At 38.0% G+C, this 72089-nt stretch overlaps 1 protein-coding gene across 1 annotated transcript; it reads left to right on the top strand.

The window, feature by feature from the left end:
- Positions 1 to 21712: 21712 nt before the first annotated feature.
- On the top strand, positions 21713 to 56623 carry LOC123670069 (probable phospholipid-transporting ATPase IA). Its single transcript, XM_045603578.1, has 23 exons — positions 21713 to 21891; positions 27790 to 27973; positions 28405 to 28565; positions 29711 to 29908; positions 30726 to 30850; positions 31662 to 31811; positions 32182 to 32291; positions 32798 to 32971; positions 33558 to 33738; positions 34413 to 34586; positions 34835 to 35010; positions 38967 to 39098; positions 39209 to 39367; positions 40337 to 40534; positions 40997 to 41155; positions 41541 to 41677; positions 41830 to 41950; positions 46819 to 47010; positions 48013 to 48131; positions 48502 to 48636; positions 49969 to 50067; positions 55916 to 56007; positions 56526 to 56623. The coding sequence occupies exons 1-23, from the start codon at positions 21713 to 21715 to the stop codon at positions 56618 to 56620; spliced, it is 3450 nt and encodes a 1149-aa protein (XP_045459534.1). The 3' UTR covers positions 56621 to 56623.
- Positions 56624 to 72089: the final 15466 nt, after the last annotated feature.

Genomic DNA, 72089 nt, shown 5'->3' with positions numbered 1-72089 from the left:
ATTTTCATTACAAACAAAAATACTTCGAGGTGATAATGTGTGTCAAATTTAGTGTTTTTTTAGTGTATAAACGTTTTATAAAATCGTGACTGTAGTGTTTGAAGTGTAAAGTGAGCGTGATAACGAGGCAATTGGAATGGCTTTTCGGGAATACGTCGCTGGCTTTCTCCACAATCACAACGTTATGGCTCCGTTCTCTCGGTTCTACCGAGCCATGGTGCTCAAAATGAACCAACGTAAGCTATATTAAAACCTTCTTAAAATTAAATGTAGAAGAGTTAATCAACGGCACTTAACTAACACCCTTGGGTATTAGGTACGGATAAGTAATTAATTATTTAGCTAGGCAGGCAAAATTTCACAAAGTATATTTATGAATAAAATTTTCTATATAATATTTCAGCTAAAAATTACGTTACTGTTATCATTTAATTTTATTGATGAACGTCAAATAGATTATTTTTTGGCTTCATAATTTGTGGTAAATTAATGGTAGTTAGACTGGGAAAGTTACAGAAGATCACAACTAAATAATACTGCTCCCAAGCAGTGTTGTGTTCCTGTGGTGAAGGTTGGGGGTACGGTCGGAAACACGCTTGCAATGCTTCTGGTTTTTCAGGTGTCTATAAGCTACGGTAATCGCTTATCATCAGGGGAGCTTTTCACTTGTTTGCTGACCAAGTTGTGTAAAAAAGATTTGAATCTAGTGCCTGGTAGTTATTATTGCCGCAATATACTTACTCTAATACTTGCTTAAAGAGATGTAACAATAAAACACTTTTATTGTATACCCAAATAGAAATGAAAAGCAATCTCATCTATGCACAAATCTTGTGGTCTCGTGTGTATGTACCAAGATTAATATAAATAATATAATATACGTTAAGGATATTCGGACACTAGCGTGGCTCCAGCAGTAATTTAGCGTGACTGGCACTAAGTACAGTTTCAAATTAATTGTGGTTCTGTTTCCGTAATTTAATCACACTGAATACCCCTAGTGTTCTTTAGAAGCCGAAAACGTCACGGAACAAAATTATTACAATGAACGGTCTTTTTTTCAAAAAGTACCAGTCACTAGATTACCGCTGTAGTCATGCTATTGTCCGAATATCCTAAGTCTATAATATAACCATCAGTCATCATCAACATCATCATCAGTTCAGCCAAATACAGTCCACAGCTGGACATAGGCCTCCACAAGTTCGCACAAAAATGTAGTGAACTCATGTGTTTTGCATATAGTCACCATGCTGGGCAGGCGGGTTGGTGACTGCAGGACTAGCTTTGTCACACCAAAGACGCTGCTGCCTGTCTTCGGCCTGTGTATTTCAAAGTCAGCAGTTGGATGGTTATCCCACCATCAGTCGGTCTTTTTAGTTACAAGGTGGTAGTGGAATTGTGTTATCCCTTAGTCGCCTCAATAACCATACAATATTTAATTTAAAGCCTTATAAATATTTTCTTCTGATAAATATTTTAATAGAAATGGAACAGCTGTCGCATTACCTTTCATAAGGATATTACACTCATATCATTATTACAACAAGAACATTTAATATCTAATCTAATCAGTGGTACCCTTTGTGTACATTATAATGTGTAAGTGGTGTGGTCTCACTTGTATTAATAATACACTATTTTATTTTTCATATTTTGCTGTCTTTTCCGAACTCAAGCATGCTTTTTGAATATGTTACCCTGTTTTAATTTGTACTTTCGTGATCCCTGTGATCCGAGACTAAAACTTAACAATAATCTATGTCAATTTAAAATAATAATCAGTTGGAATTATGTATTAGGTGCTATAGTGTATATGCAAATGATCTGTACTAAAATATTATAAGGCTAAAAAGTTTGTTTGTTTGCTTAAAAAATGCTAATTTTGGAAAGTAGTGGTTTGAATTGAAGTTTTTTTTTTTTGTGTTGAATAGCTATAAATTTTTTTTTGTTTATATTTACCGCGGAAGGATATAGGCTTGTCCTTAATTTAACAGGTGTGAAACTGCAGTTCACATCTGGTATCTTTATATATTTACAAATAATTATCTTTACCTATGGCACAATACATTGAGACTTGAAAGACACAACCTACAATTTTCAAAATAATGCATTGTTACAGTTTTTTTGAGCAGTGTAAATGATATGAATACAGATAAACAGTAATTTTCACTGTAATGCTACAACTAAATGACGCAAATTTTCAGGAGCTGCTGAATTTTTCAAAATACTAGACATAGCCAATATCGTGTCAGATATGAAATAATAATTACCGGACTGGCTGACTGATCGAACAAAAAACTATTAGGATCAAATGCAGTAATTGGGAATAAAGAGTTATTTTAGTGTTACGTAGTGTAGGATATAGTTACTACTTGTGCTCTATGGTTTCACACGTGTTAATTTAAAGGAAAAAATAGGCCGTAGCCTATAGCCTTCCTTGGGTAAATGGTGTATCTAACACAAAAAGACTATCAATTTGAATCAGTAGTTCCTGTAATTAGCGCGTTTAAACGAACAAACAAACTTTTTAGCTTTATAACGTTGTTGTTAATTGAAGATGCATTAGCGCAACGGTCACAGCGCTGGATTGCGGCTGGTGCTCTGGTGGTTGTAGGTTCGATCCCACATGACATACATTTGTATTGGTCATACAGATGTTTGCCGTATGCTGTGTGGTTACGGCATCAAAGAATATAGCCCCCTCTCTTCCCATGGGTGTCGTAAGAGGCGACTAAGTGATAACACAGTTCCACTACTACCTTGGAACTTAAAAGCCGATCGGTGGCGGGATAACCATCCAACTGCTGGCTTTGAAATACACAGGCCGAAGACGGGCAACAGCATCTTCGATGCAACAAAGCCAGCCCTGCGGTCACTAACCCGCCTGCCCAGCGTGGTGTTTATGGGCAAAACACATGAGTTCTTGTCTTGTAAAAATGTGGAGGCCTATGTCCAGGAGTGGACTGCAAAAGGCTGCTGTGATGCTGTGATGGTGATGTTTGCCGTGTTATGGGCGTTTGTGCTTGAGTTTGTGTTTCCAGATCCCGACACGAGAGCGAATCCTAGTGTAGGCCATTGGGTGATGCGCTTAGTATTATATTTATAATATTAGTATAAATATAACAAAGCTTAGTCTCGGGCCACATAAATTTTTTTTTAAATGCTTTCATATCTTTCAATACAATCAAAGTAATACTGAACCTAACATTGCTTTTAGTAAAATCAAGCTTATAAAGTGAAACTTTCATGCTAGCCTTAACGTCTATCCGCTGCCGCTGACCTTGACACAGCGGGCCCAACTGATTAGAATCGAGCAGCGTTTATTTATTCAAGGTCCCTTTATTATGAAAATTGTATTTATTATTCAACAAGTGAGTGTTTGTAACATTTTCACTCAGTAATGAGTTATATTTTTGTTAGACTTTTATAATTTGATGATTCTTATTATTAATAATAATATTTGTTTATTTATATCTTTAACAAAAGCACACGGTCCTCTGTTTCTAAGGGAAGTTAATGCATGTATTTTTTTGGTAACAGTTGACTGATATTCATATTTAAGTTTTTTTTAAATAAATACTAATTAATAATGAAGTTAATAATTATATAATAAACTGCATGTTAATCTCTCATTTTTAAACTAGTCTTTCTTAGTAAAAGTTAACTCGACAAATAGATAAACCTGGTTTTAAGATAATGGAAAAAAAAATTGAATTTGAATGCTATATTTTTGTCTTACATTTTGTTTTCAAAATGTGCATTATTTTTGGGGCTGAAAGATAAGGCGAAGACGATCACAAATAAAAACCAAATCCGATCAACTTTGATAGTCCTTAGTTTTCATTTAAATGACTTTTGCAATCACCCGCTCGCCAATTGCAATTCTGACTCCCTACGTGACATTGGCTGAATAATTTACTCATTTAGCGCAATTAGTATAATAACATTTTTTTATACGACTCGGCGAGCATAGGGCCTAGTTGATGGTAAGCAGTTACCTATAGACGCCTGTAACATGAAAAGCATTGCAAGCGCCTTGCCGACTCTACACAGGAGCTCTGGCTAACTTAGTCACTGTAGGAACTTGGCACTACTTGAGGACAATATTATTTAGTTGTGATCTTATCATCGAGGTCTGCTTCAGACCTTTTGCTCTAAAATTTTAAGCAGTATACCGATATCCTTCTGAAATGAAATGAAATGAAATGAAAACATTTATTTCGTCATAAGGTCATATACACACTTAACGAAAGTCAAAATAATGTCATTTACAGAAATAATAATACAAATAAATTAGTTCTGTAGTTCTGTGGCCTACTTCATTAACGCCGAGTTGCACGAAACAAAATTAAAATTTAAGTAGTGATTAAACTAATTTAATCACTAAAATAGTTTAATCACTACTTAAATTTTAATTTCTTTTCATGCAACTCGGCGTTAGTCTATTATAATCAAAGTACATATATGTGACCAATGTATGTAAAAATGTAAACGTAAACTAAGTAGGATTTCCGTAAACTAGAATCTCTCTGTACCAACTATTACTCATAGAAAGTTTCCAAAATTACAACTGTTAATAAACAAAACGCGGTTGTTGTACTACGTACTAGGTACGTACTATAAATAGTTTTAAAAGTTTTGTTGTAGTTTAAAAAGTTAGTTTCAAACGTAGTTACGGTGTCTGCACGTTCATGAACGATAACTTTGAAAGATAGTTGGTTATTTTAAATAGTAACTGAAGTAGAATATAATGAACTGTTAGCGCAATGGTCATAATAACTGAACGTTGCGCTGCGTCACTGGTTCGATACCCGTTAATGTTAAACGTTTGTTATGATCTGGGCGTTTTTTTACATTACATTACATACTTATTCATGATCTGGGCGTTTACATTATAAATTTTTCCAGATCCCTGATTCAGACCCTACCCTATTTTAGAGTAGTTGAATGTCGGGCTATTTTATTTACGCTTCAGCCTGTGATATCCCACTTCTGGGCATAGGCCTCTTTCCTCATGTAGGAGAAGGATCAGAGCTTAATCCACCACGCTGCTCTAATGCGGGTTGGCGGATATATTCCCTACTACGAGTAACGATCGCTATCAGGTGTACATGATAACAACCGGGACCGACAGCTTAACGTGCTCTCCGAGGCACGGTGGGGAAACTCACAAGGACTGCACAAACACCCAGACCACGGCAAACACCTGTATGGCCAATACAAATGTTTGTCATGAGCGGGGATCGAACCCGCAACCGCCAATGCAACAGGTACAATCCATGGCTAACCGTTGCGCCAACGCGGCGTCGTATTTTATTTATTTATTTGTTATATTTACTCAGGATACTGAGTCATGTTCCTTCGATCGTTTACACTATTGTTTGTTATAAGTCCTACAATGTTAAGGAAAATAACATCACTTTCCATTATCGCCCGTAACATATTAACAGCGAGTTATATTTTATGAAATGAGTTGCTACATTAATATTAAATACACACTACAATCTCAAGAACCAGCGAATTTAAACATTATAATATTAACTTGCAATATTTAAATTTAGTGAGGCTTGCAAATTTCGTAACACAAAATGTATTTCCATAAAAAAATTTAAACCGCTCTCTAAGATTTGTGGTACATTTTTCTTTAATTTTTTTTAAATGTGTAATTTTTTTTACATTTATTGCTTCCTAAAATTATGTATTTATTGTAGCAGAAATAGTATCTAGTTTGAAAGAAAAAAAAAACCTATTTTTTATTACATTATTTTGATAACATCGATTATATTTTCATTTCTATCAAACCATGATAATTGTAACTATTTGTGAATATAATTAACCCAATGTATATTATATTATTCGCTCTGTGGCTACGATAGTAAAGAATATAGCCACCCCCTCTCTTCCCGTTGGTGTCGTAAGAGGCGACTAAGGGATAACACAGTTCCACTACCACCTTGGAACTTAAAAAGCCTACGGATGGCGGGATAATCATCTAACTGCTAGCTTTGAAATACACAGACCTATGACGGGCGATAGGCTGAAGTGATGATGAGTGATGAAGACGTATATAGGTAAAATGATGATAAGCGATTACCGTAGCTTATAGACGTCTGCAACATCAGAAGCATCGCAATCGCGTTGCCAACCCTATCCTCAATTCGCCCCAGGAGCTCTGGTCACCTTAATCACCAACAGGAACACAACAGTGGTTAAAAACAGTATTATTTAGCCGTGATCTTCTGTAAGATCGAGGCACTAGCCCAGTCGGGCTGCTCCATATTTTGAGCAGGAAATTTCCTGCTGTGCTCTACCGAAGTTAAGTGAAGTTTATTATTCTTTAAACAATTGTAGTGAAATTGTAATTTCAAATTTTAATTGAAATCGGTTGAAAGCTAGTTTAAAAAATGATAAACAAAAGTACATGTATTAACAGTACGTTGTAAGCCGCTTGTCGCATCGATCGCGGATAACGCGGTAATATAATTTACCGTAGTACGTTATTACCGTATCTTGGTTATAATTTCTTTCCTTGAATTATTCTCGAATACTTATCGCGACACTGCGAACGCAGGAAAATATATAAACATAAAATATAAACAAGTTATTAAATTGTATCAAGGTTGCTTTTACATTAAATGATGATTAAGCTTTCCTCGCGCTTTACTAGCTTTAAATTTCTATATTTGTCAACTTGACGTTTGTAACTTTTAGGCGTTGTGTGAGTAGTAGTATGCTTTCATATGGATATAATAGATCTTCAATCCTACCTTATATAAAAAAAAAACATAATATATTACCTGACGGATTTTTCAATCCCGTTGATAGTCCACGTAAACATGCAGATATCGATATAGTCACTATATTGTCAACCTATATCACATTTTTTATTTTGGACGACCGGCATTTACTCACGTCTCATCTAAATATTATATACTAGTTCCGGTTGTGCTGCCTTTACATGATTGGCAGATGATTTGTCTGAGCCTGATCAGGATGAGGTGAAATTTCCTGATCGGGTCCAGATCAGGAAATCTCATCTCATTCTGATCAGCCGGTTCGGACCGGTTCTTTTAAAAAACACGAATGTATATTCTTGAAAAATTTGTTTTAATAAAAAAAAACGAATTGATATTATACATAATATGTTACTTAACATAATTATTATGACATTTATTTCCGTTTATTTTTTCCAATGTATTATTTATTTATGTTTTTACTTTAAATATCAATTATTTTAATTTATTTTTGTATTATTATTTGACTATTGTTATTAATTTAATTTTATTTATTAACTTCTAATAATTAACCACTAATTAACTACGTCCTACTACTTACGACTGCTCCACTGTGTAGTAATGGACTCCCTGCTAGACTGTCCTGATAACTGTATACATACTAAGTGCACTTAAAAACGTTAATGGCGCGATTCAGGCTCAGTTTGCGCAATTTCCTTCAGGCTATCCTGATCTGGACCGGACCGAGTCCTGATCCAGTATGCCTTACCATACTTGATTATATTTTACATTAGGCTGTCCTTATCTGGACCAAACCGGGTCCTGATCCAATATGCCTTACCATACTTGATTATATTTTACATCAGACTGTCCTTATCTGGACCGAACCGGGTCCTAATCCAGTATGCCTTACCGTACTTGATTATATTATACATCAGGCTATCCTTGTCTGGACCAGACCTGGTCTGATAGAGCTTGCCGGATCTGGCATGCCTCATTCTATCCAGATCCGGTCCAGATAAATGATCTGGTTGAGCCTGACCTTTTGTCTAGTCGAGCAATTCGTCTAAACATTTTCGTCGCCATAAAACTATATCCGGCCTTTCCTCTAAAATACTATTTCTACCTCTAATCTACTTCCGTTTTATATTACACCAAAAACCCAAATTTTTAATGCCTTGTAAAATGTCGATCTTGACATAAACAGGATATCAGAATCCTTTATGATGTTCAGGTATTTTATCTTAAGTAAGCATTTCATTTTTAGAATAAAGTTAGTGGATCACATTCCGAAAGAGCGCGTTCAATAAGATAGAATTCATTAAACAGTATATTATATTCTCGGAGCAACATATCTCTCTGCCGTGTGTGACTTCCACACACAGTTTTTAACCGACTTCCAAAAAAGGAGGAGGTTCTCAATTCGACTGTATTTTTTTTTTTTTTTTTTTTTTTATGTATGTTACATCAGACCTTTTGACCAGGTAGACCGATTTCGACAAATTTTGTTTTAATCGAAAGGTGGTGTGTGCCGATTGGTCCCTTTAAATTTATTTGAGATCTAACAACTACTTTTCGAATTATATCTAATAATGCGTTTTTACTTGACGCTTTTTTCGTCGACCTACGTTGTATTATACCACATAACTTTCTACTGGGTGTACCGATTTTGATAATTTTTACTTTAATCGAAAGCTGATGTTTATCATGTGGTCACATATAAATTTTATCGAGATCTGATAACTACTTTTTGATTAATCTTTGATAACGCGTATTTACTTGACATTATTTTCGTCACCCTACGTTGTATTATACGTTATATCTTTTTACTGGGTGCACTGATTTTGATCTTTTTTGTATAAATCAAAAGCTAATACTTGTCATGTCGTCCGTTTTAAATATGATTGAGATATAATGAGCAATTTTTGAGTAATCTTTGATGACACGTATTTACATGACGATGTTAAGACGACTGTGGTCATGTTCAATACTTTGCCACAACGCCATCTATCAAAATGTAATGAAATTACTTCGTTCACTATCGATCAAATTACAATATTCCACTAGAGTAGAAAGTAGCAGTTTATTCGTTATAAATATATTTGAGCTTTTAATTTTTGAGTTATCGCTAATACTGGGTATTTACTTGGCTATTTTACGTCGATCAACGTTATATTAACCTCATTACTATTTTACTGGGTGGACCGATATCGATGATTCTTTTTTTAATCGATAGGTGGTGCTTGTCATGTGGTACCATTTAAATATAATTGAGATTTGACTCGAACTTTTTGAGCTATATCTGATATGGCGTATTTACTTGACTGTTTTTGGAGTTTTCTCCTTAAGAATCGATTTTCATTTAAGGCCCCGGAATGAAAAAATTGAACAGTAAAATCTACTGAACGAATGACCTTGTTAGAGATGGCGTTCAGACGTTTTCTAATAACGCAATTAGGTTCCGATAGATGGCGTTATTGCATTCATTTATTTACAATTTGATATAGTAATAATATATTTCTTAGACTAGTAAGCCTTTTTGTGCCTATTTAGACAGTTGATCTGAAGGGGTAAACTCCAGTTGTGCATCGGAGCTGTGTGAAAACATGAACATTATATATTTTTAATAAAAAAGACATAAACCGTAATTCAATATAAATCCGCTTCAACTAAAAACCCGCTGTAATAAGCGATGTCAGCGCTTCGCGCGAATCGACGACGGGCCTTTTATGAAATTTCTGCCTACAATCGCTAACAAAATGTTAGAAATAACAGTAGAACATTATATAATTCTACAATTTTATAATGTCGCGTTATATGGAATACGAACAAAGTATTACTATTTTTTCGTCGATCTACGTTGTATTACTCTTCGATGTAATTGAAGTCGGTTTTTTTTTCGTTTGCGAGCAAACACAATTATTTTAGTGCCTTTTAGGTCAACCTGTAACCTAATACGAGTTTTTCGACTAACTGAAACGTACATACCATCTTCATATCTGGTTATATCCATACGTACCAGGCTCACCCTGAAACCGGATTAGCGCGAGGTCGTCTCGCATCGGTGCAGTTCGAACGCATTGACTTCCAAAGCGGACTGCCAAGGGCAAGGTAAAGGAAGATTAAACGTAAATTGATGTGCACGTTATAATAGTGTTAGAGATTACAAATGGAATCTTAACTATGTTATTTTAGCTGAGGTAGGGCACAGCAAGAAAAATCCTCCATAAAATCTGGAACAGCCCGACTGGGGATGTACCTGGACCTTACAGAGCTCCCGAGGGTGGATTGGGGGTAGGGTTGGCAACGCTCTTGCGATGCTTCTGCTGTAGTAGTGTAAGTTAAGATGTACTAGATCGTTCAATAAGTCCCGAGACTAACCTGGAAATGGCGCACATATTAAAAACTCTTTTGATTTTTAAAAAGTACTGGCTATCAATACAAGAATATGTGTCAAATTTTTAAAAATGGAACAATAAAATTATTGATTTTGAAACATTTAAGTGACGCTACGGTTGTAATTTCGATACAATGGAAAAAAACGAGTTTCACGTGTTGATAAAACATTGTTTTTTAATGGGAAAAAATACCGTTGAAGCACAGCAATGGCTTATAAAATGTTATGCAGGATCAACTCCCTCTAAAGCAACCATTTGTCGGTGGTATGCCGACTTCAAACGCGGTCGCATGGACACCAATGATGGGGAACGCTCAGGTCGTCCAAATGAAGCAGTGACTCAACAAAATATTAACCAAGTCCTCAAAATCGTATTGGAAGATCGGAAGGTAAAAGTGCGAGAGATAGCCGAGATAGTGAAGATTTCAGCTGGTAGTGTTTTCACTATTTTACATAAAAATTTGGCCATGAAAAAGCTTTTTTCTAAGTGAGTTAAGATTGATGCAGTCACGGCATCTATTCCTGCTCATGAGAAATATAAGGCAGGTTTTATTGTGTGATATGGGTCTTCGTCTTTTGTGTTGTGTGATACGCATATCCCAATAAAATTATTGATCGTAGGGCCATCAAGTTCGATTCGTTTTATTGTTAATTTTTTAAACTGGAGCCGTTTAAACATTGCGTACGTAGAACAGAACTATTCGGTATTTTACTGACAAAGCACAAGGAAATATCTTACTCTAAGCTCTACTAACCATTAAACAAATAATTGTATGGTATCTGTGTGTCTATAGTTTCATTGATGCCCATACAAAGTTACGAGCGTCAATGTATTTATGCGTTACTTGTTAATCTGATATGTCCAATGAAATCAATAGATTTGTTCTATTTTTGTTTACTGTGCCTTTGAAAAGTAGTTTTATAATTTGATATTGATATAATAAGTACCTTCTACCGTTCTTGTTTTACCTTTAATTTCGTTATTAAAAATATTTCAGTAAGTATATATTCTATTATTATTTTTTTATTGTACGGTTTTTTTGTTCTAGATATTTCTAGCAACGTAATATATTTAATTTTGGCATCGTGATTAAAATGTCCAGACAGATAATAAAGTTGCTAAGTGTTTGTTAGATTTGGGACTGGCGCGCTCAACGAAAAATGAATATGTATCTATGTGATATCTCATTCCACCCCCCCGCTCCCGCTCATACTCCCAGCGATTATTATCTGGATACTTGATATCTAAGCGACGCGAAATGTATTTTAAATAAGGTATAACTGTTTATGTCGTATTTAGTCGTACTGGCGATATTAAATCGCGAAATTATTGTTCCGTTCCTCATAATCCACTGAATTCTTTGAAAAAGATTGGGTGCCATTGTGGTATTACACGTAATACCTTTATTTGTTTTATGTGACAGCCGTAAAAACTATAACAGACTTTCCCTTAGAGTTTATGATATTATGTTAGTATCTAATTATGCTTATGACGCGACCCAATATAATGACCACCATAAAAGATTGTATGTTTGCATCATCTCTTATTTTAATATTAGCTTTGACAAAACATCTTGTAAGTATTTACTACTTGTATGATTCCTTCGATAAAATGTTAGTGACTACTTATTATGTTAGTTTATTATATTCAAGTGTAAAAAACGTAAGTAAATTAATAAATATGTATTAACGCTTGTTTGTCTCTAAGAAAGACAACTTGTTGGCCTTAATTTTTTTAAGTAATAACCGGCTGGTATATCCAAATACATTTTATTTTGTAGTCAATGTACATATATGAATAAATATATTGCATCCAGTATAAGGACGAGAATCAAGCCCTCAATGTGTGTGCAAAAAGCAGACACTGCAAATTCCGCCAACGGGCTAGTCAAAACTTGTATTGCTTAGAATTTAAATATATAATAAAAAATCCTATTATGATATACAAGCCACATATAAAAAAAATTGGAGTCAGAAATCAGAATTAAGTAGATGTGGCGAATTTCGTTAAAAAGTCATATATGTACTTAAAGATTCTACTACTATTCTGGTACTAGAAGTAAAGTTCTGAGGTAACATACATTTAAAAAAATACAATAAAATCAAATCAAAAATGAGAACCTCCTCCTTTTTGGAAGTCGGTTAAAACTGGCTAAATGCAAGTCTGACTCGAACAAGATCATGCGTATGGAGATTCCACCATACAATGTTTGACTCTTAAATGATTATAAGATCGACTTTTTGAAGTGAAACTTCTTAAGAATCGTTGTGATTTGAAACTCGATGAAACGAAAATGCGTCACGATAAAAAAGAGACACATACATTTATAGAAGAGAAATGACATAGAATACATTACTGCTCAAACCTTTGTCACGAGACCGTGATTACTAAAACTACCGTACTTAATTAAAAGCCAATCAACAAAATTAAAAAAAAAAAATCAAGAACTAGAAAATATATATAAAATTAAACAATTTTTTTTCAAATTGTGTTGCTTCTATACTATCTGAAAGAACTTCGTTCCTACCTGGTGTCCCTTGACACCACATATTTATTTATTTATTTTTTGTATTGCAAAAGTGCTCATAATTTCGTGACTACATTTTTAAACCAGTTTTTAAACGCATCACACTTAAACTAAAGGACTACCCTTATAATGAATTTTCTGAACCGGGGATTAGAGACACACACTATACATACCCAAATAATTTATCGCCTGTATAAAAATTTGTCGTGATTCATGAGTGAAGATCAAAACCGTTAGCGACCCTCATCACTTTTTTTGTGACACAAGCCAATGCATCATCGCTTCAATATATATATATATATATATATGTAAAGAAAAAATATTATTTTCTTTACTTTAAATATTCCCTATATTTATAATTTATATAGACAACATAGGAAACCTTTTTTATTCGGTTTGTTATATCTGGTTGATAGATAAGATTGTCTAGCTGTCACGACGAAACAATTATTGATTAATATTTAAAAGATAGTTATTTAAGAAATTATTTGTGATTTAGACGACACAATCAATTAAAACACAATTGAGTTTCTCTGTAATAAAAGATTTATTTTGTTGACTTTACTTAGGTACATGAAATTCACATAAATTAAAACATAATAACATAACTTTACCTGTAATAAAAGAAACGACATTTAATGTTATTAATTCCAGTGTCGAATCCAAAATCACAAATAATTTCTTAAATAACTATCTTTTAAATATTAATCAATAATTGTTTCGTCGTGACAGCTAGACAATCTTATCTATCAATCAGATATAACAAACCGAATAAAAAAGGTTTCCTATGTTGTCTATATAAATTATAAATATAGGGAATATTTAAAGTAAAGAAAATAATATTTTTTCTTTACATCTCCCCCTCCAAGAGAAGAAAAGCCTTAAGACTATGTCAGGGCAGGAGCTGGCGTCAGTTTTGAGATGTGGAAGAAATTGGACTCTGATTTTTTTTGATCAGTGCTTATTTTGTAAATTGTGTTCGATATTTTTTCCAAGATTTTGTAGGGTCCAATTCTCAATTCGTCGAGCTTTTTCCTGTTCAATTTGTTTCCATTTTCGACAAAAACTGCGTCACCCACTTTCAAGTCTACATTTCTTCGATTTTTATCGTAAATCGTCTTATTGTAATTATGTGATTTGATCGTGTTTTCCAGAGCTCTTTTCCTATCTTCGATTAAAGCATGATTGGCCTTCTTGAGTCTTAACTCATTTGGCAAAATTGTAACGTCCGTACCGTTCAATAGATATTCTGGTGCATATCCAGTGACAGAATGCTCTGTTTCATTATATGTTTTTACACAATTTTTTGCTATAGTTGTCCATGCTCTTTTTGTGTCCTTTTCGTTTATCTTGCACCTGATTTTGTTGACTAATGTTTGATTGAGTCTTTCATTTAAGCCATTTGAGAAGGGCGAGTTCGCAGCAGTAAATATTATTGGTATGTTATTTTCGTCTAAGAAACGTTTAAACTCTCTGGAGTTGATACCTGGGTATTGATCTGAGAGAATCAAGCCAATTTCGTGGGTTTCCGCACAATTTTTCACTAGTTTGATGAAATCATTTGCATTTTGCGTACTTGACGTCAAAATATATGCGTACCTAGTGAAATGATCTGATAGTAGGTGCAAGTATCTCTTGGTTGACCTCGAACCCCCAAAGCCTCCAATGGTATCGATGGAACATATCTCAAAAGGTTTTGTGGCGGGACCTAAGTGTGACATCAATCCATATTTGTTTTGTCCTCTTGATTTGTTTTTTATACATACTATACAACTTTCACATACCCTTTTTATGTTTTTCGACATATTTTCTGCTGTGTATAATGAACTGATCATTCTTTGCATTTGTTTAATTCCTATGTGTCCTAAGTCTTTATGTACCTTTTCGATAAGTTCTAAACTGAACTTCTCTGTTAGAATTATCTTATTTTTTTTCTGTACTGTCTTGTAATAAACGTTGTTTTTCTTTATTAACTTGTCTTTTCTGTTTTGTATCTTTTCATTTTTTTCTTGATTTTCTAAAATATCTTCTAGTTTTATTATGTTAACGATTTTAAGCTGTTCTTCCTGGTTTTCATTTGGCTCTAAAACTGGATTTCTGCTTAGGCAATCAGCTTCGATGTTGTATTTACCTGGGGAGTATTTAATTTGGAACTCATATTGTGATAGGTAGTATGTCAGATCTCCTAATTCTTCGTCAGTTCTTGATTTTATATTCATATTCTCCAATGGCTTGTGATCTGAGAATACCGTAAATTTTTTACCTATTAGCATGTGCTGCCAATACTTTACACATTCTTTGATTGCCAGGCACTCTAGGTATATAGCTTTCTTCCTCTTCTGTACTTCATTCAATTTTTTTGAGAAGTATGCTACCGGTTTTTCTTCATTATTCTCTTGTGGCTGTTTTAGAACTGCTCCTACTCCTAATATACTGGCATCTGTGTAAATGTGAATGGGCAAGTTTGGATCAAAAATGGTTAATATTGGTTGAGAACATAATATTTGTTTCATCTCTTCAAATGACTCCTGGCATGCCTTTGTCCAGTTAAAAGTTTGTCCTTTTCTCAACAGGTTATGTAATGGTTCTAATTTTATGGCTATGTTTGGTACATATTTGTGATAGAAATTTATTTTTCCCAAAAATTGTCTCACATTTTTTTGTGTTCTTGGGGTGGGGAAATTTTTTATTGATATTAAGTTGTCCTTCAGAGGTGTAACTGTATTATTCTGGATTATATGTCCCAGATATTTAACTGAGTCAGCTGCAAACTTGCATTTTAAAAATTTCAGTCGTAAACCCTCTTTTTTAATTGCTTGAAATATCTGTTTTAAGTGTTCGACATGGTCCGAGAACGTCTTTGAAAATATTAGGATGTCATCAATGTAACTTACTGTGAACTTTCCGAGTTTATGTTTCCTTATTATATTACACATTATTCTCTGGAATATGGCTGGTGAAGTCTTCAAGCCGAATGGTAAGCAAGTCCACTGATAATGACCTTCGTGCGTGACGAATGCAGTTTTGTGTCTGTCTGTGACTCGCAGAGGTATTGACCAAAACGCTGAATTCAGATCCAATGTTGAAAAAAACTTACAGTCCCTTGTTTTAACTACTAGGTCTTCAATAAGCGGGAATGGTTGTGATTGAGGAACCACTATCTTATTTAGGTCTCGAAAATCTATGCACAATCTTGATTTTTTATTTTCATCTCTTTTGTAGGCTAATGTAACTGGGGCTGCAAACGGGCTGTATGATTCTTCTATTATATTTTTTTCCAATAAGTGTGCTATCTGGTTTTCAATCTCTTTTTTATCTTCAATTGTGCAACGATATGGCCTTTTGCTGCAGTATTTTTCTACTATCAGGTCAATGTGTGCTTCATAATCTGTTACCGTCCCGATGTCATACTTGTCCTTTGCAAATACAGATCTATTTGTTTCTATTAAGTCATCAATCACTTTTTGTTGTTGATAGTTCAGGTGATTTATGCTAATTTTGAAATTTTCTTCAATGATGTTTTCGTTGAAGTTTACTAAATTATCAAATTTCTTTTCCTTTGGAATATCAATGTTTGATTCTATTTCTTCGTTAGAAATTATTTCCCTTTCTTGTATAGGTATTTTTTGATTGATTTCCAAGTTTTCATCTTGAATTAAGTAAAACTCCTTTATACAATCTAGTCCAATTAGGAAGTCATGATCGAAATTTTCTTCGTCTATTACAAACACATTCATTGTTTTATCAACATTGAAAATTCTTATATTAAGTGCTATTAAGCCTTTTGCCTTTTTTACGCCATTAATCGTTTTTAAATTAGTATTATTTAAATAACTCGATTCCTTATTGTTTATTTTCAGCAATCTTGAATTTATCAATGACACATTAGAACCAGAGTCATAGATTCCAAATACTTCAACGTTTTTATTCAATACTAATTTCACTTTAATTAATGGCGGCACTATTAGTTTTTTGGGTCTTGATATTGTAGTTCACATTCTAATTCTGCATTGTTGATGAGCTTTATTTGTTTCTTTTCTTTTTCTTTTTCATTATTAATTCTTGTTTTGAACCAACATGAATCTTCCGAATGATAGCGCACTCCTTTCTTTAACTTCTCGCAGATGCTACAATTTTCTTTCACCGGCTTAGTATCTTCTTTTTTTTTAATAAATTTCTTCTTTGTAACCAAATGTTCTAACTTTCCAAGTTCATTAAATAAGTCGCTTGTGTGTTCAACTTCCTCTTTATTAATCCTTTCCGTTATAAAATCTGGTAAGCCGGCCGCAATTATGTCAATTAGGGTCCCGTGGTCAATTGTTTTTCTAATTTCAAGCATAAGCCTCTCTTTTTTTATTGCATATTCTAGTAAAGACCCTGACTGATATCTGAATGATAAGGCATATTTGCTAGTACTCCAACCTTTATTAGCATAGGTTTGCAAAAAATTTGATTTCCATTCTGACCACTTTGATTGAAAACCATGCTTGATCATCATGGAAGAGTACCAGTCAGTGCACGTTCTTTCTAGGAATAATCTGAAAATTTCAATTTTCTCTTCACATTTCACTAATTCAAACCTTGCACATTCTTTTTCAAATACTTCCATCCAGTGTGAGGCACTTATATTTCTTCCATCAAATTTCTCTATTACAAATTTGTCGGCTAGTTTTTTAATACTTTGTTTTTCTTTATTTTGTTGATCATCAACCAATTGTTCCAAAATTTTCACCATAGGATCTTCTGAGTTATTTTTATTGATAGCAGCCAACTGTCCTTGTGTAATTTCCTCTAAAAATTGGTCTTGAAAAATCATGTTCTCAGCTTCATCAAAGTATGTTTCTAAGATATCTTTTGTTGTTTTTATCCACACACTTCTAGTCTGATGTCTTTTTTTTAATGAATTTCTCACTGTAGCGTAAGCTTTAGAGGTTAGGATATGTTTGTGAAGTGATGCTGCTTGATATTCTTCAGGCACCAGGAAAACTTTTTCATCTTGTGTGAAAATTGAAGTTATGGCAATATAGTTTGACTTTCCGTCTGGCGTTGGTTTTACTTGAAATGAAAATTTCAGCTTTTCCATTTTTTTATTTTTTTTTTTTTTTTGACAAGAAATGTCGTTTTGTAAGATAAAATTTTCTTGTGATTTAGACGACACAATCAATTAAAACACAATTGAGTTTCTCTGTAATAAAAGATTTATTTTGTTGACTTTACTTAGGTACATGAAATTCACATAAATTAAAACATAATAACATAACTTTACCTGTAATAAAAGAAACGACATTTAATGTTATTAATTCCAGTGTCGAATCCAAAATCACAAATAATTTCTTAAATAACTATCTTTTAAATATTAATCAATAATTGTTTCGTCGTGACAGCTAGACAATCTTATCTATCAACCAGATATAACAAACCGAATAAAAAAGGTTTCCTATGTTGTCTATATAAATTATAAATATAGGGAATATTTAAAGTAAAGAAAATAATATTTTTTCTTTACATATATATAACTATACTACTATATATATATATATTTTTTTTTTTTTTTTTTTTTTTATTTACACAATACACACACGGTCGTCTGTTCCTAAAGTAAGCAACTTAATGCTTGTGTTATAGGTTACAGCCGTCTGGTATATAGCTACATATTTTTTTTTCGATAGACATACTTATAAATAATACATATATAAATATATAAATAAATATTTATATTACACCCAGACTCGGGGTGGGAATCGAACCCACAACCTGCGGAGCAGAAAGCAGGGTCACTACAAACTGCGCCAACGGGCTAGTCATTATATAATATATAATCATATATATAATATATATATATATATATATATATATATATATATAACTATATCACTATACTACTATATTTATTTATTGTTTTTTGATTTGATTAAAAAAACTTGTGATTTCAATGCTTCTTTTAGCCCGTATTAGGAATCTGAAACGTATTGTTGCGTTTTAATAATATTGTCATGATTTTTGCAATTGTATTGCTTTTGTTGTTCCTAGTACGACCGAGCCCAGTGGACGACATCATTGTTGACTGTTTTCGAATCAACATTCTATTCAATAATGATTTGAATTTACATTTATTTATAAAGTATATTAAGTAAAGTAATGAAACGAAAAAAAAAAGAATTAAAGGTATCCCCTAAAAATACCCGTGGGTCTTATTGTTGTTCTGCATCTGTAATAACTAGCGCCGAACATCCTTATAAGTGTTGCTTTAAATTTATATGTAACATGTAAAAGTGAAAATAAAAAATAACAATTATTTTAGGATTTGAATCTTCCTAGCTAAATTATTGCATTAGTATTTTTTATTAGCATCGAAAGTTAAACTGAACTGAATGCTGTATCGATTGTCTTATTTTGTCTGTTATTTGTAAAGTTGCCAAGAGTTTATTTTTTGTCTAAATTTGGCAGGTAAACGTTAATTTAATTACGATGTAGCTATTTTGATTCTATTACGTGCAACACTAGAAGCATCGCAAGCGCGTTGTCGATCCTACCCCCAATTCCCCCCAGAATTTCTGATCACCTTACTCACCACAGGGACAGAACATTGCTTGAAAACAGTATTATTTATCTCTGATCTTCTGTAAGGTCGAGGTACTACCCCAGTCGGGCTGCTCCATATTTTGAGCAGGAAATTACCTGTTGTGCCTTCCCTCAGTTACCCCAGTTTGTATCAATAATAGCAGAAGTTACGTTGTTTGAACAAACAGTCTGATTGCATTTGGAAGAAACTTCGATCGTCGTTTAAGTTGCGAAAGTACCTTAGTTTAGAAAGTCGAGTCAGAAACCTTTTAACAACTATTTGAGAATTTCTCTCCATTGTACATGAAAATAATTCGTCTATATTTTGACGTTTTTTGTATGTTATAGTTTACATTTCTTATTAATTTTACGATTATATTTTTGTGTTACCCAACATTAGGAAATTTTAACATTTTTTAATATCATATCAAAAATCGACCGTTCCAGCGGGAATCGAACCTGCATCTCCGACTGACCGTGTCGGTGCTCTAGCCAATTAAGCTATGGAACGATGTACCGCGTATCCTACGCGACAACTTTTCGAATTCGGTACAAAAATATGTTAACAGAAGTCTACTAAGAATCTTCCGTCCGCTAGTATTGTCACAGGATTATCAAATTAATGAAAGGGATAATATACTCATATAACATTTAAGTTTTAAATATTTTACGGTTTGACGGAATCCTTTACCGAGAGTTTAATTATTATTTTGACATTTATTTAAATTATCGATTAATAATGATCTCTTTGTACATTATTTTTAGAGATCTTTAATACGTCTGTGAAGGAAGGAACAAACAGAGCGTGTTAACGCCGGCTCGCCTGTTGCTATTGTTACAAATACATTTTTAATTTTGTAAGAATTCTTTAAAATGTAAACTGTTTCCTTTCGAAATATTTTATATATCTGAGATTTTAAAGTACTTTGAAATTAATGTTAAGTAATGTTTTATTTTCAGTTACAAATGACTAAATGAGTATATGTACATTAGTTATCGATCGATTCTGTAATATCCCACTGCTGGGCATAGGACTCATTCCATGTAGGAAAAGAATTGGAGCTTAATCCACTGATCGCTATCAGGTCTCTATGAGGGACCGATAGTTTAACGTGCTATTCGAGGCACGATGGGAAGACCTACAATGACAGACGTCCAAACCGAAAATTAATATTTGTAAATACAAATATCAATTCTGCACTGGAATCAAACCCGCAAACCGCCGGTATGTAGGCGGCGATATGGCACACGAACCATTACACCCAAAGCGGTTGTTGATAGTCGATAACTAGATATATTTATTAGTTTGAAAGGTATGAAGACCATTGTAGGATGAAGATGATGATGAGATGGTGCTGATTTTTATAATTTTACCGATTCGATTAGGCTTTGAAACTATTTTTTACTACGTAATGCTGAGTAATTATGCTTATATCGTGTCTCGTGCCCAAGAATGCCAAAAAAAAGAACAAACGAAATATCAATATCGTATTCTAAGGTGACGTACCGTACCTGACACATTTTTAATCCAATTGATGACATCATTGGTCATCGTAAAGCTTCAACTTCAAGCTAATGAATCGTAACGAATAAATGCCAAAATATAACTACTATAAATCTTAAAAACCGTTCTGGTGCGGTGGTGCTATACCCTAAACATTGATGGATTGCGGGTTCGATTCCCGCTCGGGTTTGTATTTGTACAAATATTTCTTTCCGATTTCGATGTCTATCCTTGTGCACGTTAAGATGTCGATCCCGATTGTTATCATAAGCACCTGATACTCATTAATGGTTGTGGATCTAGCTCCTATCCTTCTCTTAAATAGAAAACCAGCCCTATGCCCAGCAGTGGGTTGTTACAGGCTGAAACGTGATGGTGAAGAATCTCAGCTCAAATTCCTTTCAAATTGAAACATTGCGAAACCCTACAAATTGATATTACAAGATTAAATCTGTTCAGCAAAAAATTAGACCCATAAAAACTAAATCAAGTTTAATATCTCTGTCATTCGATATATCTTGTTGTTCTTGGCTTTAAACTGGACATTTTACATCTATATTAACGATTATTTATATAATTTTTATAAATACACTAATAACTGGGGTAGAACACAGCAGGAAATTTTCTGCTCAAAATATGGGACAGCCTGACTGGGGTAGTACCTCGACCTTACAGAAAATCACAGCTAAATAATACTGTTTTGAAGCAGTGTTGTGTTCCTGTCGGTGAGTAAGGTGACCAGAGCTCGTGGAGAGAATTGAGGCTATCCTCAATTCCTCCCACGAAGCAACGCTGATCATCTTCTAGATATTGCAAACGTATCTATAAGCTACGGTAATCGCTTACCATCAGGTGAGCTGTACGTTTGTTTGCCGACCTAGTTTAAAAAAAAATATATATTAAATATCATTAAAAAAAAAAACTGTCTAGCATAGCCGACCTACAATGAAGCATTTATTATTTTAATAGCAATTATCAAACACAAATGCAACCCACGCATCTTTGTCACCCGAACCTTTGTTTTTGTCCATCAGATGAGGATGAGGCCACGACGTCAGGCATCACCGATGGCGCGGCCGATGAGCAACAGAACCGCGTCATATTCGTCAACCGCCCACAGCCGCAGAAGTTCGTCAACAACAGGATATCCACAGCTAAATACAGGTTAATAATGATATTGCGTCATCGTATGAAACTATAAACGTATATTTAGAGGTTGCATTCCGATTCGATCTATATTATTTTTGGATTCAGTACAGGATGTAAGCGGACCGTCTTGCAACATTGTAAAAATATGCATTCGTGGAATTTTTTGTACGGAATTGATTACTTTAAAAATTGGTCAAAAGTTATGATGATTTGATATTTGCAAATCGAGAAATCTAGAAAGATGTTCGAAATTTCTAGATATGACAATGTCGGTTTAACATTTTAGAAGTCTTTGTTAATTATTAAACCTAATACAAATAATTGCAAGAAACTTATTCTCGTGCATTTATGTTAAATGGGAATATCCACAAAACCAGAAGCAAATAAAATCTGTGACAAACATCCGACTGGAAGGACCATTCATGTCTCTAAAAATATTAAAATCATACCATCAAACCTATTTCAATCATACGTGTTTAAATATTTGTAATTACTAAATAAATTGTAAACGACCTTGTCGTTGTCAAGATAAGGACAAAGTAACCTCGTACAGACGGCAGCGGTTAGCTTTTCTCGACAAATTAAATGAATTTTCCCACCCATTTCAACGCCTTTGATCACTGCCCTACATTTCTCGTACCTTCGAGTTAACTTGACAGTGTTATCGTGAAAGAGTTGTTTATATAGAATAAGAGGTTCATGAGGTTAACTGTGTTTAGTTAAATACGTTATATATTGTATTAAATATGATTATTATCGGAAACAGTAGTTAGTCTATGACCTAATTGAAGGTAAATTGAAATAATGGTATTTCGAAGGCTTAAATCGCTTTCCTGTTATCACTTTACACATACTAGTGGTCGCCAAGTCGTCGAAATTCGATCATAATTAATTTATTTTTAACTTTGAACTTGTGTTACAAATACATGCTAGTAAATTTAATGTATTTTTTTTTTGCATAATTTAAAGAAAAATATTATTGCACTCCTTCTTTATATAAACTATGAGTGTGCGAAATTTCATACTCCGCCGTCCGCGCAATTTTCGTAAAAAGGGGAACAAAGTTTTTGCTTCACGTCTTAATATACACATATTACATATAATAAATATGTTTCAATATAAAGCGCGTAAAGCAATTCTGGCATTGTTATATTACTTGATATGACGGCATTTTATAGGTAATAATTAACTATTTGAACTATACAGAATTGCGTGGAACGATTAGCTTTATGACTTTACAAGCTATTTTAGGGGCACAGTGTTTTCATTTATTTATTTAAGAAAATGTAACATTTCTAAGTTGATTACTCGTGTGTAGAACAAAAATATTATACTTTAAAATATAATAAAAATAACGAATTTAATATACATCTTAAAATAGAAACGGCACCGTGACGTTGAGATTCGCCTTAGACAGCTTTCTGATCACTCAACTAAAATGTTTATACCCCTGACTCAGGAATAACTTTCACGACTTGGTATATATGTTAACACTTCGATCACTTTCAGATTTGTCACGACGTACGAGAATTATTTGCGCGTAACTCATGGTTTGGTCAGCTTACTTCAATTTCTCTATGTCAAATCATTTTCAACGGTTCAATACGTTCTTTCGTTCACAGTATAGTTACTTATAAACATTACTAGCCGACCCCGCAAACGTTGTTTTGCCATATATTTTACTAACCTTCTCAATGACCCCCCCCCTATAACTTGGGGAATGAAAAATAGATGTTGGCCGATTCTCAGACCTACCCGATATGCACACAAAATTTCATAATATTTTATTAACCCCTTTAACCCCCCCCCCTCTATAATTATAACTTAGGGGTATGAAAAATAGATGTTCAATTCTTAGACCTACCCGATATGCACACAAAATTTCATGAGAACGGTCAAGCCATTTCAGAGAAGTTTAACCACAAACACCGCGACACGAGAATTTTATATATTAGATTATAATATAATATTTACTACATAAATGTTTAATAAACACATCAAACCACTAATACTCTATTTGATCGAACATAACCAACCCACTTCCTATCCGGCTCGCCCCTCGTGACGTCATTCGCTCCGGCCCTGACATACACATCAGAATATTCGCTCCACTTGCTCGGAATACATATTTATCCGGACCCATCTATGTCAAATGTCATTAAGACTTCTCATTTTCATGTTTAATATGGAGTGTTATTTGAAGAGTAAGTATGTGGAACCTTACGTCGACGATGAACCAGTAATTGTAGATCAGAAATGAGACCCGTTCTCATTGTAATTCAAAATGTATTTTTGTCAAAGAGGGTTATGTTTTTTTCAATTGTCATTTAATTGTCACTTAACAAGTCTGCTATGTGAGTTGTACGTGAAGCTGCCACTGGGTCACAAGGCAGATTTTGCTGAAAAGAACTAGGCTGAAATTCAACATTTTCCCTATGAAAGCCTTTCCGTATAAACTGCTACACATCGAAATATTTTCGCTCTTGAATGGTGAAAGAATTATTAAAAATTGCTAAGTATTCAATGATATGCAAAAACATTTATATCTATACAAATAAATAAAATTGGAGTGTCTGTTTGTAATATTAAAATAACCGCTTTTTACTAAATGCATATGGATGTATACACGATACATATACCAAAACAACATTTACAATTTTCGTCTGTCGGTCCGTCCGTCCGTCCGTCCGTCCGTCCGTCCGTCCGTCCGTCCGTCCGTCCGTCCGTCCGACCGTCCGTCTGTCCGTCTGTCTGTTCTTCTGGCTAATCTCTGTAACGGCTGGACCGATTTTCACAAGACTTTGACTTGACACTGGTAGATAGCTGATAAAATAAGGATTAACTTAGGCTACTTTTATTTTAGAAATTTATTTATATAACTGAACAATAACTTTTTGTTAAATTCCACGCGGACGAAGTCGCGGGTACAACTAATAAAGTACTGATAGTTTTTAAATAACGTGCTGATTTTTAAGAGTGTCTGTTGAGCTTTTTGTCGGTTTTTTTCAACAAAATCTACATTTTCGATGATAACTTTACCATTAGATAACTATAATATATATAAATAAGTTAAATTAATCCATGCCTGCCTGGCTGTCATTAAAGTTTAAATTAAAAGAGACAAAACGAAGTCAGATGGAATGTTGTAAAATTTACGTTGTTATTTTTAATTATTATAAGAATTTGTGAAGAATAGTAAACTTTTAACGTCGTTTCTTTAATTTCTGAGCATCACAAATTTATTTATATGTACTCTCACAATAATAAAAAAAATAATCTTATACTATCTTATATTTGTGTAAAATGAATTCGAATTTGTTAAAACCCACTTGATTAAAGTCAATTTTTTATTTTAATTTGATTACATACAAATTCTCTTATTTATATTTTACTAGCTGACCCCGCAAACCTTGTTTTTCCATATATGTTATTAATCCCCATAATCCCCCCCTTATAACTTAGGGGTATGAAAAATAGATGTTGGCTGATTCTAGACCTACCCGATATGCATACAAAATTTCATAAAAATTAATCCAGCCGTTTCGGAGGAGTATGGTAACTGACATTGTGTCACGAGAATTTTATATACAAGATTTAGATAGCTAAAGCTTACAGTAAGAGCTCCTCTCATATCGCACAATCACAAACAACAAATTGAATTTAATTTATCAACGAGTGTCAATTGTATGCAATTCTACTTCAAATGATAATGACACAATGGAAGTGTTTACAATTTGTCATACTAAGGCCCGATTCACGTCTCAGTTCGTTCTCAGTTCGATATCTATCCGGTAAAATATTGTTATACGAGAAACAATGAGTGTATTCACACCACCCCTAACAGTCACGTTATCAAATCACACCCTAGCCAGATCCGTATTGTTTCTTGTTTATCGGATCGCGCTTATTTTAAGCGCTGTTGTCATGAGTGCAAGATCTAACATGATGAATTTCACGTGTTATATAGAAATCGTAGTGTAAGCGTCCATGAATGATTGTTAAAAAACTTACGTTCTCAACTTTTTGCGCAAAAAAAAAATAAGGGTATTCCACTTGTTGTAGTTGAGCATGACTTAAATAGTTACAAAGTCCTTAAATTCATCTGACACCGTTTCATTAATCACCAAAGAATAATCCTCGAAAGAGGAAAGAAAATTGAGAATAAAGCTACAGGTGTCACCATCCCATACTTATAGTCGTTCATATAAGGTTGCGGAAATCGTGCCAAAAAATATATCAACGTATTTTAACCTTGCGCCTTAAGCTCCTTAATATGAACGTGGTTGGAACTTTATCGCATTGTATACGCACGACAGATATGTGCCGGTTGGCACTCTGCCCGCGATCTGATGTCACACCCCGAATATACGGCAAGCGCCCGAGGGAGCGCGGCCTATATGCGTTTGTTTACATAGTCCATGTGTTTCTCAAGTGTGGGACGAACATTACCGTGTCGCTATGCCTATTGCACCTAAATGTGGATTAGGTCAATGACATGGAATATCTTCAGTGATCTGACCAAATATATGCATCCAGCTGATTATAGTCTACTGCTTCAGCCTGTGATATCCCACTGCTAAGGCCTCTTTCCTCATGTAGTAGAAAGATCAATACTTAATCCACCACGCTGCTCCAATGCTGGTTGACGGATATATTATCTACTGTAAGTAACTATCGCTATCAGGTGCACATGATAGCAACCGGGACCGACGGCTTAACGTGCTCTCCGAGGCACGGTAGGTAGACCCACAAGGACTGCACAAAAACCCAGACCACGGCAAACATCTGTACGGCCAATACAAATGTTTGTCACGTGCGGGGATCGAACCCGCAACCGTTAGCACAACAGCCACAAACCAGTGCTGTGACTGTTGCAACAACGCGTCGTTATGTCCTCACAATAACGAATATTAAAAAAAAGAATTATTCAGTTTGGTGCAGTCACTCGGAAGTTATGAGCGATGGGATTTGATTTTTATTTATATAGATTGGGGAATTTTATTATATAATAAATTTGTATAGGGTATGTCTATCATTTGTAATTTTCGTTGACGATAATTCAATTATGACTGTTTTAACATTTTACTAAAAATAAATATTAATAAAAATATTTCTGATACACACAATGGCAAAGTCATATCTTCAATGACAGTTATTATTAAAAGGAAGCGCTACTGCGCTTGCGAATTTCCACGATGAACGAATAAAATATTTAAAGCTGCTGTAAAAATCGGCCTTCGCTATTTTTACCAACAATGAGTACAAATTATTAATAGCGTTTAACTTAAAAAATGAAAGTAATATGAAATATTACTTACACTTAATACATTTTAGAAGAAAAAAATCTTAATACTATTTTAGGAACTGCAGATACGAATATGTCGTTTAATATAGTAAATAGTTTTTGTGCCGGTGAAAAACCAGGAACAAGTATTATAGAAACTTACATTTACAAGTAGTAGAAACTAAGTAAGTTTAATATTTAAAAAAAAATACTTTTCATGCTCGGTGATAAAAGAAAACATCGCTTACAAAACTTCTTCGGATTGGCTACCCGTCGTGGTACTTTTCAATGAGACATTCACTAGCTGCTGCAATATAGAATTGGAGAGGAGGTTAAAGAATGTTGGAGAGAATCTTAGATTCATAAAATAGTTAACATTTTTGAATATCATATCAAAAATTGACCGCTCCAGCGGAGATCGAACCCGCGTCTCCGATTGGCCGTGTCGGCGCTCTAGCCAATTAAGCTATGACGTCGTTCGATCATCCCCGCTGGAGCGGTCAATTTTTGATATGATATTCAAAAATGTTTAGAATTCCTAATGTGTGGCTAACACAAAAATAAAATCGTACAATAGTCAACTAATTGTACTTTACCATCTTGTCTCATTTTATAAAATTTGTCATCAGTGTGCCGTCGTTCGTCCCACTATTCCTGTTCGAGCAGTTCCGGCGCTACTCCAACTGCTTCTTCCTGCTGATCGCGCTTCTACAGCAGATCCCGGACGTGTCGCCCACCGGCCGCTGGACCACGCTCACGCCTCTCATCCTCATACTCAGTGTTAGCGCCATTAAGGAGGTCGTCGAAGATTTCGTGAGTTGCATTTTTTATACAACTAGCTCGGCAAACAAGAGTACGGCTCATCGGATGGTAAGCGAGTACCGTAGCTTATAGACGCCTGCAACAAAAGAAACATCTCAAATGCCTACCCTAATCTCAATCGCCTAGGAGCTCGGGTTAGGACCCAATATTGTAAACAGTTCATGATACGTGAGTTATGTCATTCTTCTCATTCACTTTCCAAAAGGAAGTTTTGTCAGTATTCATTGCTCTTAAATTTTATTTCAAAGAAAACACAGCAAATATGGTTATGAAATTTCAATAAAAGTATCGTTGTTTGCAATTTATATCAAAGCAGTAAAGGTGGAAAACCGTATTTTAATCTTGCGACCAGAAACTTTTCACGCAGATTCCTGATTGCAAATCATGATTGACACTTGTTTGACAAATTCACAAATTCCTAGAAACGGCATCGTGCAGACGATGAGACGAACAGAAGGAAAGTGGAGGTCCTGAGGGAAGGGAGGTGGCAGAGCATCAGGTGGGAAAAGCTGCAAGTCGGCGACATATGCAAGGTTGTCAACAATCAGTTTTTTCCCGCCGATCTCGTGCTGCTAGCTTCCAGGTGAGTTCTAACCGTGATTATTTGAATATTAAGCAATCAATAAGTTCTGAAAACTAAAATGCTGTAACATAATTATTGTTTTAAATATTACGTTTAATAGGTCTTTACAATACTCGCTCATACTATTTATTCCCAACTTGGTTTGTTAGAAATGCCTGTAGACACTATTATATTTAATTCCTATGCCAACGTCGTAAGCAGTATGACATCGTATGAGTGATGACATCACAATTCGCAAAATAGATTGCAGCGCACTTTTATCCCGGATTGAATTTAGAATTCCATCAAGGCACTTTAGACATAACAGACAATTGTCTAGATAAACAAGTAAATTAAATAACTTGATGTGATTGATTTTAACTATTAAAATTTTCAATCTAAGTAAATACAAGTACTCAAATCTCGCGACAAGTTATTCTATCATATAATCTTTATAAGTAGACAATAAAAATTTTAAAGTAAAAATTTTATTTTTTTCGTTTTAGCGCATTCAAATAAAAGCTTGTTTTTTTAAAAAGGTCTTAATTATTTGACCATATTTATACTTAAATTTTGTATGGTACTATTGTATCATAACGTTGTTGGTTTGCCTACTAAAAAAGAGTGTTTTAGACCACACGACTAAAGTAAAACTTCTGATGCCCCATCTATATGAATGTATATGTAAACCTTATTGAGACACGATGACTTAAACACATCTTGTCAAAATTAGATTTATTTATGATTGAACTGAGCCTAGCATATAAACACTCAAAAATCGTATACAATGTAGGTATATAAAAATAACGAGTGCGCTTTAGATCACACGACTGATACGAAACATAACTCTCTCTCTTTCAATATTCACTGACATATCTCCCTCTCAACTCCCGTTTGCTTCGTACGATCACACTTTTCGTAACGCTCTCGTCACACATTCACCAGCTTACTCCCCAATTTAAGCATGCGTAATAAAGTTGTACTTCAATAAATTAAAATAAAGATATCAGGGTATCGTAATAAAACCCAACATTACCAAACTTTTGAAACTCAAACCAAAACAAGTAATTGGGTTAAAAAAAATTGTCGACTACTGATTTTCCATTGTGAATTAAAGGTAACAGCAGACACAGATCGGCTATATCTTCACATATATATTTCTCCAGCGAACCCCAAGGGATATCCTTCATCGAAACATCGAATTTGGACGGTGAAACGAACCTCAAGATACGCCAAGCCAGTCCTGAGACCGCTCGACTAGATTCAGTGTCCTCTCTGGCCGACTTCAAAGCGACGGTGCAGTGTGAGCCGCCCAACAGACATCTTTACGACTTTAATGGAATGCTGAAGGAAACTAATGCTAAGTGAGTCTGAAATATGTTGTATTTGGGAAATATTACTTATTATTAAATTGGTGGCGGGATAACCATCCAACTGCTGGCTTTGAAATACACAGGCCGAAGACGGGCAGCAGCGTCTTCGGTGCGAAAAAGCCAGCCCTGCGGTCACCAACCCGCCTGCCCAGCGTGGTGACTATGGGCAAACACATGAGTTCACGTTATTTTTGGCGTAAACTTATGGAGGCCTATGTCCAGCAGTGGACTGTATAGGCTGTAATGATGATGACTTATTATTATTATTATACATATGTTAATAGAATTGTTTATACTAAGGATTTGCTTATTTAACTGAGGTCGAGCACAGTAGGAAATATCCTGCTCAGATACCTGATATATAAGCTACGGTAATCGCTTGCCATCAGGTTAGCCTTGCGCTTGTTTGCCGACCTAGTTGTATATAAAAAAAAATAAGAAAATGTAGTATTCAATATAATTAATTTGCAATATATTCAATATAAAGTTTAAATGCTACAATTCATTTATAGAAATCCTCCATTCTTCTAATTCTTCTTACTTTTTTACTATAATTGATATTTTGCATAAAAGTGTTGATAAAAATATTTTTTACCAATTATGCAAAATGCATAATGCTGCTGTGTGGCTACGGCAATAAAGAATATATCCACCCTCACTTTTTCTGTGACTGTCGTAAGAGACGACTAAGGGATAACACAGTTCCACTACCACCTCGGAACTTAAAAAGCCGACCGGTGGCGGGATAACATTCCAACTGCTGGCCTTTGATATCGATATCATATCCTCATATTTACTGATCTTCCAGGACTGTCCCCCTAAACCTGGAGCAGATGATGCTCCGTGGAGCCATGTTGCGGAACACGGCGTGGGTTCACGCAGTCGTCGTCTACACCGGACACGAGACCAAGCTCATGAAGAACTCAACCAAAGGTATCGAACGGTACTAATAATAAGTTGGAAATTTTAGAGATTATGCTTTGAAAGTCTTCTTAAGTGTGTTTTTTAAAATTTCTTTTCCAAAAGGAGGATCTTTTCGTTGGTTCATCGTAGAGCTATAATTCTGACACTTAAGGGATAGCACTTGTACAAAAACTAATGCAGGCGTACGTGAAGTCCGGTAAAAAAGAATTTCAACAAATATTTTCCCAAACATTTTTGAATATCATATCAAAAATTGGCCGCTCCAGCGCGGATCGAACCCGCGTCTCCGACTGACCGTGTCGGCGCTCTAGCCAATTAAGCTATGGAACGATGTACCCGCTAGAGCGAAATTTTTGATATGATGATTTTTATATTCGGTTTAAGCGAACCGTGGCGCCGTCTATAGTGAGTTCTTTACAGAAACCCGTAACTATTCAAAGTTTCATATTACAATGAAAATCTTTAACAGGAGACGATACCATGCTATTTTTAATATGTACGATTTTATTTTTGTGTTTCACACACACACTCACATTAGGAATTTTAAACATTTTTGAATATCGTATTAAAAATCGTACATATTAAATATTTTCTCATATTTTTCAATTTATGAATTTTAAGTTGCAAATTTGCGTAAGAAAAACTGCAATTTATCTTTCCCAATTTGTACATAACCAGTTTATGATAAATTACCTAGTGATTCTTCAAGTTGGTCATCTCTAGTTCGGTTTTTCCAACTGTATTGCAAAGTACCTATTTACCCTTAAGTTGGAAATCTCTTATTTCTCAAATAACAATGGTTTTTTTGGGGTATCCTCAGCGCCCCTGAAGCGGTCGTCCATCGACCGCCAGACCAACACTCACATCCTGATGCTGTTCCTCATACTGCTGGTGCTGTCGCTGCTGAGCGCCGCCTGCAACGAGCTCTGGACTCGGGCAAGAGCAAGCGATTGGTACGTCGGCATCGATGGTATGTACCTCCTTCCTTTATCGCTACTGCTTAAAAACAAAAATTATAAAAGTTTTTTTTAAACTGTTTTGTGAGTTACTGTGCCGATTGCATCATCACTACTTCAAGGCAACTTTAAATTGTGAAAATTATGTATCAAAGACATTGTTTTGCTTGTTGACGTGTTTAAAATTTCTTGATTTTCCGTAATTTCTAAGGTTGAGCTTTCGTATGATAGGTTGTAACCATAGATATACTGTTTTCCACCCGTTTCAAAATTCATCTTTATCTCAAAGATGGGAAAAACAATGAAGGAAGCAGCATATGCCAGGGAAAGTTCTGAGACAAAAAATAATGGATTAAGCTCTAATCTTCTTGTTATTTGTTACAGAGGCACAGAATGCACATTTCGGATTCAACTTTTTAACGTTTTTGATATTATACAACAATCTTATACCTATATCCTTACAAGTTACTGCTGAAATAGTGAGATTTTTTCAAGTAAGTGCCGATCTTTAATTCTTTAATAACAATATAAACTTTTTTGTATTAGTCTCGATAACAAATTAAATTCCTTTAAGATTTTTAAATATCATACATAATATGTATAATAACTTATACATTATATTGACGCTTGCTATTCGTATCGGAACAGCAAATGCTGGTAAAATATACCTATGTCTTGCAAAAAGAGCTAAAAGTGCTCGTAAAGATTCTCTCCCAGCGTAACTCTCTGCGTTTTTTAACACGATTTCCCTCTTAATATCTTTTCAAAGAAGAAGACGGGCAGCAGCGTTTTCGGTGCGACAAAGCCAGTACTGCGGTCACCAACCCGCCTGCCCAGCGTGGTGACTATGGGCAAAACACATGAGTTCACGTTATTTTTGGCGTAAACTTGTGGAGGCCTATGTCCAGCAGTGGACTGTATAGGCTGTAATGATGATCTTTTCAAACCGCGTCTTACATCGTTAGTCAAGGAGTAAATTCCAATGAAACGCGGTGCGCAGGCGAAGTTCATCGCGATGGACAGCGAGATGTACCACGAGCAGACCGACACGCCGGCGCTGGCGCGCACGTCCAACCTCAACGAGGAGCTGGGCATGGTGCGCTACGTGTTCAGCGACAAGACCGGCACGCTCACCTGCAACGTCATGGAGTTCCGCAAGTGCTCCATCGCCGAGGTACGCCCGGCCCACTGCCGGCCATAGGTTCTCTTTCCCCGTGTAGGGATCAGAGCTTAATCCACCACGCTGCTCTATTGCGGATTGGGGGATATGTGATATGTAACTACTGTGAGTAACTATCGCTATCAGGTGTACATGAGAACAACCGGGACTGACAGCTTATAGTTCCGAGTCACGGTATGAACACAATTATCCACTCCGAACGAGAATCGAACCCGCGACCGTCGGTGTTTAGGCGCCGCCGATACGGCATACGCACCATTACACCGGAGCCGTTGTCAGATATACCTGTTGCTTTTGTAACATTTACACATGTACACACAGCTAAATACCAATGAGTGCACTCATACTACAAGTGACAATAAAAGCGTACGGGCGTTCCGATGGTAAGCCGATTCTGTAGCCTATAGATTTCTGAAACACCAGAAGCATCAAAAGCGAGTTGCCGATTTTTCCCAACCCTCTTCAGGAGGTTAAAAGATTTTTGTCACTTCCAAATATCCATTATACTGGATTATATTTCTGATAAGCTTGGTTAGAGGAATGTTACTTACAGTAAAATGAATTTTTCACTTCTTAACAGGTAATCTACACCCGACCGGGTCCAAACGAGCGTCTCGAGGACACGTTATTATATCAGAATTTAGACAGTGGTCACCCTAGCGCGCCCATCATCACGGAGTTCCTGACCATGCTGGCCGTCTGTCACACCGTTATACCTGAGATGGTGGACGGCAAGATCAATTATCACGCGGCATCTCCTGGTGAGTATCCGGAATTAGTTGAATGGAAAAAAAATGGACAATTGTCATGTCGGATAAACGTTGAGTATAAGAATAATATCTATTGACATAAATAAAAATGGATTGTTAAATGTGTTGCTAACTGCAAAACTCAAAAACGGCAAAATTTTTCTACTTTGTAGGAGGTTCTTATGGACTTATAAACGATTTCATTAATTGATTAATAGGTTTAATGGCTAACAGTTGTGCTAGTGAAGCACGGTTGATTCCGTTAATGTCACGTAGAATGGAGCGGACACAAGAGATTGATTGTAAACTAATATTATACAAGAATTATTGTTTATTTAGACTATGTTCGAATAACAATATGAAACCGTTGTTGGGCCATCCTTTTAAGTGAGTGTTTTACCTGTGTCAGGATGTCCTGCTCTTCCATATTCATACTTATAAAATTAAAAAAATAAGCTTATACATACATGTTTCTGCGTGTGTGTGTGCGCGCGTGTGTGTGCGCGCGTGTGTGAGCGCGCGTGTGTGTTGCGCGTGTGCGTGTGTACGTCTGTGTGTGTGTTTGTGTGTGCGTGTGTGTATGCGCGTGTGCGTGTGCGTATCCATGAGCGTGTGCGTGTATGTGCGTGTGTGTTCGGTAATGCGTCGAAGTAAAGCGCAATATAGAGTACGGCGCCGGCCCGCAGACGAGCGCGCGCTGGTGGAGGGCGCGGCGGCGTGGGGCTGGACCTTCGAGACGCGCACGCCGGCCGCCGTCACGGTGCGCGCGCGCGGCCGCCGCCTCACCTTCGCCGTGCTGCACGTGCTGGCCTTCAGCTCGGCGCGCAAGCGCATGTCCGTCGTCGTGCGCACGCCCGAAGGTACCGCCGCACGCCGGTCGCTCAAACTTTAAGCTAAATATTTCCTCGACTGCCCTACCTCAATGATGATACTACAATCTTATTACGTGTGCTCATACTGACCCATAAATCGTATCCTCTGTAAATATTCTTCGCATTATTAAAATATGATTGTGAACTACCAGGAACTTAAGACACGAATAACACACTTTTTCAATCTAAAAACATTGAAATAGTTAAAAACATAACCTTACAAGTGATGCCCGCAGGCGAGATCAAGCTGTACTGCAAGGGCGCGGACTCGGTGATCTACCCGCGCCTGGCGGGCGGGCCGCGCGGGGCGGCGCACGCGGCCGGCACGCTGGCGCACCTGGAGCACTTCGCGACCGAGGGGCTGCGCACGCTCGTGTACGCCGTGGCCGACGTGCCGCCGCAGGTCTACGAGGTGAGCGCACTTCTGTCCACCGACGTGACACAAACACAACGCACCCGGAGCACTTCGCGACCGAGGGGCTGCGCACGCTCGTGTACGCCGTGGCCGACGTGCCGCCGCAGGTCTACGAGGTGAGCGCACTTCTGTCCACCGACGTGATACAAACACAACGCACCCGGAGCACTTCGCGACCGAGGGGCTGCGCACGCTCGTGTACGCCGTGGCCGACGTGCCGCCGCAGGTCTACGAGGTGAGCGCACTTCTGTCCACCGACGTGACACAAACACTTAACGCACCCGGAGCACTTCGCGACCGAGGGGCTGCGCACGCTCGTGTACGCCGTGGCCGACGTGCCGCCGCAGGTCTACGAGGTGAGCGCACTTCTGTCCACCGACGTGACACAAACACTTAACGCACCCGGAGCACTTCGCGACCGAGGGGCTGCGCACGCTCGTGTACGCCGTGGCCGACGTGCCGCCGCAGGTCTACGAGGTGAGCGCACTTCTGTCCACCGACGTGACACAAACACAACGCACCCGGAGCACTTCGCGACCGAGGGGCTGCGCACGCTCGTGTACGCCGTGGCCGACGTGCCGCCGCAGGTCTACGAGGTGAGCGCACTTCTGTCCACCGACGTGACACAAACACTTAACGCACCCGGAGCACTTCGCGACCGAGGGGCTGCGCACGCTCGTGTACGCCGTGGCCGACGTGCCGCCGCAGGTCTACGAGGTGAGCGCACTTCTGTCCACCGACGTGACACAAACACAACGCACCCGGAGCACTTCGCGACCGAGGGGCTGCGCACGCTCGTGTACGCCGTGGCCGACGTGCCGCCGCAGGTCTACGAGGTGAGCGCACTTCTGTCCACCGACGTGACACAAACACAACGCACCCGGAGCACTTCGCGACCGAGGGGCTGCGCACGCTCGTGTACGCCGTGGCCGACGTGCCGCCGCAGGTCTACGAGGTGAGCGCACTTCTGTCCACCGACGTGACACAAACACAACGCACCCGGAGCACTTCGCGACCGAGGGGCTGCGCACGCTCGTGTACGCCGTGGCCGACGTGCCGCCGCAGGTCTACGAGGTGAGCGCACTTCTGTCCACCGACGTGACACAAACACAACGCACCCGGAGCACTTCGCGACCGAGGGGCTGCGCACGCTCGTGTACGCCGTGGCCGACGTGCCGCCGCAGGTCTACGAGGTGAGCGCACTTCTGTCCACCGACGTGACACAAACACTTAACGCACCCGGAGCACTTCGCGACCGAGGGGCTGCGCACGCTCGTGTACGCCGTGGCCGACGTGCCGCCGCAGGTCTACGAGGTGAGCGCACTTCTGTCCACCGACGTGACACAAACACTTAACGCACCCGGAGCACTTCGCGACCGAGGGGCTGCGCACGCTCGTGTACGCCGTGGCCGACGTGCCGCCGCAGGTCTACGAGGTGAGCGCACTTCTGTCCACCGACGTGACACAAACACAACGCACCCGGAGCACTTCGCGACCGAGGGGCTGCGCACGCTCGTGTACGCCGTGGCCGACGTGCCGCCGCAGGTCTACGAGGTGAGCGCACTTCTGTCCACCGACGTGACACAAACACTTAACGCACCCGGAGCACTTCGCGACCGAGGGGCTGCGCACGCTCGTGTACGCCGTGGCCGACGTGCCGCCGCAGGTCTACGAGGTGAGCGCACTTCTGTCCACCGACGTGACACAAACACAACGCACCCGGAGCACTTCGCGACCGAGGGGCTGCGCACGCTCGTGTACGCCGTGGCCGACGTGCCGCCGCAGGTCTACGAGGTGAGCGCACTTCTGTCCACCGACGTGACACAAACACAACGCACCCGGAGCACTTCGCGACCGAGGGGCTGCGCACGCTCGTGTACGCCGTGGCCGACGTGCCGCCGCAGGTCTACGAGGTGAGCGCACTTCTGTCCACCGACGTGACACAAACACAACGCACCCGGAGCACTTCGCGACCGAGGGGCTGCGCACGCTCGTGTACGCCGTGGCCGACGTGCCGCCGCAGGTCTACGAGGTGAGCGCACTTCTGTCCACCGACGTGACACAAACACAACGCACCCGGAGCACTTCGCGACCGAGGGGCTGCGCACGCTCGTGTACGCCGTGGCCGACGTGCCGCCGCAGGTCTACGAGGTGAGCGCACTTCTGTCCACCGACGTGACACAAACACTTAACGCACCCGGAGCACTTCGCGACCGAGGGGCTGCGCACGCTCGTGTACGCCGTGGCCGACGTGCCGCCGCAGGTCTACGAGGTGAGCGCACTTCTGTCCACCGACGTGACACAAACACTTAACGCACCCGGAGCACTTCGCGACCGAGGGGCTGCGCACGCTCGTGTACGCCGTGGCCGACGTGCCGCCGCAGGTCTACGAGGTGAGCGCACTTCTGTCCACCGACGTGACACAAACACAACGCACCCGGAGCACTTCGCGACCGAGGGGCTGCGCACGCTCGTGTACGCCGTGGCCGACGTGCCGCCGCAGGTCTACGAGGTGAGCGCACTTCTGTCCACCGACGTGACACAAACACAACGCACCCGGAGCACTTCGCGACCGAGGGGCTGCGCACGCTCGTGTACGCCGTGGCCGACGTGCCGCCGCAGGTCTACGAGGTGAGCGCACTTCTGTCCACCGACGTGACACAAACACAACGCACCCGGAGCACTTCGCGACCGAGGGGCTGCGCACGCTCGTGTACGCCGTGGCCGACGTGCCGCCGCAGGTCTACGAGGTGAGCGCACTTCTGTCCACCGACGTGACACAAACACTCAACGCACCCGGAGCACTTCGCGACCGAGGGGCTGCGCACGCTCGTGTACGCCGTGGCCGACGTGCCGCCGCAGGTCTACGAGGTGAGCGCACTTCTGTCCACCGACGTGACACAAACACTTAACGCACCCGGAGCACTTCGCGACCGAGGGGCTGCGCACGCTCGTGTACGCCGTGGCCGACGTGCCGCCGCAGGTCTACGAGGTGAGCGCACTTCTGTCCACCGACGTGACACAAACACTTAACGCACCCGGAGCACTTCGCGACCGAGGGGCTGCGCACGCTCGTGTACGCCGTGGCCGACGTGCCGCCGCAGGTCTACGAGGTGAGCGCACTTCTGTCCACCGACGTGACACAAACACTTAACGCACCCGGAGCACTTCGCGACCGAGGGGCTGCGCACGCTCGTGTACGCCGTGGCCGACGTGCCGCCGCAGGTCTACGAGGTGAGCGCACTTCTGTCCACCGACGTGACACAAACACTTAACGCACCCGGAGCACTTCGCGACCGAGGGGCTGCGCACGCTCGTGTACGCCGTGGCCGACGTGCCGCCGCAGGTCTACGAGGTGAGCGCACTTCTGTCCACCGACGTGACACAAACACAACGCACCCGGAGCACTTCGCGACCGAGGGGCTGCGCACGCTCGTGTACGCCGTGGCCGACGTGCCGCCGCAGGTCTACGAGGTGAGCGCACTTCTGTCCACCGACGTGACACAAACACAACGCACCCGGAGCACTTCGCGACCGAGGGGCTGCGCACGCTCGTGTACGCCGTGGCCGACGTGCCGCCGCAGGTCTACGAGGTGAGCGCACTTCTGTCCACCGACGTGACACAAACACTTAACGCACCCGGAGCACTTCGCGACCGAGGGGCTGCGCACGCTCGTGTACGCCGTGGCCGACGTGCCGCCGCAGGTCTACGAGGTGAGCGCACTTCTGTCCACCGACGTGACACAAACACAACGCACCCAGAGCACTTCGCGACCGAGGGGCTAACAAAAACACGAGTACTTTCTTTTTTATCTTTTTCTTTATTCAAGAAGGTCAATATATTCTTGTGTATAGTTATACAAAACGAACGTATACATTACAGTGCAGTGTAATAAATTAGCCGCTTTTAATACTCTGTGTAGCAATTATTTCTAATTTTTATATTTTTTCAGGATTGGTCGAACACATACCACAAAGCTAGTATAGCGATACACGATCGAGAACAGAAGATCGAAGAAGCGGCGCTACTCATAGAAAACAACTTGCGGCTTCTCGGTGCCACCGCCATCGAGGACAAACTGCAGGTAAAATATTCTATTACTTAAAATATCACTTGAAAAATACATACTAAACACTTAATATCTATTTTAAAAAAAATGAACTGTCAACTGAATCTGTATCTGTTTCTCCACAGGACGGCGTCCCGGAGGCGATAGCGGCACTGCTGAAGGCGAACATACACGTGTGGGTGCTGACCGGCGACAAGCAGGAGACCGCCATCAACGTGGCGCACTCGGCGCGCCTGCTGCACGCCGCCATGCCGCTGCTGCTGCTCAACGAGGACAGCCTCGACGTGCGTACGGCCGCCACACACGCACCGCTCGCACTCGTGTGCACGCACAACACACACGTCCACACTCGCACAGTACACAGCACGCACACATCAACGTGGCGCACTCGGCGCGCCTGCTGCACGCCGCCATGCCGCTGCTGCTGCTCAACGAGGACAGCCTCGACGTGCGTACGGCCGCCACACACGCACCGCTCGCACTCGTGTGCACGCACAACACACACGTCCACACTCGCACAGTACACAGCACGCACACATCAACGTGGCGCACTCGGCGCGCCTGCTGCACGCCGCCATGCCGCTGCTGCTGCTCAACGAGGACAGCCTCGACGTGCGTACGGCCGCCACACACGCACCGCTCGCACTCGTGTGCACGCACAACACACACGTCCACACTCGCACAGTACACAGCACGCTCACATCAACGTGGCGCACTCGGCGCGCCTGCTGCACGCCGCAATGCCGCTGCTGCTGCTTGTCGCACCGAAGACGCTGCTGCCCGTCTTCGGCCTGTGTATGTCAAAGCCAGCAGTTGGATGGTTACCCCGCCATCAGTTGGTTTTATAAGTTCCAAGGTGATAGTTGAACTGTCTTATCCCTTAGCCGCCTCTTACGACACCCACGGAAAGAGAGGAGGTGGCTATATTTTTAGCCGCAGCCACACAGCAAAAAAAGTCAATCTGATATGTATTATTACTGCTTTGGTGTACAATAAAATGTATTGTTGTTATGTTACGCCGTCACATTGCTGCTGCTCATTAAATAATACCTATGCACAAAATGTGTACTGAACCACATACCGTCCACACAACGTCCACGAAATAAATATAAACATTTATTTACACATGTATGAAGAATATAATTGGTGTTTTTTTTTTTTTTTTTTTTTTAATGTTCTTAATGTAATTGTTTAATTGTTAATGTTTAAGAAGTTGTAGAAATTTATTCATCAAAATCATTCGGTTTGTTTAGGCGACGCGTGAGAGTCTTTCGCGTCACTTGGCAGACTTCGGAGAGAACCTACGCAAAGAGAACGAAGTGGCGCTCGTTATCGACGGACAGACACTCAAATACGCGATGGGTTGCGATCTCAAGAAAGATTTCCTCGACCTCTGCGTATCGTGTAAAGTGGTCGTTTGCTGCAGAGTTTCACCCATACAAAAGTCTGAAGTGAGTGCTAATATTCTTCCAAAAAAAATAATACCTATATTGTCTAAAGTGTAGGCTGAATGAATGTATTTCTTTCTTTCTAAATCGGCCGACATTAAACTTCGGTATCTCATTTACCAAATGCTTTAAATCATTAAGTAACTTTATAACGACGCGTTGGCGTCAGCGATCCCAGCACTGGCTGTTAAGCTAGCGGTCGCGGGTTTGATCCCGCACATGATTATCATTTGTATTGACCATGTAGATGTTTTTGTGGTCTGAGCGTTTGCGCTTGTGTATTGTGTGTTTCCGGACCTCCGACACAGGAGAAAATCCTATTGAGGGCCGTCGAGTTTTAAGTGTTCATTTCTTTATTAATGTCTAAATTCCAACTGAGCCTTAATATATTTAATGCAAAATATTTTATGAATTATATGTAGAGGTGTATATTTAATAAAAAAGAAAAACCTTTATTTATTGAAGGTAGTAGAAATGGTGTCCCGTGCCACGGGCGCGGTGACACTGGCGATTGGCGACGGTGCCAATGACGTGGCCATGATCCAACGCGCCTCTGTCGGTGTTGGCATTTCTGGGGTCGAAGGGCTGCAGGCCGTCTGTGCCTCCGACTACAGCATCGCGCAGGTATCACAACTTAACTTCTCTACTCTGTGTGTGACAATATAGTCGCGTCGAGTCAATAGTACAATCTTCGAACCACTGTTTGTATCATTATATTCGTCATTGGTTACAGTTTTAGTCACTGTCGTACAATTGTGACCAATTGTATTTGTTAGTTTGTTTGTATTGTATCGAAATTGTGGCGATGTTTTATAGTAATGATCACTATTCACAGTTGTGGTCGCTGTTGTACAGTCATGGTTACTGTTCACAATTGTGGTCACTGTTGTACAGTTATGGACACTTGTTCACAATCGTGGTCACTGTTGTACAGTCACCTTCACATTTGTATACAATCATGATGCTGTTGTAGTTCCAACAATAATTTATTACAATTTTATTTTTCCAGTTCCGGTTTTTGGTACGGTTATTACTAGTGCACGGCGCGTGGAACTACTCGCGCATCAGCAAACTGATCCTATACTCCTTCTACAAGAATATCTGCCTCTACGTCATTGAGCTCTGGTTCGCTATATACTCGGCTTGGTACGTACTATTTTGATTGTTTCTTAGATGAAATTAAAAAGAACGTTTTATATAAATAATGGACTGCTGTCTTTACGAAGACTACTCCATATCCACAAACACATTTTTACGCCATCGGTAGCGAAACGAAGTTTATTTGTTTTCTTTCACAGGTCTGGTCAAATCCTTTTTGAGAGATGGACGATAGGTTTCTACAATGTGGTGTTTACGGCGCTACCTCCCTTCGCTATCGGGCTCTTTGATAAGATCTGCTCGCCGGAGATAATGCTCAGGGTGAGTTCAACAATGTCTAACCTAATAATTAATTCGACGTTCGAATGTGTTTTAAGGTTAAAGATCATTTATTTCTCAAAAGAATACAATTCACTTACATGAGAAATTACAAACACTAAAAATAAACAAAAATTTGTATGTTGGGTACATCGCATCGCAATATATAAACAATTTATAGTCGAAAATCAAAATCAAAAATAGCTTTATTCAAATAGGCTCCAAGAGCACTTTCGAATCGTCATTTTACAATCGATTATTATATTGATTGATAATTAGTCGAGACAAGAAATTAACAATATGTAAGGTAGTATTAAAATATATATACACCAGTTAACAATATGTAGGGTAGTATTAAAATATATATACACCAGTTAACAGAAATATGCGCAACTGGAAAGTGTCATTCTTAAGGAGTTATTTTGTGTTTCATTATATAACAAAAAATTAATACACGTATTATTATTTATTTATTTTTAAGTTTAAAGGTGTCTGCCCACTATCCCGTAGCATACCATGACCGTGCTAGGAACGTATCCGGCACGGAAAGCAATCCGGTACGCTCTATTTCGCCCACTGAAGCGGGCCGACAGCGTTCTGAACCCGTATGAAACCCGTGTTTAATCTGTATGATGCCCGTATGTGACACGGCAAAAATCCTTTCAATACACTCGTAAAGCATCGGTTCATTCTCGTACAAATATCAGTGTTGCGTAGACGCGTTAATGTGGTGAAATATTGAAATAGTTATGGCTTTAAGGAAACTAACGATTGAACAACTGACATTATGGCATATTTACGTACACATTCTATTAGTTTTTCGTCCTCCATTTTTACACATCTATACGCATTCACGCCTCTCGTTGAAGTGATGAACGGACTGACAACGGAGCAACACTGCTACAACGCATTTAAAACGGGTTTGTAACGGTCATACTCCCCGCTCAGTCACCGTTTAGCCGCCTGCGCGCAGCGGTCTGGCAACGTCGCGTGCCATGTACGTAGCGTGTCCGCACCGGCAAAATATTCCCTCCGACGAATAGTTGACGGGCCGTGCATGGCACGCTACGGTGTCGGCCGGTGACGGAACGGTCTAGTGGGCATAGTCTCATACTTCTCAATACAAAGAATAGTTTTTTGTCTGAAACGGTCCTAGTACGGTCATGGTATGCTACGGGATAGTGGGCAGACACCTTAAACGTACTAATTGTTTTGCTTTATTATAAATTTTAGTATTTTTTTTATTATAATAAAAAAAAATATTTTATTATTATTATCCTTTTTTCCTTGCCAAATTCCATAACCTGGAGTTTAGTTTTTATTTAAGAGGCTCCCCCTTCTCAATGACCTTGAGCATTTAGACTTTGCCACATCCCACCCACCCGCACTTCACCTGATCAGTATTACGTAAAGGTTATTAAACTCGGCCATCTACCGGCTCTAGCTTGTACTACTTAGGACATGCGATTGATCCGTTTCCTAGACCAAGAGCTTGCGTACAAGTTGTGATCATCCATAATTATTATTTAATTTTCTTCTTGTCGTGTCGATCATTTAGGCTATAAAATTATATTAATTACTAGTTGTTACTTGTTGTTCAGTTCGCAGTTATAAAATAAATAAATTTCTAAAATAAAAGTAGCCTAAGTTACTCCTTACTATATCAGCTATCTGCCAGTGAAAGTTCCGTCAGAATCGGTCTAGCCGTTTCAGAGATTAGGCGGAACAAACAGACATACAGACAGACAAAAATTATCAAAATGCTATTTTTGTGTATGTATCGTGCATACATCCATATGAATTTAGTAAAAAGCGGTTATTTTAATATTAAAAGCAGCCGCTCCAATTTTATTTGTATAGATATACTAAATTTATGTTTTATTCTATTATCGGCTCGGTGAAGATCGACTTTAGGTTCGGATCTTAGACCACAAGCTAAGCAGCTTTACATTTACACAGCTCAAAATTAATAATTTAAATTATTTTTTTATTTGAAGTAAATACAATTGCAAAATTCAACAGTAAGTCTGTCTACCTGTTACATTTTGATGCCTATCTTGGATAAAAAAAAGTAAATAGATTTGCGCGTAAACAAGAGCAGCGTGCGATGACGAGCGACACAAGTTCCCCGTACAAAGGCCTCTGGCCGTCTGCCGCTAGGGACACGATATCGAATCCGATACTTTACTCATATCGCTACCTTTTGATTCGATACTAGTATTCAGAAATTCGATACTTCCTTTCGATACTTAGTACTAATATCAGTACTTAGCATCAAGTATCGATTCCATAAAAAGAAAAAATAAACGAGCAACTAACTCGTAAATACCAATTTAACGCCTCTGCTTAATAGGTTTTCTGAACTGAACGTAATTTAATAAAACATAAAAATAAATAAACGCACTTCACTACTGCCAATATGACGGCAAACGATGAAACTGAATGGACATGGACCTTTTGGCTGCGCTGTTTACATTCTGTGGTAGACATTTTGTTTTTCGATTGTCATTTGTCAATATATCAGTCATCATCAACATCATCATACTTTCTACTGGATTTGACGATTTTGATAATTCTTCTTTTGTTGGAAAGGGGATATCCCTAGTTTAGTACCATGATAAGGAAACCAGGATATGATGATGGAATCCCTAAGAAATCGAGGGAAACTCTCGAAAATCCGCAATAACTTTTTACTGGATGTACCGATTTTGATAATTTTTAATTTAATCAAAAGCTGACGTTTATCATGTGGTCACATTTAAATTTTATCGAGATCTGATAACTACTTTTTGAGTAATCTTTGATAACGCGTAGTTATTTGACTAATTGTTCGTCGATCTACGTTGTATTACTTGTCGATGTAATTGAAGTCGATTTTTTTTCGTTTGTCCGCAAACACAATTATTATGTTTATCTCTTCTCCATAATGTGTTTAGTAGAAATAAAACCTTTTTTTGTATCTAAGTTGTTTATTTTTATTTTCATTGTGGTCCATTAATGAATCACAACAGGTCTCATTCATGGTCTGCGCGCCTCTGTTGTGGATGTGAATTAATTTAAAGTAATAGGGAAACTCAAAATTTATTCGATACTTACTCATATCGATACTTGAGTTTCGATGCTATTACTAATTTGATACTTTTGTTTCGATACCGATACTATATCGATATCAATACTTATCGTTGCGATATCGTGTCCCTATCTGCCGCGGGCCGCCTGTCGCCCGGAAAATAACCAAAAATTATATTTTTATGATTTTCTAATAAAATACTGCACTTAATAAAAAACCCTTCTGTAGAAATATTAAGTACAGGATTCTTAATTAATAAAAAAAATATTCACTACTGTAAGTAGTAAAATTAGAAAGTCTATACGATTTTTGTACGCGAAAGGAGGTCCAGGTAAACAATTATTTCTCTTTATTTAGAGAATTTTATACAAATATCTTACAGTCACATTAATAAACTGAATCCGAGTTACAACATATATTTATTTGATATTTTTAACGTAACTTTAACGTATACTTTATAGCACATGAAAACGGCCGAATTTGTCTGGGATCCCCTTAATGACATTCATGTAGTTTAATTTTTAATTAGATATTTTTATGAAGTTAAAATAATTAGTGTTTAGTTTAGAAATAATTATGATTATATTATTCGATTTTTTATATAGTTTTTGAGTAATTTCTTGAAAGTAAAAAGCGACTTAGCTTCCCTAACGTCGTTTGGCATTTTATTGTACAGTTGAGTACCTTCGAACATTACACATCTCTTCCCATAGTTAGTGCGTGGTCTATAAAGTATAATATCGTTGGGAGATCTTAATTTCAATTTTTATATTTGTTGTTTTTTTGTAGAAGTTATTTTAGAGTGTAAATCCTTGTTTAATATTTTACGTATCAATAAGCAATTATAATAAACATAAGTTTGATGAACATTCATAAGACCAGTTTCCTTGTAAATTTGTTGGTTGGATGTGAAGAAATTATATTTAAATACATTTTTTTATTAATTTTGTGCTACTTTAAAAGTTTGTTTTTGCCGCTGAGCCCCAGAGTTCAACCAAATAATCTATGTGTGGCTTAGTAAGCGAATTATATATAATGTACATCATGTGGCAAACATCGGACGATGATTAGAAGTTAATTTGGATTTAATTTTATGGATATGTGGTTTCCATGTCAATTTACTATTATCCAATATTAATCCTAAATATTTTTCTTGGTCAACTTTTGTTATTTCTTGATTATTTATTGTTAAAGATACCTTTAGAAAAAAAAATTTTTTTTGGAGCAAATACGATATGTTTAGTTTTTGAGATGTTTACTGTAAGCAAGTTAGGTTGGAACCAAATATTCAAGATATCCAAATCGTTCTGAGCATCCTTTACAATAGTTTCTAAGTTATTTCCATAGTAAAATAAGCTAGTATCATCTGCATGTAACGAGATATCACTTCGGAGATTTAAAATATGGATATTGTTTATATATATGAGAAAGAGTAAAGGGCCAAAATCGAACCCTGGGGAACGCCGCAAGTAATCACTCGTGTTTTATTAGTTTTATTTCGTAAGACCGCGTCTAAGCAAACGCAATGTAAGACGTCCTCCGCACGCTCGAACGACGATCTGTTTCCGGTGGAGGCTGGATGAGTATCGCGGAAAATCGGGATATCTGGCGCGATCTTCGAGAGATCTATGTCCAGTAGTGAACTGCGGTAGAATGGAGTGATGATGATGAGAATGATAAGGTGATAGAAATATCGAAAAAACTAAATATATAACATAAATATGTAAACATTTAAACAAAAAAAAAGAATGTTCGTACCAACCGTGGCCGTGAAGGAGCACTACAGCCCAGTCCCCCGCAGCACCCCGTGCTGTACATCCCGTCGCAGCAGGGGCTGCTGTTCAACGTGCGCGTGTTCTGGGTGTGGGCGGTGAACGCGCTGCTGCACTCCGTGCTGCTGTTCTGGCTGCCCGTGCTGCTGGCGGCGCACCACGTGCTGTGGCCGGCCGGCCGCGACGGCGGCTACCTGCTGCTGGGCAACCTGGTCTACACGGTGAGTGCCGCGGCTCCTGCTCAACACTCCGTGCTGCTGTTCTGGCTGCCCGTGCTGCTGGCGGCGCACCACGTGCTGTGGCCGGCCGGCCGCGACGGCGGCTACCTGCTGCTGGGCAACCTGGTCTACACGGTGAGTGCCGCGGCTCCTGCTCAACACTCCGTGCTGCTGTTCTGGCTGCCCGTGCTGCTGGCGGCGCACCACGTGCTGTGGCCGGCCGGCCGCGACGGCGGCTACCTGCTGCTGGGCAACCTGGTCTACACGGTGAGTGCCGCGGCTCCTGCTCAACACTCCGTGCTGCTGTTCTGGCTGCCCGTGCTGCTGGCGGCGCACCACGTGCTGTGGCCGGCCGGCCGCGACGGCGGCTACCTGCTGCTGGGCAACCTGGTCTACACGGTGAGTGCCGCGGCTCCTGCTCAACACTCCGTGCTGCTGTTCTGGCTGCCCGTGCTGCTGGCGGCGCACCACGTGCTGTGGCCGGCCGGCCGCGACGGCGGGTACCTGCTGCTGGGCAACCTGGTCTACACGGTGAGTGCCGCGGCTCCTGCTCAACACTCCGTGCTGCTGTTCTGGCTGCCCGTGCTGCTGGCGGCGCACCACGTGCTGTGGCCGGCCGGCCGCGACGGCGGCTACCTGCTGCTGGGCAACCTGGTCTACACGGTGAGTGCCGCGGCTCCTGCTCAACACTCCGTGCTGCTGGCGGCGCACCACGTGCTGTGGCCGGCCGGCCGCGACGGCGGCTACCTGCTGCTGGGCAACCTGGTCTACACGGTGAGTGCCGCGGCTCCTGCTCAACACTCCGTACCTGCACCATAAGTACGTTGCGAAGCGTAAAGATAGTTACAGGCTGGAGTACAATGACTTGTGACTAATTCTTCCAGACAACCCAGACATAAAAAGGAAACTTATAATCTAAATTGGGTATATCTATCACTATCACTAAAACTTTACTTAAAGATCGATAAAAAATTTCGATGCCAATAACGATGCGCGTGTCTCCAGTACGTGGTGGCGACGGTGTGCCTGAAGGCGGGACTGGCCACGCACTCGTGGACATGGGTCACGCACGTATCCATTTGGGGCTCGCTGGCGCTGTGGATCCTCTTCATACTGGTGTACAGGTGATTATGTCTGAAACACTAATATATACACAATTAGTTCGATGCTAAAACAAAAGACATCTAGTTTTCGTAGCCCATGTTTTTTTTTTTTTTAAAGTTGACAAAAAATTGCAACTGTCTGTGTAAATTGATTTTGTCTGATAAACAAAAAATCTTTCATATTGCAGAAGTCTATAGTGATCGAAGGGTTATTCTTGCAACTCGAACCAACATAACTTTATTCAAATAGACCTTAGAATTACTTAGAGAAGAATTGGCAAAAAACTCAGTAGTCACTCTTTTAAAAATAATATATAATCTGTATTTTTATGTTTTGTTATTATCACATGATGTGTAAAGTATGTGTAGTAACAAAGCGCGGTGTGCCCAGCAACCTGTACCCCGCGATCCTCATCGGCGCCGTGATGCGCGGCATGGACCGCATGGTGTTCAGCTCGCTGGTGTTCTGGTTCGGCCTGCTGCTGGTGCCCGTGGCCACGCTGCTGCCCGACCTCGTCGTCACCGTGTGAGTGCCGCGTACCCTCTGCTCCTCGGTCGATAAAGCCGGCGTAGTGAAACTACCATGTACCCGGAAAACACGTTTCACGTCAAAGTCGTTTATGAACCGATTTTGATAATTCTTTTTTGTTGGAAAGAAGACATCCTAAGTTTGGTTTCATGATAAGGAAGCCAGGACCTGATCAGGATCTTGGAGAAATCAAGGGAAACCCTCGAAAATCCGCATAACTTTTTACTGGGTGTACCGATTTTGATGTTTTTTAATTTAATCGAAAGCTGATGTTTATCATGTGGTTACACTAAAATTTCATCGAGATCTAATTACAACTTTTGGAGTAATCTTTGATAATGTTACGTTGTATTACTTGTCAACGTGATTGAAGTCGTTTTTTTTTTTTTCGTTTGCCAGCAAACTCAATTATTATTTTTATAAACAACAAGGTCGGCAAACAAACGTGCGGCTCACGTGATGGTAAGCGATTACCGTGGCTCATAGACGTCTGCAAAACCAAAAGCACTGCAAACACGTTGCCGGCTCCATACCCAAACCCTCCCCCCCACCAGGAGCTCTGGTCCCCTTACTCATCAACAGGAACAGAACATTGCTTGAAAGCAGTATTATTGAGCTGTGATCTTCTGCAATGCTCCATATTTTGAGCCCTATCTCAGTTAAAAAGTATACAATTATTGTAGCATATCTCGAAGTCTCGATTTCGATACACGGGCGAGATCGAAGACGCGTCGCCGCGTCTCAAGGCCTTCTTACAGCGATAAGTCGGAAATTATTGACGTACAAGTTATTTTATTTACATTATTTTTTTGTTGGTTAGAACTCTACCTATAAGTTATATATTATGATGTCATATCGAACATTTAGTAAATGTAAGTTATTTTTTGTAACGGTACGATTATAGTGGAGATTTGTGAAATATTATCATTGGGCAAGTCATTCTCATTAATAAGAAATATCGTTTATTTCAAAACACATTATTTTTTTAGTAATTAACTAATATGATCGGTGAAGGTAGCCTTTGTTTTCAATTCATATAAAATAATGTAGAAGTTGACATTGATTTCGTATTACGATTTATGGCCAATCAGTTCCATTAGAATCCTAAAAATATTTTTCAATAAACATATACAAACAAAGTATTTATTATTTTATATCACACATATGATAGTACAGACACATCATTGCAGATGTTTGTAGATGTAATGTACTGTACGTATATAATGAAATATATTAATGCCTACAACAAACGAGCATTGTAGTTTAAACCCAATGTAGTTGCGTAGTGAAGTGGATAGCATCAGTCAGAGAGCTTATTATTGGTTCCAGCGTGCATAACTCCGCCTTTAAGACAATGACGGAGGCGGTGCGAGAAAGTGAGATCAAGAAGCGAGACCCCGCTGCGCTGCTGGCGCATCCTCGACACTCGTGAGTACCACACCCTTGCCGTCTACCACCCGACTTCCACTACCCATCACCTACAAACAACCACATACTACCTACCATTACCATCAATCAGCCACAACCCAGCGCCAACTTCCCACACTATACCTCCCTCCACCGGTAGGTGTAGGCAAGTGGTAACTTGCTTCCCACTACCCATTACCCATTACCTACAACCAACCACCCACTACCACCATCAACCAGCCACATCCTACCCCCAATTTTCCACCCATCTACCAACCACACACAGCCTGCCACCATCTTCCCACTGCCTACCGTTTATTTACCACCATCCATTAACCATCTATAACTTACCATCTGCCCAGTATCGTCAGTCGGTTGCATAATAAAGTAGTCAAAGTAGAAGTTTTCAGATGGCGTTGAAATTCGATGATAAAAATTAATATAAACGTGATTTCTATCATTTTAGTTATTTGTTACATTTTTAGCTTAATGTAATAATATGTAATGTTACTCAAATATTAGAAAAGGCATTGGATTGGATCGTTAACGTTTGTTTACAGCTGATATTTTGGTATTTTATCATGTGACCACCGATAAAAATCATCGAATATTCTGAGAAATTCAAATATTTCTGAGAAACAACAATTCTTAAATGAAATTTGATATACAAATTTTTTATTTCAAAATCTCTTTACGTCTGTAAAATAATCATTTATGAGTTTATGAGTTGTTGTTTTAATGTGTATAAACAATATTGCGTTCGATGATTTGATATTGATAGTTTTAATGTGTGAAGTTGTGTGTTTGTGTCATTTTTGTTGCATACTTCAATGTGCCGAGTTAGAGTTGTGATTAACAACTATATAATCTATGTATTTATGTAAAAATATGTAAATAATAGGCGTTTATGTAATGTTCGTAAATAAAAAGATATGTAAACAGGGGCGGGTTCTATATAAAAGCGTATATACTATGATATACTATGATAATGCATTGGCGTTGCTTGATTTTGGTTAGAATTTTGTAAAATTTTCAAACTACTCCATATTCTATAATATCTTCATAAAATTTTAAAGTGAAATATTATCTGGCGCGTATGACGGTTTCCAACGGAAAAAAGTTTATGATAATTTTTTTCTCAGAATTGTAATTCACTCTGCCAGATATTTCTGTTTACACTGCGAATTTAAATCTGTAGTTAATTAGTTCAGGTGAAATAGGATAGATAATCTATCAGCCGCTGATAAAATACGGCCTTACCTCTCTAAGGGTCTGTCTGTCTGGGGTTGATATCGATGCAAGAATCTTCTTTCATAGTATATGTGGATATTAAAACGCCCCTGTTTATAACGTAGGAAGATAAATACCTAGTTGTCGAGAAATATAGACGCCATAACATTTATTTTTATTCATATTTTATTTATTTCTGGTACATAATATCACCATCACCTTTATATTATGAGCACCATTTATTTTATTCGCACTGTATTTGAGTTCACAAGTCATATATTAGACTAATATCAGGTATATGTATATACTATGTATTACATAATGTAGTGTTGGTTATATTTATATAATATCGGAGGCATTGTCGCATTGACTGGATCTATGGACTTTCAATGGCATTTGGAAAAATATCTAAATAACTATATAAATAGGGATTTATATAGTAATTACTCTAAAAAACGTGTAGCGAAATATTGTTTTTTTTTTTTTAATCATTTGGTTGTGTTTTATATTCATAGTTCATACATTTGATCAGATATTTAATTGAAAGAGGTTGGAACTCCATGGACAGTTATTCATGTCACGTAAGAGTGTAGTGTGCACGCATCGGTGTGTAGTACGTATGGAGTCGTTTACGTTTGGTTGCCGCACTCCCGCACTGGCGCCCCGCCCGCGACCCCTCACCGGACCGACTGACTGCCGCCACTACTTACCCAGGACATCGGACTCAGTACCGTACACTAGCCTAGCCGACGTAGCTCGTTAGGGCGTAGAGCCTAGTTCAGGGGTAGCGATACGGCGCCGGGGCGCGAGGGTGCGAGGGGCGCTCTGACTGTGTTGTGGGGCGCAGGGGCCGCGCCAGGCGACGCCGCGCCGTCGCCCCGGCCGGGGACCGAGCTCCGGAACACGTCGACCCTGGACAAAATGGCGGACCCGTGCTAAATGGCCGACACGGACAAAATGGCCGCGCTGCACTCCGCCGGCCGCCGCGCCCGCGCGTGTCTCACGTCGTCTGACCCGCCTCACATATCTAGCCCTGGAGCTCCACCGGACGTTTTTATAAATAGATTTGACGCTAGTTTTGTACCCACGATTGTTCATAGGCGATATTTGTATAGTGTTTACATTCCTTCCGAGTCGCGATTCAATCTCCTCTCGTGATATTTTAATATGTAGTATTTATTAGTCGTGAACGACTCGATATTAATGTTTATAGTTTTTTTTGGTTGCAAGTTGGAGTTACCTCGTTAGCTATGTCGAGGAACGATAGCCTTTAAGAGGTAACGATTTTGTACGTCTTCGCTTCGAGCGTCTTCACACCGTCCGATACGATATCGTGAAGTAGATACTCGATAATCGATACTCAAATTCCATCTGATTTTATCGAATCTCGTATAAATGCCCTTAAGACCTCTATATGTGCTCAGTTTACTTTGATTGTCTTAAGCGATATCGTGTCTGATGGTGTGAAGAGGATCCAAGCGAATCCTTTGTTTATATAGACGCTACTTAAGCTACATTCCTTTATCGAAGCATCGTTCACAATTTATGTTCCACGCTAGGTCTTCTAAATTGAGCGGTGATAAAAGAGTTTCCATTATTTTCTTACTGTTGACGTTTTATTTCGATGTGTATATAAATTCGTGCTAAGTCTTTTATACGGAGTTGTATTGTTTATATTCCACTGTTACTGTCCGAAACTTGCTAAACGCGATGTTGAAATTATTTGATCTAAAATAAACTGAGACTCTTAGATAATTTTTGCTCCTCGATTTTGGATTTGCAACACTTAAAACCAGATTTTTTTATATAAGAATAGTAATTTCTACATTCCTATAAATATCTTCGTAGACCCTACTGTCTTCAATACTCGTGCTGTTATTTTTGTATAATAATATTTGACATTAATGTAGTTTAAAATGATGCCGATTCTAATTTGTTATCAATAAGGTCGTTCAACTCATCTCGGCGGGCTACTGTGTGCGTGCTCTTATAAATATACGACTGTTATTCATGTATGTGTGCGGGTAGTTATGAATTATTAACGTATATTTATTTGTGTTACGGGCAGAGGTAAGAAGAACCATCTCTGTGTATGAAAAAATGTCCATGAAAACGCGTCCAACAAGATTGGCGCTGAGGTAGCCTTAGGATAAATTTTAATGAAAGCGCCAAAAGCAATTCTCACAGAATTATTTTGGTTATATTTACTAAAACGTTTAAGACTATGTAAATAGTCGGGATTTTGTATATTAGCATTTTACTTATGTCAAGTATTTTTTTAAATATTTGAACTCGGTAAATTTCGCTTCGTCTACAATAGCTATGTTCATATCTTAGTTTTTGGGACGCCAGCGCTATTCTAGTATGTACTAGAACCTTTATTTTCAGTATATGTATATATATATATATATAGCTGGACACTTTTTCAACTTTCCTCCCATATGAGACGGTTCTCCTTACCATACCATAATTTGTGTGGCAGTCACGCGTCAGCCGTAGTCCCATCAACATATGTTTTTTATTGCTTACGTAATTCTATTATTATTTGGAATAACTATAAATGAATACTCAACACACTTGAATAAAAGTGCACTTGAGTTTTACAACACAAACTAAATACAGTATAGTACAAGTGACGCACACATTCGCGCCGAAATGACTTGAAACGTCTGTAACAAGATCGGTTAGTATAATATGATCGGATACATGAATACGGGGATAATTTTTTATTTTATTTATAAATCTTCTAAATAAATCTACTTATTAATCTATAAGGTAATTTTATTATTGGTCAAGAAGTCATTTGTGGGTGGAAATTGTAGCTTTTATAACATAAAATATTATAAGGGGTCACTGAAATGTGACTTAACGCGATATAGACGGGAGTTGAAAACGGAAAAATTTCGCGTTACGTATTTTGTGGACGGTCTCTTATTAAATGTTCCATATACTTTATATACCTTGAAAATCAAAGACTAAATAAAAAGTGATTTCCTAAGCATTTACATTTTTAATCGGTTTAAATATATTAAGATATGGAAACACTTATTTTGATACATGTATCCGATCGAAAAAAAAAAAAAAACATTCCGTCTTCGAAAGGCTGCTAGTATTCATAGTGCTGTGTGAAAATGTAGTCTAGGGACGTACTATAGTACAACTGTACTGTAGAACTAGTACGCTAGCATTTATATTTTTGTACGTATTATTTTTAGTACAAAATAATATAACTATTTATTTATTTTAACGTTTGTATAACGTGTGTTTTTTAAATTATAAATACAGTTATTGTTAAATTTAATTTCAATGTTTTTGAAGTAGTGTGAAAAATTTAAGTCGGAAATTGTACAAAAAAAATTGTCTGTTTGCAATATTTCGTGGAAACTTTGATAATTATTGTCATTGTTGATATAGAATTTTCCGTAGAATATTTTATAATTTATACTCAAATTGTTTGCGGTGATTGTTAGAAAATTTGCAGTGTTCAAATTCACGGAATATTGCAAATTACTGTCGTCGTTACATCTGTATTTATATTGTTTAGCATTAAACGATGGATTTGGATTGTATATTATATTACTTAAAATCGTTCTTCCAAATTGTATATATATTTTATACACAGACGACTGTACAGATTTTGCTGTATATATATAAGATCAATGGCCATCTATAAGCTTTTTTTCTTTAAGTTATAGTTTTTTTTTTTTTGTTTCGTTTACGCACTTATAATGATGACACCAGTATATTATAGTTTACGAAACATTGTCATATTTTGTTTTATTTTTGTGAAGTAACCCACTGTAGACGGTATAAGCACTATCATTTTATAAATTTTGTTATTATTTTCTCATTCACAAGTGAACGCGTGAACTGTGACGTCAGCGTCTCTGTTATTGTGAAATTGGTTACTAAAAATGATTAAAAAAGTGTTATTACTCTCGATTATACGATAGTTTATAACTAAGAATACGTTTTACATATAGTTGTAAAAATATTTTTAATTAATAAAAATGTTGAATTTAAATTTATCTGTCTATTATAGTTATCAAAATTATGTACACGTGATAGAAAACATTCTTATACACACGCACGAACACACGCTCAGCCATGTAAACTACATGAGTTAAGTAATATTCAATGTGGAGTTCAATTTACTTTAGACGATAACTTCTCTCCAATGTTCACAACACCATTAGTTGCTCCTAAAATCATTTTAATTTTTTATGCGATTAAAACATTACAAATAAAATATTGAACTATTCTTAAAAACAAAGAAAAAAAATTACGGCAAAAAAATCCTATTTACATGGAATTTGAAAGATCTGTACATGTCACACAAAGAGCTCGATCGGCTAATATCGGTACACGAATGTTTTCTACCACCGAGTCCGGCCCGCGACCGGCCCCGACCGGCCCCGGCCGGTCCGACAGCTAACTAACAGTGGTTGTTTCCTAGCGCGGCGGACGCCCGGCTCGCCGTTGCCAGGCTGGCGCAGTGTGAGTATACGCATGGCTTCGCATGTGGCTAACCGCTTGCACGCTTGTAGTAACCACTAGTCACGGTTTGTCTAACGAGTCCCGGCTCCGACCGGGCGCCGGTCCGGAGCCGGGCCGCTAGTGACGTCACTGTGTGTGGCAGCCTCACGGAGACCGCGCGCCTGCTACAGAACGTTCGCAGCGTGTTCGGGCGCCGCTCCGCCGCGCGCGCCACCACCGAGCTCGAGCTGTCGCGTGAGTACCGCACCCCCCCTCCCCCGACACCCCGACACCCCCAAACACCCCGACACCCCCGATACCCACAGCGGGACCGAAGCGTAACCGCGCGATTGGAACAACCGCTTCAGTAGTACACTTTTAATGTGTGTTTGCACGATGTGATTCAAAACAAATACTTTTGAAACTTGTCAACATTTAGTTCACGTCGCTAGCGGGACGAGGCGGAAGGGTTGGTATCGTTTGTTTCGACGAACTGTTATATTATTTATAATTTTTTTATTGTTCACATCAAGTCTTTGACTCTTTATAAATGTGTTTGTCACCCACCATAATGCAATTTAATGTTTTAGACATTGATTTATATCAACATGTTACGTAGAAACAAAGTGTTTAGAAACCTGAAAATTAAGATTTCACTTTTGATAGCATAATATAACACTTGGTGATCTCGTTCGTTTGTGGTTACATGTTCAAGTTTTGTATAAAACATTAAGATGTTATAAACAATATAAGTGGTACTCTGTCGCGCGCAGATGGTTTCGCGTTCTCCCAGGAGGAGGGCGCGAGTGTGTCGCAAGCGGACGTCATTCGCGCCTACGACACGAGTCGGCCGCGGCCGCGCTCCTGAGCTGACAGCTCACGAGCCGATACTGACAGCTCCCGATCCGGTAATGACAGCTCCCAAGCCGCTAATGACAGCTCCCAAACCGCTAATGACAGCTCCCAAGACACTAATGACAGCTCCCAAGCCCCTAATGACAGCTCCCAACTCGCCAATGACAATTTCCGAGCCGCTACCGACAATTCACGAGCGGCTACTGACAGCTCCCGAGCGGTTACTGACAGCTCCTGAACTACTACTCACCGCTGAGCCGCCGCCTGTGCGCTCTCAACTCAGCGACACACGCCCTCATCGTCGTACCGACGTACAAATTATCAAATATTTTCGTCACATTTTAATGAATTTTAAATATACATATTTTTAATCGTGACAGGCTTTAGCGCCCTCCGAGGGCTGTACTTGTGCATGTTTAGTATCTAAGTACGTGTATAGTGAACTTAATATTGGGAACCAGTGTATCGATCGTGTAATGAGTATTAACTTCGGGTATCGTTGATTTTTATTGTTTTTATATTTATGTATTACTTATTAATTAGTTTTAATCGTGTGATCTTTTAACAATCATTTATTTTTCTATCGATATATGGTCTGCAATGATTTATACACATTTGCCTAATTTAATGAAAAAAGTGATAATGTTGTAATAATTAAAATATTAACGCTGCATTATCGTAATATTCTCGTGTACAATGTTTTATTAATTACACTTTAATATTAATAATATTAATTACCAAAGATAACAAAACTATAAGAATATTTAATATACAGTTAGAGTAAAATAATATTAAGCGACATCTCGATTTAGTACAAACTCACTCATTTTTTACCTTGCCCAACTGTGGTGAAGCCAAGGGAAGTTATGTTATTTGACCACGTATTGAACATTTAGCTAAAGTTAATATAAATTATTATATATCTGCTTATAAGTGTCCAGTATGTATTGGTGTTAGGAAGTGTATACTTGTTTACAAAAATATAATTTTAGTATTCGAAATATATACTGTAAATGTAGTAGACTGGTCAAACTTAATTATATTTCAAAAGTATCTTCACGAAAACTATATTTTATAAAATAAATTATTTGAGCTATTTTTGAAATTATTTATAAACACTAACCTTTTATTTGAAGACTAATATTTGCATGTGATGTTAAGTTTTAAACTATAAACAAGCAATCATTTATTTATAATTTATTAATACATTTAATTTAACTTAAAATATTTTTTTAATGGTTTGAAACATACACGTGTTACGTGTTATACACACGCAGACGAGTTTTCATACGCTTATTAAACGTAGAGAAAAAAATTTGTATTCACGTTTTTTAAATAATAATCTTACATTGAAATTTGGATAAAATTACTGTATTTTTAATTCGAATTTTATTTAAAATATATTTTTTGTTGTCAATGATTACTAATCTGTGGCATATTGGTGTTCTTAGTCTTGAGCAAATATCTATATATTTTTCCTGAGTATTTGTAACTTGATAAAGACATTTCTTTTAATCGTTTATTATAAGTTTTATTGTTTGTGAATATTTTGTTATCAATTTTGCAAAATTGGTTCTAATGTGACAGTAATTTGATCCACATTGTATTATTGTAATTGTTTTAAATATTTATGTAGGAAAGTAAATAATAAATTTCGTCTATTAGAAAATTTGCAAAGACATCTATAAATGTGTATCTTCTTGAAGTCTCTTAGTTTTGTACGCTTGAGGTCACGTGGTGAGCGCTCTATGTCCAATATTATTAAAAATTATTCCTTAGTCACAAATTCGGCTTATTCATAATTCGTTGTTCATATAATGGTACATATAATGTTATGTGAAATATAATCGAGTAACTCTTAATAAATATCTAAATTACTCTAAAAGTCGTTGATTCGTTTCAAAATATGATTTTAAAACCATTTTTTTTTAATAACAAATTGGAAATGAAGGAATGTTCTAGACTCCCAAAACCAAAGTTCGTTCAAGTTTGATCTCTTAGTTCGCCTGAAGTTTTTGATGAAATAATTAAATAATGATTACTGATTTTTGATGCAAGGTTAGTATTATTTTAAGTCAAAGACGTTTGCTTTTAGGTCTCACCTTTTAACGTATTCAGACTAAAAATTTCCGTAACCACAGAAAGGAATATTGGATTAAATTTCAGAACATTCCTGTCTTAGAACTATTTGGTAATATTATTGTGCATTAAAATTAAATCGGTACATTGTTATGCTTATATAATTTAAATAAATTTTACAATGAGTATTTTATCGTTGTCCCGGAACATTAAAGATTTAGGATCACTCTATTTCACGCACTGATCATCGTTCTAAGTTACCTTTAGCATTGTCCCAATTAAACTAACAAATCTTAAAATTAATCTCAAGTTATCACTGGAGCTAAATACATTTTACTAAAAATTGTAATTACGATCGCACTGCTCTCATTATAAGAACGAAATTTTCGAGTATCTTCTACGGAATTATTGTGATATAACAGGTGAAGTAAATATTTCAGAGTCTTTACAAATGTCGACTGCTAGCGGGTTTTTGTAAGATGTGTTACTGATATTTATCTCATATACCTCTAACAGTTTATTATTGTTAACTGTTAACTCGTCTAAGTTCGTGTCGGAGCTCGGAACTGCGCCGCCGGGATATATTGCAAAAGATCTTGAAAACATTAATTTAATAATCGTTTTGACATACATGTAAACATAATTATAGACACTCTTAACTTCTGGTTAATGAATTTTCAAATAATCAAATAAAATAAAGTTGATCGTTTTCATAAAAATTAAATTGTTTTCAAAGGATTTCTTAGGTTTTTTTTTTTTTTTTTGAAAATTTAAGACGAAATTAAAAATGAATATATTTTTGTACATATCTATCTATATTGCTTTGAAGACATGGCACAGTTTTCTGAATTATATAATTCTTATAATATTCTTAAATGAATTTAATAAAATAAGAAATTAATTTAATTGTTGTATAAAAAGCGTAGTGCATATTGTCATTAACAGCTTAATCATACATTTAAAACAAAAAGGTTAGTTCATCGCCGACGTGGTCCTAACACTAACTTTACAACTGTTATCCAGCCACGAGGGACCAAGGGACCGCCTGAGCTATTTTAGTCGCGAATCAACTTGAAAGTAAGGCTTTAAAGGTTAACATTGATTGCCGCGCAGTTCCGAGCTCGGCCCTTTCTATAATATAAGCGAAGATGTGAATGTAACAGAAATATATGATTTGTTCTCGTTCTTTAGAGATGTGTTTTATTTTAATCCTCTTACAAAACCTAACAAACCGATTGACTATTAATAAAAATATGTGAAGCACAGTGATTTAAGCGGTGAGTTTTTTTTTTTTTTTTTTTTTTTTTTTTTTTTTTTTTTTTTTTTTTTTTTTTTTTTCTTTACGCACGCTTGACTTGACAGTAAGCTGGTGAATGCGAACGGAGCAAGAGAAGTGCGAGTGCACATTTTCTTTCTCTCATAGCCAGCTACATTTCGTATACAGTGCAGGCATATTGTGCAGAAGTTTTACTTTAGTCGTTTTTATTTTTTAAATGTTAGTAACTACTAAAGCACACTCGTTTTTATTTTTTATTTTTATCCTTTGATTTCTAAAACAGATGTCACTCGGTATATACTATAGCTGGTTCATAAAGCCGTAGAAATCTGAAAATTCAATAATTGCCATCGCAAAAATAGCTCTCTGTTGACAAATATCAATTTAAACAAAAATAAAAATGTCATGCTTAGTGTAGTTTTCTAGGGTCCTATGACGAACAAGGGTAGGAACGGTAGGGTTCATAGATCCTGCCCATGACGGTGGATTTTAACACAACCCTACAGCATTCTGGAAATATCATTGTGTGTACTCGTTACCGTACATAATAAGGCAAGTAGAACAATATGTACAAATAGTAATAATCTTTATTGTACATCATTAAAAGAAACAATTTTTGAAATTTAGGGTTGTATGTATTTTTCAACGCCAAATCATAAAATAAAAAATAAACAATTTATCTAAAAATTCAACTGAGGTAGGGCACAGCAGGAATTTCCTGCTCAAAATACGAAGCAGCCCGACTGGGATAGTACCTCGACCTTACAGAAGATCACAGCTAAATAATACTGTTTTCAAGCAGTATCGTGTTCCTGTTGGTGAGCAAGGTGACCAGAGCTCCTGGGGGGATTGGGCATTTGGTCGGCAACGCGCTTGCGATACTTCTGGTGTTGTAGGCGTCTATAAGCTACGGTAATCTCTTACCATCAGGTACGCTTGTTTGCCGACCTAGTGATATAAAAAAAAAGTACAAAGGCAGTCTTATCGCCGAAAGAGAGTATTTGGATATAGGACACGAAATTGAAACTGCAGTTACGAAGTGACCAAATAATTGATGTGCAAATTAGAATATTTTATACTAATATTATACTTTTTTTTTTTAATATACATATATACTTGCGCTTGACTGCGATCTTACCTGATGGTAAGTGAAGATGCAGCCTAAGATGGTGCGCGCTTGCCTAGATGTCTATTCACTCTTGGTTTATACTACAAACACTACAAATACCTATTATCAGTTGAAACAAGTATTACGCTAATTTGTTTAATACTAGTACGTAATTATATTAAACCTGCTTTACCCGTGCGAATAATTGTTACTAAATAAGAATAATAATAATCACTTTAAAAATTACAAAAAAGTCTTTATACGTGAGTTCATATTATGAAATTGAACAAAAAAGCAATAATATTTTATTTAGTTGTGGATGCCGATAAAGCAAGCAAATCTATCGATCTATAATAATAATATATAATATATATAAAAGCGAAAGGTCACTCATTCATCACGAAATCTCCGAAACTATAACACCTACAAACTTGAAATTTGGCAGGTAGGCTCCTTATAAGACGTAGGCATCCGCTAAGAACGGATTTTACGAAACTCGACCCCTAAGGGGCTGAAACGGGGGTTGGAAGTTTGTATGAAAGTCCTATGTTTTTAAAGTAAGAGACTTAAAATTTAAAATGTAAGCTCTATAGATGGTGAAAAGGTGACCAAATAATGAATATTTAGAAATCAACCCCTTTTTGGGGTTAAAACGGGGGATCTTAGGTTGACTCACTGATCACGAAATCTCCGAAACTATAATACCTACAAACTTGAAATTTAGCAAGGAGGTTTCTTATACAGCGTAAACTACCGCTAAGAATGAATTTTACGAAACTCGATCGCTCAGGGGGTAAAACGGGGGTTGGAAGTTTGTATGAAAGTCCTATGTTTTAGAAGTAAGAGACTTGAAATTTAAAATGTATGCTCTATAGATGATAAAAAGGTGTCCAAATAACCTATCTTTAGAAACCAACTCCCTTTTGGGGTTAAAACGGGGGATGGTAGTTTGACTCACTCATCACGAAATCTCAGAAACTATAACACTTAAAAACTTGAAATTTGGCAAGTAAGCTCCTTATAGGTCGTAGACATTTACTAAGGACGGATTTTACGAAACTCGACCCCTAAGGGGGTGAAACGGGGGTTGGTAGTTTGTATGAAAGTCCTACGTTTTTGAATAAGTGACTTGAAATTTAAAATATATGCTCTATAGATAGTGAAAAGGTGTCCAAATAATGTATCTTAAGAAATCAACTCCCTTTTGGGGTTAAAACGGGGATGGTAGATTGACTCACTTATCACGAAATCTCCGAAACTATAACAGCTACAAACTTGAAATTTAGCAGGTAGGTTTCTTATAGGGCGTAAACATCCTCTAAGGACTAATTTTACGAAACTCAAGCCCTAAGGGGATAAAACGGGGGTTGGAAATTTGTATGAAAGTCCTATGTTTTTGAAGAAAGAGACTTGAAATTTAAAATGTATGCTCTATACATAGTGAGAAGATGTCCAAATAATGTGTCTTTAGAAATCCATTTCTTTTTGGGGTTAAAACGGGGGATGGTAGGTTGACGTACTCATCACGAAACCTCCGAAACTATAACAGCTACAAACTTGAAATTTGGCAGGTAGGTTCCTTATAGGGCTTAGACATCCGCTAAGAACTGATTTTACGAAAATCGACCCGTAATAAAGCGGGGGTCGGAAGTTTGTATGAAAGTCTTATGTTTTTGAAGTAAGAGACTTGAAATTTAAAATGTATGCTCTATAGACGGTGAGGAGGTGTCCAAATAATGCATCGTAATCTATATATATAAAAGAGAAAGGTCACTAACTCACTCATCACGAGAACTCAAAAACCGCTGGATGGTCTATCTATCCAGGTTGGACAAAGATAAAATTTGGCAGGGAGGTAGATTATAGTTAGCAGACGTCCGCTAAGAACGGATTTTACGATATCCCACCTCTAAGGGGGTTTAATTGGGGTTGATAGTTTGTATGAAACATATACAGCCTGAAAATAGAACTAAAAATGTGGTGTATACTGAGGTTTTATAAAAATAACTATTAAATTATACTAAATTGTGCCTTTTAAAAAGTTACTAAGTTTGATATGCATTTCAAGTGACTGAAATAAAAAAATAATTTGCGTTAAACATCTTAATAGTAATGCATATCTTCATAACCACGCGGACGTAATCGCGGGCAACAGTTAGTGTATTATAAAACAACGTCTCCAAAAGTGTATGTGATCGATTCGCTCAAAATCTACTGAACGGATTTTCATGCGGTTTCACCATTGGAAAAAGGGCTCCACCATTGGCAAGAGGAAGGTTTACGGAACGGCTAAGCCGATTTTGATGAGAGTTTCACTGGAAGTTTGCCGGGAAAACTTTGTGACATACTAATTTCAACGCGGGCGAAGCCGCGGGCACAGCTAGTACATATATAAAAGCGAAAGGTCAAGTCACGAAATCTCCGAAACTATAATACCTACAAACTTGAAATTTGGCAGGTAGGCTCCTTATAGGACGTAGACATCCGCTAAGAACGGATTTTACAAAACTCGACCCCTAAGGGGGTAAAATGGGGGTTGAAAGTTTGTATGAGAGTCCCATGTTTTTGAAGTAAGAGACTTGAAATTTAAAATATATGCTCTATAGATGGTGAAAAGGAGTCCAAATAATGCATCGTAATCTATATATATAAAAGAGAAAGGTCACTGACTCACTCATCACGAGAACTCAAAAACCGCTGGATGGTCCATCCATCCAGGATGGACAAAGATGAAATCTAGCAGGGAGGTAGATTATAGTTAGTAAACGTCCGTTAAGAACGGATTTTTTTATATTCCACTGCTAAGGGCGTTTGATTGGGGTTGATAGTTTGTATGAAACATATACAGCAGCTATAAGTTCGCCTGCAAGGTTATTTATATTGCAGCCTGAAAATAAAACTAAAAATGTGGTGTATAGAGAGGTTTTATAAAAATAACTAATAAATTATACTAAATTGTGCCTTTTAAAAAATTACTCAGCGTGATAAGCATTTCAAGTGACTGAAATAAAAAAATAATTTGCTTAAACATCTTGATAGTAATGCATATCTTCATAACCACGCGAACGTAGTCGCGGGCAACAGTTAGTGTAATAAAATAATAAGTCCCCAAAAGTGTGTGTGATCGATTCCCTCAAAATTTACTGAACGGCTTTTCATGCGGTTTTACCAATGGAGAGAGGGCTTCAAGAGGAAGGTTTACGGAACGACTAAGCCGATTTTGATGAGATTTTGAGTTTTAATGGAAGTTTGCCGGGAAAACTTTGTGACTCACTGATTTGAATGCGAGCGAAGCCGCGGGCACAGCTAGTTTATCTATAAAATGATATGGAATTTATGTGGAGTAACTGTAAGGTTTATGCTAAAAAGAGAGGCAAACATCTTAACTTCAGTATATGATGATAGTGTAGCAAAAGAGGCATTTTTCTGAGAAGAGGAATTTCTAGGATATTTAAGTATAGTACCTACCTATCTACAGTACATACACAATTTTATTTTGATAACGATTTCGACAAATAAGAATAACATCACTGATATCCTTTTGTTGATGTTTAAAATCATTATTGTAATCGTTTTCTTCCTAAGGTTTCTTCTGGCATTCGTATCTTAAAATCATAATGCAACACATTCTTAAGTAATTTTTAAAATGAATATCTTTCATACTGAATTTTTGAAAGATAATTTAATAGTACGTTGGCGCAACGGCCACAGCACTGGTTTGTTGCCTTTGCGCTGGCGGTTGCGGGTTCGATCCCCGCACATGACAAACATTTGTGATGGACAGATGTTTACCGTGATCTGGGTATTTGTGCGTTCCTTGTGGGTCTCCCCACCGTGCCTCGGAGAACACGTTAAGCCGTCGATCTCGGTTCTTATCATGTACACCTGATAGCGATCGTTACTCATAATAGGGAATATATCCGTCAACCCGCATTGGAGCAGCATGATGGATTAAGCTCTGATCCTACTCCTACATGGGAAATGAGGCCTAAACCCAGCAGTGGGATATTACAGGCCGAAGCGAGCGAATGACGCAATCTGTGTTGTATTACGCTGAAAATTAACAAACAATGACCGAAGGCCGTGAGTAATAGCAATCAATGTTCAAAACCATGGCGATGAGATCAGAAACAATACTATTGATTCACTAGTATACAAAACGTTACAATTTTTCCACTGCAGATGTTAAAATACATAATTGACTTCGTTGGAATGCTAATTAAGCAATGAACGGAAGATCAAATTAAAGATTTTTCGAATTTATTTGTGTTCAGTAAATGTCTATTTTAATGTTAAATACTATTCCGTTTTGTTGTTCGTTAACGTTCGTTTTAAGATGCAGACAGGGCTATCTCTTACCCAGCAGTCCATTGTTAAGTATAGGCCTCCCCAAGTTTGCCCTAATATCCCGGTTGTACGTTAACCTTATCAAGCCTATGTCTGCGATCTCACGTACCTAGATAGATCATCGGCGTAGCTGTCTGGACTGCGGAGGACGACGTTAGCTGCGTTTTGTATATGTTAAAAATAAAGTATTATTCTTTCCTTCGTCATACAAATCTTTAACCTCATTTGAAAAATTAAGTGTTTTGAAGAATTACAATAGATCGTCCGCTTACGAATGGCGATACAAATAGACTTTGGCAGCGAGAGGTAGAATAGACCAGTAGAACCTGCACAATTGATAAACTGCAACTTAGATACGATTTAGGGACCTTCAAAAAAAGAGCATATTCCTATTTGAAAGGCCGGCAACGCGCCTGCTAACTCTCTGATGTAGCGGGCGTCTGTGGATGTTGTTTGCACTTACCGCCAGATGAGTCAAGTGTCCATATACTCTACCAAAAAAAAAAAAAAAAAAAAAAAAAAAAAAAAAAAAAAAAAAAAAAAAAAAAATAGATTAATACATGTGAATAGAAATATCTCATCAATATAGTATCAAAGACTGTTTGGAAGCATTTTCTTCAAACTCAACAATAAACAAGTAATTCATAATTGTAATGTATACATAGGTATATGTATTTATATGTATGTATGCATGTGCGTGGGTATATATGTATATATCTATAATCTATCTATAATAATATATATAAAAGCGAAAGGTCACTCACTCATCACGAAATCTCCGAAACTATAACACCTACAAACTTGAAATTTGGCAGGTAGGCTCCTTATAGGACGTAGACATCCGCTAAGAACGGATTTTACGAAACTCGACCCCTAAGGGGGTGAAATGGGGGTTGGAAGTTTGTATGAAAGTCCTATGTTTTTGAAGTAAGAGACCTGAAATTTAAAATGTATGCTCTATAGATGGTAAAAAAGTGTCCAAATAATGTATCTTTAGAAATCAACCCCTTTTTGGGGTTGAAACGGGGGATGGTACGTTGACTCACTGATCACGAAATCTCCGAAACTATAACACCTACAAACTTGAAATTTGGCAGAAAGGCTCCTTATAGGGCGTAGACATCCGCTAAGAACGGATTTTACGAAACTCGACCCCTAAGGGGGTAAAACGGGGGGTTGGAAGTTTGTATGAAAGTCCTATGTTTTAGAAGTAAAAGACTTGAAATATAAAATGTATGCTCTATAGATGATGAGAAGGCGTCCAAATAATGTATCTTTAGAAATACACCCCTTTTTGGGGTTAAAACGGGGATGGTAGGTTGACTCACTGATCACGAAATCTCCGAAACTATAACACTTAAAAACTTGAAATTTGGCAGGTAGGCTCCTTATAAGACGTAGACATCCGCTAAGAACGGATTTTAAGAGAAACGACCCCTAAGGGGGTAAAACGGGGGTTGGAAGTTTGTGTGAAAGTCCTATGTTTTTTGAAGTAAGAGACTTGAAATTTCAAATGTAAGTTCTATAGATGGTGAAAAGGTGTCCAAATAATGTATCTTTAGAAATCAACCCGTTTTTGGGGTTAAAACGGGGGATAGTAGGTTGGCTCACTGGTCACGAAATCTCCGAAACTATAACACATACAAACTTGAAATTCGGCAAAAAGGCTCCTTATAGAGCGTAGACATCCGCTAAGAACGAATTTTATGAAATTCGACCCTTAAGGGGGTAAAACGGGGGTTGGAAGTTTGTATGAAAGTCCCATATTTTTGAAGTAAGAGACTTGAAATTTAAAACGTGTGCTCTATAGATGATGAGAAAGAGTCTAAATAATGTATCTTTAGAAATCAACTCCCTTATGGGGTTAAAACGGGGGATGATAGGTTGACTCGCTCATCACGAAATCTCCGGAACTATAACAGCTACAAACTTGAAATTTAATAGATAATTTCCTTATAGAGTGTAGACATCTTTTAAGAACGAATTTTACGAAACTCGACCCCTATAAAGGGGTAAAACGGGGGTTGGAAGTTTGTATGAAAGTCCTATGTTTTTGAAGTAAGATACTTGAAATTTAAAATTTATGCTCTATAGATGGTAAAAAGGTGACCAAATAATGTATCTTTAGAAATCAACTCCTTTTTGGGGCTAAAACGGGGGATAGTAGGTTGACTCACTTATCGCGAAACCTCCGAAACTATGACACCTAAAAACTTGAAATTTGGCAAATAGGCTCATTATAGGTCGTTGACATCCGCTAAGAACGGATTTTATGAAATTCGATCCCTAAGGGGATAAAACGGGGGTTGGAAGTTTGTATGAAAGTCCCATGTTTTTGAAGTAAGAGACTTGAAATTTAAAACGTGTGCTCTATAGATGATGAGAAAGAGTCTAAATAATGTATCTTTAGAAATCAACTCCCTTATGGGGTTAAAACGGGGGATGATAGGTTGACTCGCTCATCACGAAATCTCCGGAACTATAACAGCTACAAACTTGAAATTTAATAGATAATTTCCTTATAGAGTGTAGACATCTTTTAAGAACGAATTTTACGAAACTCGACCCCTAAAGGGGTAAAACGGGGGTTGGAAGTTTGTATGAAAGTCCTATGTTTTTGAAGTAAGATACTTGAAATTTAAAATTTATGCTCTATAGATGGTAAAAAGGTGACCAAATAATGTATCTTTAGAAAGCAACTCCCTTTTGGGGTTAAAACGGGGGATGGTAGATTAACTCACTCATCACGAAATCTCGGGAACTATAACACCTACAAACTTGAAATTTGGCAGGTAGGTTTCTTATAGAGTGTAAACAGCTACGAATTAATTTTACGAAAATCGACCCCTAAGGGGGGATCGATCCAAAAAACGGGGGTCGAAAGTTTGTATGAAAGTCTTATGTTTTTGAAGTAAGAGACTTGAAATGTACAATATATGCTCTATAGATGGTGAGGAGGTGTCCAAAAAATGCATCGTAATCTATATATATATATAAAAGAGAAAGGTCACTAACTCACTCATCACGAGAACTGAAAAACCGCTGGATGGTCTATCCATCCAGGTTGGACAAAGATAAAATTTGGCAGGGAGGTATAGTCAGCAGACGTCCGCTAAGAACGGATTTTACGATATTCCACCGCTAAGGAGGTTTAATTGGGGTTGATAGTTTGTATGAAACTTAAACAGCCTGAAAATAAAACTAAAAATGTGGTGTATAGAGGTTTTATAAAAATAACTATTAAATTATACTAAATTGTGCCTTTTAAAAAGTTACTCAGTTTGATAAGCGTTTCGATAAGTGACTGAAATAAAAAAATAATTTGCGTTAAACATTTTAATAGTAATGCATATCTTCATAACCACGCGGACGTAGTCGCGGGTAACAGTTAGTGTATTATAAAACAAAGTCCCCAAAAGTGTATGTGATCGATTCGCTCAAAATCTACTAACGGATTTTCACGCGGTTTCACCATTCGAGAAAGGGCTCCACCATTGGCAAGAGGAAGGTTTACGGAACGGCTAAGCCGATTTTGATGAGAGTTTCACTGGAAGTTTGCCGGGAAAACTTTGTGATACACTAATTTCAACGCGGGCGAAGCCGCGGGCACGGCTAGTATATGTATATATGTCAGTATTTATGTATCTATTTATGTATGTGTGTATGTATGTATATGTTTAATTATTTGAATATTTATAATAAATTTATTGTAACTTGTACACCCATGCTGACGCTAGACCATTTCCTTTGCCCTAAGGTTGCCTGGAAGAGATCGCTTTTTAGCGATAAGGCCGCCCTTTGTACCTAATGAATATATTGTCAATATTCTTCTTTATATATTTTATTCTAATTTTCTTTCTTTGATATGTATCATTTCTTTTTTTTGTGTACAATAAAGTGTATTATTATTATTATTATTATTATTATAGTGTACCCAGAGTTCGAGATGGTAAAAAAGAATAATGTCAGATATCGTCACCCGTCAAATAGCGTTATCCACAAATGGTGAAATAGGCCCCTAGACTTTTAAAACATTAATACGCCATCTTGTTAGTGGTGATAAATTATTCTACTCCTAAGTCACACGATCTCATTATTTCATACATTAAATTGTGTTAGTTCAACTGAAACGTTGAAAAAACCAACTTTACACTGCTGATTAGGATACAAATATCACAACAATGTTTCAATGTAATTGTCTTATTTAATATAGAAATGAAATAGAGTAGGTATATTAATATCCTTTATTCCATTTTACAAAGCAATAGAAGTTTCAGAAGTACGACTTATAAATTGGTAGACCTCAAGAATATTCAGTCTGTCTCAAACCTCAAAAACCGCATCAGACTTAACTTACACATTCGAAGAAAATGATATGTAATAATATTTTAAACTTGATAAATAGAAACCTTTGTCTTTGTCGAGTTTTTTTTCTAATCGTTGCTAATTATAAACTGTTTAGAATACTTTAAATACCTACTTATATTAATAAGATTTAAAATATAATTTCGTTACAATATTTTTTACCATAATTCCATTGGTAATCATTTTTCTCTGATTATTATTATATTATGATATCCTATGTTAGGTAACATAGGATACTTATAAAATTAAATGAGCGGAAAAGTGATTATAAAATTTATAATTAATCACTTTAAGACTTAACCCATAGAATGACCTCCAACTCTCATTGGATTAAAGTTAATCCAAAAGTACAAACACAAATAAATCGGCTTAAGATTGTTTTAATTTTAACAAGCTCTCTAAATCCTATAATACCTATTATAATTATAATTTATAATACCCACTCGACGCAATAAGGCACACAATTAATATTATGTATGAGATTAAAATAAAAAGTACCAAGTACAGCAACAAAGGTTACATACATAAGAGAAATAAGACTAGACAAGGTTAACTTCACTCTCCATTTCCTAATATTACTAAGTGCCTCATGCGTCGGATTTATTTTGGGGGCTATTTATGGGGTTTGTTAAAATCGAAGAGGTGAAAGGTTGTGTAATTTGCGTTAATTTACAAATGAGGCATATCCGTAGACGAGGAGTTGATAAAAACTTTACAATTTGGGAGGGAATGTTCTGAAAGAGCTTTGAGAGACTTCGAATAAACAGATCTTTATATGAATACCTCCTATATGTATTCAGCTTTAAGGCCTATCTGGCAGTACTAGCAACAAGCTTTGTCATCTAGTAATATAATTGAGTCGTTTATCAAGTAAGATGCGCTAATAAAAGTGGAAAGAAGCTTAGAAATAGAGGTAATAAAGTAGCAGGCGTTTAAAATTACCGGGGGAGGGGGGATGAGCCATGGAGAGCTTTTGAGAAGCTTATTTAGTTAAAGGGACTTCATTTTTAAAGTTAACGTCATAGTAAGTAGGTATAGCCTATAGTAGGCAGGTCAGCCTCGGAATAACAATTGTTAAGATACATAATCCTTGTGTCCTTGTGGGTCTCCCCACCGTGCCTCGAAGAGCACGTTAAGTCATCGGTCCCGGTTGTTATCGTGTACACCTGATAGGGATCGTTACTCATTGTAGGGAATATATCCGCCAACCCGCATTGGAGCAGCGTGGTGGATTAAGCTCTGATCCTTCTCCTACATGGGGAAAGAGGCCAGTAGTGGGATATTACAGGCTGAAGCGTAAGATACATAATTAAGTATATCATATTAACTTGTTATACCTACTGAAGAAAAATAAATTCGCGTAATTCATTGTATGCGTAAAAAGTCCTATCCAAATAACGTATAATAAATAAGCATGGCGATGAATTTTAAATTCATAAATAGAAAGTTAGCCTCACGATTACCTACAAAAGTAGAATAAAAGGTCTCGACGCGCACATTTGTATTGTATTCGAACAGAATTAGGTCACGATGTTTTATATTCGTGTTTTGGATTTAAGCAATTTTTAGTGTTTTGTATCCAAAACGTTTGTTTCTTTCACAAACTCTTCTGATAAAACTTATATTAACTCTAAGCTCTTTTTTGGAAACTGTAATACGTAGACGTTCAAACATTTAACAGAAAAAAGGTTTCCCCGTAGCTCGTAGGTCGGTATGGGAAACCCAGCTTTTTTTTCAGAGGAAGTTTTTTTCCTTAGTCAGTTTTTTTTACATAAACTGTCTAAAATCCCATAATTGTTGTATTTTATGGCTAATATTTCTTGTGCATTGACAATTTTATTATTAAGTGAATAAGTAATTAATGGACCGGATATAAATATAACTAACAATACTCAGTTCAATAATGAACATCAGAAAAAAAAATGTTTTTATAAACATAATCGAAACGGAACGACCGTAACGCATTTCCTATTTTGTTACGCTGCAACTTATATTTAGTTATTTACTGTTTACTAAGACACGTGGTTAGATACACTTTCATTTGTGCGTCGCGACGTTTTGAAGATCTCTAATGTTGTGGAGTAGGTGGAGAGACGTCACGGGGAGCCTCGCGGTTTGTTATCACGTTATCAGTGAGGTAAGGCGAGGTGTGCCACGGCGCGCCTCCGGCCGCTCGCCGCTCAGTACCTCGCCGTGCCTTCCCCACAACACGCGTGCCTTACGATATTTACGACAAACAATTTACGTTCGCGCACTTGCCTTAATTTCCACCTGGAAACAGCGGTTCAGTGTTTGAACGGTATTAAG

This window comes from Melitaea cinxia, chromosome 4 (genome assembly GCF_905220565.1).
Source record: "Melitaea cinxia chromosome 4, ilMelCinx1.1, whole genome shotgun sequence".
Lineage (NCBI taxonomy): Eukaryota > Metazoa > Arthropoda > Insecta > Lepidoptera > Nymphalidae > Melitaea > Melitaea cinxia.
Note: the sequence above shows the minus strand (reverse complement) of the source record. Positions and strands in the feature narration are given on the sequence as shown.

Excerpts from the sequence above, each read along its gene's own strand:
- LOC123670069 (XM_045603578.1), top strand. The coding sequence starts at position 21,713 with ATGCAACCCACGCATCTTTGTCACCCGAACCTTTGTTTTTGTCCATCA. Across the intron at positions 28,566-29,710 it reads CTCGTGCTGCTAGCTTCCAG|CGAACCCCAAGGGATATCCT; the intron begins GTGAGTTCTAAC and ends ATATTTCTCCAG. Across the intron at positions 31,812-32,181 it reads TTGGTACGTCGGCATCGATG|AGGCACAGAATGCACATTTC; the intron begins GTATGTACCTCC and ends TATTTGTTACAG.